The following is a 72,089-nucleotide window of genomic DNA, read 5'->3' on the forward strand; positions in this document are numbered from 1 at the left end:
CTTACAAAACTGAAGTTTCATACCCATTAAACAATAACCCCCTATTCCCCGTCTCCCTAGCCCCTGGAAACCACCATTCTACTTTCTGTCCCTATGATTTTGACTACTCTAGGTACCTCATATAAATGGAGTCATATAGCATTAGTCTTTTTGTGGCTGTCTTGTTTCACTTAGCATAATGTTCTCAGGGTTCATCCATGTGTAGCATATGTCAGAATTTCCTTCTTTGTTAAGGCTGAATATTCCATTATAAGTGTATACCACATTTTGCTTATTTATCTGTTTATGGACCGATGGGTTGCTTCCATGTTATGGACCGTTGAGTTGATTTAGCTATTGTGAATAATGATGCTCTGAACATGGGTGTGCAAATATATCTTTGAGCCCCTGCTTTTGATTCTTTTAGGTGTGTACCCATCAGTGGAATTGCTGAATCATATGCTACATCTATTTTTAATCTTTTGTGGAACTGCCATACTGTTTTCCACAGGGGCTGCACCATTTTACATTCACACCAACAGTGCACAAGGGTTCCAGTTTATCCACATCCCTACCAACATTTTTTATTTCAAATTTTAAAAAGTTATTTTAAGTATCTTCCACTCCCAGTATGGGGTTCAAACTCACAACCCTGAGATTAAGAGTTGCATGCTCTACTGACTGAGACAGCTAGGCATCCCTTACATTTTTTCATTGTAGCTATCCCAATAGATATGAAGTGCTATCTCACTGTGGTTTTGCTTTACATTTCCCTAATGATTATAATGTTAAACATCTTTTCATGCGCTTACTGTCCATTTGAATATCTTCTTTGAAGAAATGTCTATTTAAGTCCTTTGCCCATTTTTGAATCAGGTTATTTAAAAAATTTTTTAAAACATTTATTTATTTTTGAGAGACAGAGAGAGAGAGAGCAAAAGCAGGAGAGGAGCTGAGACAGAGGGAGACACAGAATCCAAAGCAGGCTCCAGGCTCCGAGCTGCCAGCACAGAGCCCGATGCGGGGCTCAAACCCATGGACCGTGAGATCATGACTTGAGCTGAAGTCAGCCAGTCAACCAACTGAGTCACCCAGGTGCCCCCGAATCAGGTTATTTGTTTCTTTGTTGTTCAGTTTTAGAGTTCTCTATGTATTTTGTTTTAAAGTTTATTTATTTTTGAGACAGAGAGAGACAGAGCATGAACAGGGGAGGGTCAGAGAGAGAGGGAGACACAGAATCTGAAACAGGCTCCAGGCTCTGAGCGGTCAGCACAGAGCCTGATGCGGGGCTCGAACTCACGGACCGCAAGATCATGACCTGAGCCGAAGTCGGATGCTCAACCGACTGAGCCACCCAGGCGCCCCTGTATTTTGGACATTAATCCCTTAGCAGGTATATAGTTGGCAAATATTTTCTCCCATTCTAGGGATTGCCTTTTCATTCTGTCACGAAAGTCTCATTTTTGGAGGGAGTACCAAATTGCTTTATTTGAAGCAATGGTACAAATGAAAGAACCTAAGTATTCCTTTTGGTAAGACCTATAGAAAAGGTAAAGGTAACCCCAACATGCAAGCACTACCTTGGTGACCAGGAAGTCACCTCTGTGGCTATGACCAGGGAAGTTACCCTCAGCCTAAGTCTTAGCTCTTGTTATCACTGTCTGTCTGTGCGTACTTGTCAAACAGACACTCTGCCGTGCCAGATTCTTGTACAAGTTGGTTATGTGGTCATCCGATTCTTTGGTGGATTTTACCTGCTAATTCAGGTGATGAGTCTCGGTGAAGTCACACAAGTAGGGTTTTTTGTCGGTGGCCATTCTGGCCATTCCAGTAGTGACTGATTCATGCTTTCCAAGTAAAATGCATACTCCATTGCATTCAGCCTGTTTTCCCAGTCCTTTCTGGTCCCGTTTCTTGATAGCCTTAAGGAGAATGTGGTCATTGGTTCTGCAGCTTCATCAGTTTCTCAGCTTTTTCTCTCTCTTCATGAGATTGGTGAGGAAAATATTCGTTGAAGTTCTTCAAAGCCACATCACTGAGGTCAAAGTAGTAAGACATGGATAGGTAGATGTAGGAGGTGTAGAGTTTCAGGCTGATCTGGCAGTGGATAGTGGCCTCTGAGTCCTGGTGGTATTTCTGGCCCATCCATGTGGGAGACGAGGAGGTCACAGTGAGCAGCTGAAGAGAGGCAACAGCAGCTGCCCCCCCCCCCCCTGCTGGAGAGGGGTGATGGCCTTGGGGCAGTCTGAAACTGTGAGGCGGTGCCCAGGGCTGGCTCTGAGCAGCCAGCGGGGGTTTGGGTTAGCGCCTTTTCCCTCCAGGCACTGTCAAAGCAGGAAACCATGGCAACTCTCAGGAAAGGCTGTTCAAAGTGTCCTTTGATGCACAAAAGTTTGACATTTTCTTGAAGTCTGACTTGTCTATTTTGTCTTTTGTTGCTTGGGCCTTCGGTGTCATATCCAGGAATCGTTGTCAAATAATCCAATGTCATGAAGCTTTTGCTCCATGTTTTCTTCTAAGAGTTTTATGTTTAGGTTGGTGGTCAATTTTGACTTAATTTTTGTTATTATTTTTTTTTTTCAACGTTTTATTTATTTTTGGGACAGAGAGAGACAGAGCATGAACGGGGGAGGGGCAGAGAGAGAGGGAGACACAGAATCGGAAGCAGGCTCCAGGCTCCAAGCTGTCAGCCCAGAGCCCGAGGCGGGGCTCGAACTCACGGACCGCGAGACCGTGACCTGGCTGAAGTCGGACGCTTAACCGACTGCGCCACCCAGGCGCCCCTGACTTAATTTTTGTATATGGTGTTAGGTAAGAGTCCAAGATCATTCTTTTGCACGTGGATGTCCAGTTTTCACATCACCATTTGTTGGAAAGACCATCCTTTCCCCATTGAATGGGGAAAAGGCTTTGGCACCCTTGTCAAAATCAGTTGTCTATATATATGAGAAGATTTATTTCTGGGCTCTCTATTCAATTCCATTGGTCTCTATGTCTGTCTTTATGCCACCACCACCCTGTTTTGATTACTGTAGTGTTACAGTAAGTTCCAAAATCAGGATGTAGGAGACTTTCAATTTTGTTCTTTTTCAAGATGGTTTTAGCTACTCTGGGTCCCTTGAAATTCCATATGAATTTTAGGATCATTTTTTTCTATTTCTGCAAAAGATGTCATTGGTATTTTGACAGGGATTACATTGAGTCTATAGATCATTTTGAGTAGTAACGATATTTTAACAATATTAACTCTTCTAATTCATGAGCATGGGATATGTTTCAATTTATTTATGTCTTTAATCTCAGTAATGTCTTTTAGTTTTCTTTTTTTTTTTTTTAATTTTTTTTTTCAACGTTTATTTATTTTGGGGACAGAGAGAGACAGAGCATGAACGGGGGAGGGGCAGAGAGAGAGGGAGACACAGAATCGGAAACAGGCTCCAGGCTCTGAGCCATCAGCCCAGAGCCTGACGCGGGGCTCGAACTCACGGAACGCGAGATCATGACCTGGCTGAAGTCGGACGCTTAACCGACTGCGCCACCCAGGCGCCCCTAGTTTTCATTGTATAAGTCTTTTATCTCCTTAGGTAGCTAATTTTTACGTATTTTACTATTTTTGATGCTATTATAAGTAGGACTGTTTTTTTTAAATTTTTATTTATTTGTTTTTTATTTTGAGAGAGAGAGAGTGTGTGTGGGGGGGGGGGGGGTGGGGAGGGGCAGAGAGAGAGGGAGAGAGAGAATCCCAAGCAGGGGATGCAGAACTTGATCTCATGAATCAGAACCACAAGATCATGACCTGAGCCGAAATCAAGAGTTGGATGCTAAACCGACTGAGACACCCAGGTGCCCCTATTTTTATTTTTTATTTAGTTTTTAGAAGTTTATTTATTTCTTTTGAGAGAGAAAGAGAGAGCAGGGGAGGGGCACACACACAGAGAGAGAGAGAGAGAGAGAGAGAGAGAATGAATCCCAAGCAGGCTCCAAGCTGCCAGCACGGAGTCCAACATGGGGCTTGATCCCACGAACTGAGAGATCATGACCTGAGCCAAAATCAAGAGTCAAACACTTAACCAACTGAGCCACCCAGGTGCCCCAGTAGAACTGTTTTTTTTAAATTTCCTTTTTAGTTTGTTCAATATTAGTGTATAGAAATTCAACTGATTTTTGTGTGTACTTTATATCCTGCTGTTTTGCTGAATTAATTTATTCTAACAATTTTTTTTGTGAAATCTTTAAGGTTTTTTACATATAAGATCACATTATCTGTGAATAGAGATACTTTTACTTTTTTCTTTCTGATTTAGATGTTCTTTTGTTCTTTCTTTCTCCTAGTTTGGTGTGCGTGTGCATGTGCGTGTGCGTGTGTATGTGTGTGTGTGTGTGTGTGTGTTTATCCTAAAAGAATGTTGAATTTTTATCAAATACTTTTGCTGCATCAATTGAGATGATCATGAAGGGTTTTTTCCTTCATTCTGTTAATATGGTGTATTATACTGATCAATTTTTATATGTTGAACCCTCCTTGAATTCCAGGAATAATTCCCACTTGGCAATGATGTATTATCCTTTTATTATGCTGTTGAATTTGATATGGAGTTTCCTCAAAAAGTTAAAAATAGAACTGCCCTACAACCCAGCAATTGCACGACTAGGTATTTATCCAAAGGATGCAAAAAATACAGATTCAAAGGGATATGTGCACCCTGATGTTTATAGCAGCATTATCAACAATAGCCAAACTATGGAAAGAGCCCAAATGTCTATCGACTAATGAATGGATAAAGAAGATGTAGTATATACACAAATATGCAATGGAATATTACTCAGTCATCAAAAATAATGAAACCTTGCCAATTGCAATGGTATGGATAGAGCTAGAGTGTATTATGCTAAGCTCAATATGTCCATCAGAGAAAGACAAATACTGTATGATTTCACTCATATGTGGAATTTAGGAAACAATCAGATGAACATATGGGAAGCAGGAAAAAAAAAGAGAGAGGGAAGCAAACTATAAGAGCCTCACAAAGATAGAGAACAAACTGAAGACTGATGGAGGGAGATGGGTGGGGTAAATGTGTAAATGGGTGATAGGCATTAAAGAGGACACTTGCTGTAAATGAACATTGGGTGTTACATGTAAGTGATGAATCACTAAATTCTACTCCTGCAATCAGTATTATACTATATGTTAACTAACAAGAATTTAAAGAAAATTTTGACCAAAAATGCTGTCGAATTTGGTTTGCTAGTATTTCTTGAGAACGTTTGCGTCAATGCTCATAACAGATAATAGTCTGTGGTTTTCTTTTTTTGTAGTGTCATTGACTGGCTTTGGTATCACAGAAATGCTGATCTCATGAGATTAGAAGTGTTCTCCCCTCTTCAGTTCTTTCAAAAGTTTGAGAAGGATTGGTATTAGCTCTTCTTTAAATGTTTGGTAGAATTCACCATGGAGCCATCAGGTCTAATGCTTTTATTTTGGGGGAGGTTTTTGATTACTGATTCAATTTCCTTATTTGTTACAGGTCTATTCAGATTTTCTATTTCTTATTTAGACTTGGCAGTTTTCGTGTTTTCTAGGAATTTGTCCACTTCATCTAGGTTATCGAATTTGTTGGCATATAGTTGCTCATAGTATTCTCTTATAATAATTTTTATATCTGTAGATTCAGCGGTAATATCCCCACTTTCATTTATTTTTATTTTTTTGTTTTTTTAAAATAATTTGTGTCTTCTCTTTTTTCCTATTCAGTCTAGCTAAAGGTATATCGATTTGCTGATATTTTTGAAAAACCAACTTTTGGTTTTATTGATTTTCTCCATTGTTTATTACATTTATTACTCTTACCCTTTATTACATTCATTTATGCTCTATATTATCTTCTCCTCGGCTAGCTTTGAGTTTATTGTTACTTTGTTTCTTAGTTTCTTAGGTTGTTAAGTTAGGTTATTGATTTGAGATCTTTCTTGTTTTTTTAATATAAACATTTATAGCTATAAATTTCCCCCTTAACAATCCTTTTGCTGTGTCCCATAAGTTTTGGTATGTTGTGTTTTCATTTTCATTAGTTTCTAACTATTAGAAAATTAGAAATTAGAAAACGTCCTTTGTGATTTCATTTTTGATTCATTGGTTATTTAAGAGTGTGTTGTTTAATTTCTATAAATTTATTAACGTTCCAGTTTTCCTTCTGTTACTGATTTCTAACTTCATCTTGTGATGAGAGAAGATATTTTGTATGCTATCCATCTTTTAAAGTATTTCGAGGCTTCATCTGTGGCCTAACATATAGCTTATCCTGGAAAATGTCCAATGTGCACTTAAGGAGAATGTGTACACTGGTGTTGGGTAGAGTGTTCTATATATGCCTTTCAGATCTATTTGATTTATTGTGTTCAAATCCTCCCTTTAATTATCTTCTATTTGTTCTATTAATTATTAAGAATAAGGTATTAAAGTCTCCAACTATTATTGTGGAACTTCCACTTTCCCCTTCAATTCCGTCAGTTTCTGCTTTATATATTTTGATTTTCATTATTAGGTGCATAAATGTTTACAATTGTTATCCTCTTATTGTATTCAACCACTTACTAATACATAATGTCTTTCTTTGACTCTTGCAAGCTTTTTAAATGTTTATTTATTTTCGAGAGAGAGAGAGACAGAGTGCAGAGTGCAAGCAGGGGAGGAGCAGAGAGAGAGACATAGAATCCAAAGTAGGCTCCAGGCTCTGAACTGTCAACACAGTCCAAAGAGGGGCTTGAACTCATGAACCTGGATTTCTTGACCTGAGCTGAAGTTGGATGCTTAACTGGCTGAGCCATGCAGGCACCCCATCTTGCAAACTTTTAAAAATTTAAAGCCTATTTTGGGGGGTGCCTCGTGGCTCAGTTGGTTAAACCTCCAACTCTTGATTTCCGCTCAAGTCATGTTCTCAGGGAATCACTTCTTGGCCTTTTGGCTAAGATCAAGTGAAGTCACATTCTCATGGTTCATGAGTTTGAGCCCTGTATTGGGCTCCATGCTGACAGTGCAGAGCCTTCTTGGGATTCTCTCCCTTCCCCCACCCTTCTACTCCCCCTGCACGTGCTCTCTTTATATAAATAAATAAATAAATAAATAAATAAATAAATAAACTTTTTAAAAAGCTATTTTGTCCAATATTAGTATAGCCACCTCTGCTTTGTTTTGGCTACTATTTGCATAGAAAGACTTTTTTTTAATCCTTTCGCTTTCAACCTATTTGAGTCTTTGGATCTAAAGTGAGTCTCTGAAAAAAATAAAATAAAATGAATCTACAGTAGAGAGCATAGAGCTAAATCATTATTTTAAGTCCATTCTGTCAACCTCTGTATTTTGATTGGAGAGTTTAATCTATTTACATTTGAAGTAATAACTGATAAAGAGGAACTCCTGTCATTTTGCTATGTGTTTTTGTATGCCTAATAGCTTTTTTTGTCCCTTATTTCCTGCATTACTGTTTTCTTTTGTGTTTAGCTGATATTTTTTGTAGTAAAATGCCTTAATTCCCCTCTTCTTTTGTGTATATTCTGTAACTATTTTCTTTGTGGTTGCCATGGGAATTAGATTTGACAGCTTAAAGTTATAAACATTCTAATTTCAATTTATGCCGGCTTAACTTTAATAACATACAAAAACTGTGCTCCTATATAGCTCCCTCCCCATTACTTTTAGTTATTGATGTCACAGGATCCATCTTTATACATGGTGTGTCCCAAACCATAAGCTAATAATTGTTATGTATAATGTATTAGTCAGTTGTGTAGGAAATAAAATGTGGAATCATAAATCAGTTATAAGAATATGAGCTTTAGATTAATGATTGTTTTGCTTTTTTTTTAATGTAGTATTCTTGGGGTGCCTGGCTGACTCAGTCAGTGGAGCTTGCAACTCTTGATCTTGGGGTTGTAAGTTTGAGCCCTATGTTGGGTGGAGAGATTACTTAAAAATAAAATCTTAAAAATGTATTATTCTCTTAAATCATGTAGAAAGCAAAAAGTAGAGTTACGAACCATTTTTTACAGATGATACTGGTTTTATAGTTGCCCACATATGTACCTTCACAATATCTTTATTTCTTCACACAGCTTTGAGATATAGGCTAATGTCTTTTCATTTCAACCTGCAGGACTCCCTTTAACATTTCCCGCAGGGTAGGCCTAGTGGTAACAAATTCCCTCATCTGAGGCTGTCTCATTTTTGAAGGACACTTTTGCCAGATACAAGATTCTTGGTTCACAATTTTTTCATTTAGCACTTTGAATATTTCAGTCCACTGCCTTCTGGCTCTCACGGTATCTGATGAGAAATCTGTGAATAATGTTATTGAGGGTCCCTGATATGATGAGTTACTTCTCTTTTGGTGTGTTTAAGATTCTCTCTTGTTCTTTTTCTTTCAATAGATTGATCACAATGTATCTTGGTGTGGGTCTCTTTTGATTTCATACTACTTGGAATTTGTTGAACTTGCTGGGTGTTTATATTCATAGCTCATCAAATTTGGCAAGTTTTCAGCCCTTATTTCTTTAAATAATCTCTTCTCCTTTCTCTTTCTTATTTTGAGACTCCCACACTGTATGTGATAGTTTGCTTGATGGTAGACTCTGTTCACTTTCCTTTAATCTTTTTTCTTTCCATTCCTCAGACTCGATAGTTTCCATTGTTCTTTCTTCAAATTTGCTAATTCTTTCTTCTGCCTGCTCAAATCCATCTCTGAAAATTTTATTTTAGTTATTGTGCTTTTGGGCTCTAGAATCTCTTTTTGGTTTCTTTTGGTTACGATGGGGATTAGATGGGGTAATCATCTCCATATTGATATGTCTACTTTGTTCAGACATTGTGTAGTAGGTCCACCTATTGAGACGGGTCTGTTGGTGTGGTTTTTTTCCTCTTCCTGTTTCTTTGTATACCTTGTGGGTTTTGTTGTTGTTGTTGTTGTTGAAAACATGAGTATTTGAATCTAATGATATGGCCTAACTCTGGAAATCAGATTCTCTTCCTTTCCCAAGATTTTTTGGCTTTTGGTTTTGTTTTGTTTTGCTTTTCAGAAAACTTGTAGGCTGGGGTGCCTGGGTGGCTCAGTTGGTTAGGTGTCCGACTCATGGTTTGGGCTCAGGTCATGATCTCATGGTCATGAGATCAAGCCCTGTGTTTGGCTCTGTGCTGAGTATGGAGCCTGTGGGGATTCTCTCTCTCTCTGACCCTCCCCTGCTCATATTCTCTCTCTCTCTCAAAATAAATAAACATTAAACAAAATTGTAGGCTTTCTTTGTGAAGGGTCAGCCTGCAATATAGAATTAAGGTGCTCTCAGGTCATTTTTTGAGTCTGTGCTTTTCTCTGGGGACATATGGTGCCTTTCTTTTTCATTTCCTTTTTTTAATGTTCATTTATTTTTGAGAAAGAGAGAGACTGTGCGCAGGGAGGGGCAGAGAGAGAGAGGGGGTGATCGAGGATCCAAAGTAGGATCCGTGCTGACAGCAGTGAGCCTGATGTGGGCCGCAGATTCACAAACTGTGAGATGATGACCTGAGCCGAAGTCAAACACTTAACCGACTGAGCCGCCCGGGTGCCCCTATATGATGCCTTTCTAATTTTGTAATCTCTACACCCAACATGGGGCTTGAACTCACAACCCTGAGATCAAGAGTCACATGCTCTTCTGAGTGAGCCAGCTAGGTGCCGCTGAATGCCCTAGTCTTTAATGTCTGACTCCCAAAATGGGAAAAAGAAGAAAATGAAGAGGTGGCAGGGCGGGGTGGGGGGGGGCGGGCGGGGAGATGGTCTAGTCCTCTAAATTTTATTGAAGTTGCTTCAGTCAGATGGGGAGAGGCTTGCAACAATGTGAGGTGAGGGGGCCCACGGGGCAGTGCAATAATAGCTGTCCATCTCTGTGTCTGCACCTGTGTGATCAGATGCAGCGATTAGGGAATCAGGGTACAGATCCCCAGTATTTGGAGGACAAAATCCTTATTGCAAACACTGGCTTCCATAGTTGTATGCAGGCTGCTGCAGGAATGCCCATAGAGCTGTCTGCCTGTAGGGCTGGAGGGTAAAGGATGTGCAGCTGCTATTGAACTGAGAGTTGAAATGGACCCAAATTAACCTGTTTGCTATCCAGGCATTTCCCTGTAAGTTCAAACCTTTTGTAGACTCCAGAGCTCCAAAATAGTTACATCAGACAGATTCTACCAGTGTAGTTGTTGTCTAGGTTAGGATACAGATTTCTGGTGCTTCTTATCTACTATGTTCCCAGAATCCTTTTTTCAGCCTTGATTTTTTTTTTAAACTTGTTCCATCTCAAAGGGAAATTTTTAAATGACATAAAATCAAATTATAAATGACATAAAGCCAAATTACAAAAGCTAATTTATTTCCCCTTTCACATTGCATTCATAAATCATCATGTTGTACACTTGATTTTTTAAATTTTAGTTCCAGTTAACATAGTGTTTTATTAGTTTCAGGTATAAAATATAGTGACTCACCAGTTCCATGTATCACTCAGTGCTCATCAAGATAGAATACTCTTTTTTTTTTTTAATTTATTTTTTTTTATTTTAGAGAGAGAGAATGAGTTGGGGAGAGGGGCAGAGGGGGAGAGAGAGGATCCCAAGTAGGCCCCATGCTCAGCGCAGAGCCCGACACAGGGCTTGATCCCACAGCCCTGGGATCATGACCCAAGCTGAAATCAAGAGTCAGATGCTCAGCTGACTGAGCCACTCAGGCTCCCCTCAAGATAAGTGAGTGTACTCTTAATCCCCTCCACCTATTTCACCCATCCCCCTACCCACCTCCCCTCCTGGTAAACATCCAATTGTTCTCTATAGTCAAGAGTTTGTTTTTTGGTTTGTCTCTCTCTTTTTTCCCCCTCTTTGCTCATTTGTTTTGTTTCTTAAATTACACATATGAGTGAAATCATATGGTATTTGTCTTTCTCTGACTGGCTTATTTTGCTTAGAATTTTACTCTCTGGATCTATCCATGTTGTTACAAATGGCAAGCTTTCATTCATTTTTATGGCTGAATAGTATTCCATTGTGTGTGTGTGTGTGTGTGTGTGTGTGTGTGTGTATCTCACATCTTCTTTATTCATTTATCTTGAATAATTGAAAATTTCAATTATCTTGAAACTTGGGCTGTTTCCATAACTGGGCTATTGTAAATAATGCTGCAATAAACATAGGGGTGTAGATATCCCTTTGAATTAGTGTTTTTGTATTTTTTGGGTAAATACCCAGTAGTGTGATACTGTATTGTAATGTAGTTCTATTTTACCTTTTTGGGGGAATATTCATACTGTCTTCCACAGTGGCTGTACTAGTTTACATTCCCACCAACTGTGCACAGGGTTACTTTTTCCACATCCTTGCCAATACTTGTTTTTTGTGTTTTTGATCTTAGCCACTTTGACAGGTGTGAGGTGATATCTCATTGTAGTTTTTGTTTTTAATGCTTATTTTATTTTTGAGAGAATGTGTGCACACTCAAGTGGGGGAGGGGCAGAGAGAAGAAAACAGAGGATCCAAAGTGGGTTCCACGCTGGCATCAGAGAGCCAGCTGTGGGGCTCAAACTCACAAACTGCGAGATAGTGACCTGAGTTGAAGCTGGACACTTAACTGACTGAGCCACCCAGATGCCCCTCTCACTGTAGTTTTGATTTGCATTTCTCTGATGATGAGTGATGTTCAGCATCTTTTTTTGTGTGTCTGTTGGCCATCTGAATGTCTTCTTTGGAGAAATGTCTGTTCATGTCTTTTGCCCACTTTTAAAGTGGATTATATGGGAGTTTTTTTTGGTGTTGATTTGTATGTTCTTTTTTTAATTATTATTTTTTTAAAGTTTATTTTTGAGAGAGAGAGAAACAGAGCATAAGCAGGCTTAAGCAGCACCCTGAGTTGTAGAAGTTCTTTATATTTTTGTATACTAACCGTTTATCAGCTATGTTGTTTGCCAATGTCTTCACCCATTCTGTAGGTTGTCTTTTAGTTTTGTTTATTGTTTTCTTTGATGTAGAAACTTTTTATTTGATGTCCCAGAGTTTCTCTTTGCTTTTATTTCTCTTGCCTCAGGAGACATATCTAGAAAAATGTTGTCATGGCCAATGTTGGAGAAATTACTGCCTATACTGTGTTCTAGGATTTTGACGGTTTCCTGTCTCACATTTAGGTCCTTAATGTGAGAGCTTATTTTTGTATATGGTGTACACAAATGGTGTACACAAAAAATACACATATATTTGTGTATGGTGTAAAAAAGTGGTCCAGTTTCATTCTTTTGCATGTAATTGTCCAGTTTTCCCAGCATCATTTGTTGAAGAGACTGTCTTTTTCCCATTGCATATTCTTGCCAACATTGTCAAAGATTAATTGACCTTCTAATTTTGTGTTTATTTATGGGCTTTATATTCTGTTCTGTTGATCTATGTGTCTATTTTTGTGCCAGTACCATACTGTTTTGAGTACTAGCTTCATGTGCCCCACCCCCTGCCCAATCACATTTCAGGCCAGGTGACTCCTGCACAGCAGATGTAGGGGAGGCTAGCCTTATGGAGAGTAAAAGCAGACCAATTCAGTGGAAGCAGTTATTCTGGAAACCTTGATGACAGCTATAGCTCCAGGTTAGTAAAATTACATTTGCTTCTTATTAATCACAATTATCAGCTACCAATTCAGAGTGTCATTGTTTTTATTAAGTTTTTGGAAGGATTCAGAATATGTAGATCTACAGAATATTAAATATAGCCCTAACGTTTGCAAGTGAGGATCTTCCCAAAGTGAATTTTTTACTTGGTAGCCCTTCTAATTAAAAGTGGTCATTGTGCCTGGGTGGTTCAGTTGGTTGGGCCTCCAACTTCGGCTCAGGTTGTGATCTCACAATTTGTGAGTTTGAACCCCATGTCGGGCTCTTTGCTGTCAGTGGGGAGCACACTTTGGATCCTCTGTCGTCTCCCTCTGTCTCTGCCCTTCCCCTGCTTGTGCGTGTGCATGTGTTCTCTCTCTCTCTCTCTCTCTCTCTCTCTCTCTCAAAAATAGACATTAAAAAAATAAAATAGTCATTGTAAGCTTTTTATTTCGAAATAATTTTGTATCCTCAAAGTTGCAAACACAGTATAAAGTTCCTGTGGATCCTTTACTCCACTTCCTCCAATGATAACACTATCAAAACCAGTCAGTGGACATTGGTAAATACTAACAGTAATTCAGATTTTATTTAGATTTCACAGTTCTTACAAATACTGATTTGGAGGGTGGTTTGCTGCATAGTTCTATGAAATTTTCAAATATATAGATTTGTGTAACCACTGGCACAGTCAGGATATAGAACTGGTCCACTGCCACAAGGAAGTTCCCTTGTATCATCCCTTAAAGTCACACCCTCCCTGTCACCCAATCTCTTCTCCATCACTATAACTTTGTCATTTTGAGAATGTTATGTAAATGCTATTATACAATGTGTCAACTTTTGAGATTGACTTTTTCACTCAGTAGAAGGCTCTTAAGACCCATCCAGGTTGTTGCATGTGTTAATAGGTCTTTTTTATTAACGAGTAATTAACAAGTAGTATTCCATTATATGAGTGTACCGCAGTGTATCCATTCACCTACTGGGGGATATTTGAGTTATTTCTAGTCTTTGACTCTTACAAATAATACTGCTGTAAGCATTTATGTGTTTATAAACATACAGGTTTGTATGAACACAAGCTTCACTTCTCTAAGATAAATACCCAGTTTTATACAGTTTTAAGGGTTAAGTAAGATTAATTTAAAATACTTTGTATTGGCAATGTTCAGTGAAAATTTGTTATGTTATTCTGAGCTATATTAACAATGGTAAACAGTGACAAAAGACTGAAACAATTATAGGGAAAGAAGTGATAAGCGTTGGTGGCAGATGGGATGTGAAGGGGACCCTGTTTTGAGTTTCTTCTTTTGGAGAAAATAAAATGATGTTTGTTTGGTAGCAGAGAGTGTGAGATTCTGCAGCAGCCTCTTGTATAGTGGGCATGTGAGGTTGAATTAAAAGCAAAAGATTGAAATATCTTGATACATTGGCAGTGCACCACCCTCTGGAGGGTATCTAGAATTAGTGGGGAGAATATTAATAGGAAGATGAACAGGGGTGCCTGGGTGGCTCAGTCAGTCAGGTGTCTGACTTTTGACTTCTGCTCAGGTCATGGTCTCGAGGTTTATGGGTTCGGCCCCGCATCAGGCTCAGCATTCATAGTGAGGAGACTGCTTAGGATTCTCTCTCTCTCTCAGCCCCTCCCATTCACAGGCACGCACACACACACACACACACACACACACACACACACACTCTCTCTCTCTCTCTCTCTCTCTCTCTCTCAAAATAAATAAATAAACTTAAAAAATAGAAGATGAACAGAGACCACAAGAAAGATAGATTCCTTCATTCATTCATATGTCCCACAAATATTTACTGGCCCCTACTTACGTTAAGTTTTATGTGACACATGAGCCCTCCTAAGGAATGAAGACTCAAAAAATGGCAAAACCTATTTGCTTTTGTATAAGTTGAACAAAGGCAAGTGTGCAGAAGTGACTAGACTGTGGGGCAGCTGAAGGGAGAGGATGCTTTTAACAAGGTCTGCTTGTGTAGGATTCTCTGGGTCTCAGCTTCTCGTCCTTGATGATAAGAATGTTACTTTCCTTTTTGCATTGGGAGGACATCTGTGCATGGGAATTTCATCTCCTGCTTTTAAGAATCAGAAGGAAAGTCAGAGTCTTTTTCTTATATTCACTGTTTTCCAGTGCCTTTAACTCAAAATAGTCTATATGTCAAAGCAGCATATTTTGGGGTTAACATGCACTGAACCTCTTCACATTCAAAGGAAGAAGGAATTTTTTTCATCAGAGCCCAAACCTATGGTAGTCATAACAGGGTACATTGCATTTCTCTTACTTTATATAACTGTCTATTTTCTACTCCCAGTGAAACAGCTTGGAAACGGAAAGGTACTATGGAAATATAAGTTGGTGTTATTATTGATTTTGTGGCTCCCACTGTGCCTCTCACACACCATGATGATAAAATGTATCTATTCTCTAAAGAGAGGCATTATCCTTCTAATAAGTGCTGGTGTGATCCATCCTTCTCTTCCTTCCTTCTTCCTTCCTTCTTCCTTCCTTCCTTCCTTCCTTCCTTCCTTCCTTCCTTCCTTCCTTCCTTCCTTCCATCCATCCATATAGGCAGGTACTGATGTCTAAGTTTGTTTGGAAAACCAGGAAAAAAAACCAAAACACTGGGGCACTTGGGTGGCTCAGTCAGTTGAGTGTCCGACTTCAGCTCAGGTCATGATCTCGAGGTTCATGTGCTTGAGCCCCGCATCAGGTTCTGTGCTGACAGTTCAGAGCCTGGAGTCTGCTTCAGATTCTGTCTCCTTCTCTCTCTGCCCCTTCCCTGCTCGTGCTCTGTGTCTCTCTCTCAAAAAAGAAAAAAAAAGAATAAACATTAAAAAATATTAAAAAAGAGAAAGCCAGGAAAAAAGAGATGAAAAGTAGTTAAATAGATCATTCTCAATCCTGTATCATTTTGCTGTGCAGAGAGGGATGCTCCCATTGAAACATGCTTTGCAGTTCTCCTCCAGACACGGTGGCTGATCTCACTTTTTCAGTGCCCTCTGCTGGGGTAGGGAGGAGGGAATTGGAAAGGAGTGGGCTCCAGGTCAGTTTTAAAGAAACAAGAGATCACAGATACAGCGAGACTCCTTTTGAACCCCTTCCCAATCTTAATTCCCTTAACCCCTCACTAACATGTATCTTTGCTATCCCTGCTTTTGTACTTTTGGTACATGTGAATGTACACATACAACAGTAGACTGTTGTATAAGATTTACCTTATTGGTATCTTGAATATATTCTTTTACAGCTTGTTTTTTCCCCTCACCATTAGGATTTGAGAATTATTCATATCGATACGTGTTGTTCATTCATTTAACTGCCCTGCTTGAATATACATTTATCCATCCATTTCCTTATTGTTGGTTTCTAGTTTGTCACAACTGTGGACAATCCTGTGGTGAACATTTTTTTGCATGTGTCCCCTTAAGTGCAGGTATGAGGTTTCTTTGGGGGCAGTGATCTGCAAAATGTAGTGCCTGAATCAGCAGCCAGAGCATCAATATCATCTGGAACTTGTTAGAAATGCAAATTCTAGGGCCTTCACCCAGGTTTACTCAATCAGAAACTGGTGGTGGGACTCCACAAACTGTATTTTCACAAGCTCCCCAGTGGTTCTGACACAAGCTAAAGTTTGAGAATTACTGTTCCCGCTATACATTTTACAGTAGGATTGCTGGGGTATAGGATATGTGTATTTCCAACTTTATGAAATGTAGACAAATTGCCTTGAAAGTAATTGTGCTAATCTACATTCCTAAATATCATCTCTCTGTAGCTTTTTCTTAACTTTTTAAAATGGTCACTGTTGTTATTTAGAAGCTTTATGTGTTAATGTAGTTGAATTTATGAATATTTTTCTGTATGTTTTGTGTTTTGGATCTTGTTTATGTCTGGATGTCAGAGTCTCCCAAATGGGTTTCTAATCATTTAAGGCTTTTGCTTTTCCCATTTCGGTCTTTACATCATCTGAAATTAATTCAATATAGTAATTTTTTTTTCTGACCTATTCTTGCTGAAGAGATATGCCTCTTGTCAACTTTTGCAAACTTGGATAGTTCCCTGAAAGAAAAAAGTACCATTATGGGTACAGATTTGGTGGGAGTGAGGTGGATGGAGGAATGGTAATAGAGAATACATGTACATGGTAAAAAAAAAGGAAACAATTAAAAGAGACAAAGTGTTTGCTATAATGACAAACACAGGGGCCCCTAGGTGGCTCAGTCGGTTGGGCATCCGACTTCAGCTTGGGTCATGATCTCACAGTCCGTGAGTTTGGGCCCGTGTTGGGCTCTGTGCTGACAGACTGTGCAGCCTGCTTCGGATTCTTTGTCTCCCTCTCTCTGACCCTCCCCCACTCATGCTCTGTCTCTCTCTGTCTCAAAAACAAATAAATATTTAAAAAAATGACAAACACAGGCATCTGAATTTAAGATTACTAGGGGAGAAGTTGGCACTGCGTTTTCTATGATTGTTTAATTTATAGTGTGCATTTTGTGAACTCATTTATTTGGCACATCATAGATGCCATTGTGCATGGGTCCTATTACACACACCCAGGCTATGAAAATTGCACTATTTTATTTTATTTTTAAAATTTTTAAATGTTTACTTTTTTTTTCTTTTTTCTTTTTTTCTTTTTTTTTTGCTGCAGAAAGCTTTATTGTTTTCATTTGGTCCACCGCTTGGGAGAGGGCTCCACGTGGTTAAAAAGCTGCCTAGTGGCTGCAAGGAGAGACTCAGGTACAAGCCCTGGCACCTGGTGGATGTCAGAGGGACCCTCTCAAAGGCTGCTGGGCTCCAGAGACTTCTAGCCGTGCTTGCGGGTGAGCCGTTGGGAGAGATACTCGCCCAGCCCAGCCTGGGGACCGGACGGCCTGCAGAGATTAGTTAGGTGGTCGCCCATCTTCTTAATGAGTTTCACTTCCTCATCTAGAACGTGATCCTCCAGGAAGTCACAGAGGTGGGGGTTTGCGCGGGCAGAGCCCAGGGCATGCAGATCCAGGAGGGCCTGCTTCAAGTTCTTCTCCAGAAGCAGGGCGGCTTCCCTGGCGTCCAAGGATTTACCCCACTCATCGTGGGACGGCGTCTACACTTCCCGGAAGAGGCCATGGCCCCCGCACTGGTTTTGCATCTTCAAGAGACGCTCGGCGCCCTCCCGCTTCTTCTCAGGCACCCCACGGGAGAAATGGCCCACGCCCTCCAGGGCCACGTCGTCCAGGTCGGAATAGAAGCCCCGTGAGAGGTAGGTGTAGGAGGCCCGCAGGTACATGTTGACGGCGGCTTCCACCTCTGTGGAGTACTTCTGACGAATTTGGGCGCTCGGGGTTGATTGGTAATGAGGAGCTAAATTCAAAATCGCGTGTTGGCTGGTCCCGGAGGCAGAGGGTGGCAAGAAGATGGCTCCGAAGGTTGCGACTGGAAAAAAGGCTGAGGGTGGTCGGAGGCCGGTAGAATGGGCGTCCCTGGGTCTGTACCGTCCAAACACTGTTGAAGCAAGAGACAGATCCGAAGGACTGCGGGGCGCACTCAGTGTTTACTTATTTTTGAGAGAGAGCAGGGGAGGGGCAGAGAGAGAGGGAGACACAGAATCTGAAGCCGGCTCCAGGCTCCGAGCTGTCAGCACCGAGCCCCCCATGTGGGGCTCGAACTCATGAACTGTGAGATCATGACCTGAGCCCAAGTCGCTGCTCAACCAAGTGAGCCACCCAGGTGCCCCACACTATTTTAAAATAGTCGCTTTCTGTCTACATTTGGGTACTTATGCCCTCAAGTAGCCCACTAAATCAGTCAGCGCTAATTAATGATCAACCCATGTACTTGGTATCAAGTTTTATTTGATTATGAGGGTCTTAATAAACATTTCAAGCAAATAGAAGATTTGGGGGTAATTTGTATTTCATTGGGGAAGAGCCTTCCTGTACTTTTAGGGGATCCTGTAACTGGGGCACAGGGGTGCAAGAGCACCAGGCTCTGGGGGTCCCAAGCGGACCAGGAGCCACCACTGGCCACTGACAAATCCCAAGGCAGGAAGAGGAGCAGTAGTGAAATAAGACAGGAAATTTATTTCAGTGACGTCATCAGTCAGAAGACAGGGGACTAAGCCTCTCAAAGACTGTCTTCACAGTGCGGAAAATACTTTTACCTTTATATAAGGAAAACATGAGACAAAAGTCAGTGGGTACATGCAGATGGGCAGTAAAGGTCATTATCTTGGGGTCAATCAAGCAGGCTCTTGCTGGCTCAGGGCAGTTGTTATTGCTTGAAGGGTAATTGTGTTCCTGTCAGAGGATGCTTTGCCTCCTGGGTTTTTTTGTCTGAGTTAAGAGATAAACAAAGGAGAATTTAAATCAGTTAGGAAGTACAGACCAAGGTCAAAATGGAGGTGACTAAAGTCCCTTTTCAACCCCAGTAACTCTCCATTATAATCCCAGCGCCTTAGAACAGTGCGTTGCACGCAATAAGTGTTTTATAAATGTTGATTCACTGATTGGTTATAAAAAGTGCTGAACTGCCCAAACTTTCTGGCTCTGACTTCAACTTAGAAATGCTTGTCCTGCAGAAGAAAAGCTTAGAACAGTCTTTACACGTGCCACAGAGCAACCAATCATGGAGACTGCTCACCTGCCATTGTATGTATTTCAAAATTTCAACAAATACAGTGCTTTGGAAAGATCCACTAGTTCATGATTTGTACATTCATATTGTTAGGTCTGTCCTGGGTTTTAGTTTAAATTACTTTGTGTTGAGTTCGGTTCAAACAATTATTTTTGTGAACCCGTGCTGCACCAGGGTATAATGATGAGTATGACAGTTTCTTCCTTTAACTTATTCAAGATGATGGCTTCCTCTGTATTATGAATATGGCAAACCAAATCTGTGGTGTCTAAATGGGGTATCTCTTCATAGGAGGGGAGCCACCAAATGTGGGGCAACAATCAGATCAGGTGGAAGCCAATGGTGTGGGAGATGAAAGAATTCACCTGAGGCAGAACAAAGGAGACAAAAATGTATTGAATATACCACAAGGGAGTGGTGGGCACAAGAGCAGAAGAGTGGCTGTCTGCAAAGACGCAGTGGGTGGGGGCTGCTTTTAAAGGGGGAAAAAGAGGAGGTTTGGCAACGTATAGAATCTTACCTTTTTTGGTAACTGTGCCTAGTCGTAAGGAGCCCATTGGTCAGTTAGGGCCTAAGGACATTTTGAGGTGGGTCACCTGATGGGCCTGTCTGTATCAACCAGGTGGTCACTGTGGCCTTTTCCACATTCCATTGCTCAAGCTTGTTTGCCTGAATGCGGTCTCCACAAAATCTGTTGAATCTCTTTCCATTATAATATTGTTTGGGTTGGAAATTCTGCCTTGCAAAATTCTTACTTTAGATTAAAAAAGTTAAAAATCCTCTCTCATGTGTCTTTGCTGACAACACATAATCTTCCTAGCAGGCCTTCTGGAACTGGGTAAAGTGATTTGACAATGAGGGAAGCCATTGCTTCAGAGGGCAGAAGCCAGGGGCTGAGCTGCGTGGCGGCTGGTGGTAGGCAATAGCAGGAAGCGATTGCTCTAACCCCACCACTATTTGTTACAAAGGCGTTTTTCTGACTGAAAGTGTTTTCCTGGAAGAATTTTCCTAACTAGGGAGTGGTATTGAGGGCTCTCCCATCAATGGATAATTAACTGAAATGTGTTTGCTAGGGCAGCCATCACCTTCTTTCTTTTTTTTTTTTTTAATTAAAAAAATTTTTTTTGTTTTTTACATGTATTTATTGTTTAGAGACAGAGCACTGGTCGGGGAGGGATAGAGAGAGGGAGACAGAATCCGAAGCAGGCTCCAGGCTCTGAGCCGTCAGCACAGAGCCCGACACGGGGCTCGAACTCACAAACCGCGAGATCATGACCTGAGCCAAAGTCAGACGCTTAACTGACTGAGTCACCCAAACACCCCCATCACCTTCTTTCTACTCCAGTGTGCACCAGTACCTTTCCACTCACCATCTCATTCTCCTTGTACTTTATCTATTTGGCTTCCCCTGGCTCAATTCAGGGCCTTGCAATATAATGCCTAGAGGTTCAGTTTTGTCACTGTAGCATCAAATGAGCCTAGAGGTTATTTGGTTTTAATTATCATTCATTAAAACAATCAATGTAGAGGATTTAGTCATTCAAATGGTTAATGGTGGGACATTTAGGTAATTACAACTCTTGAATGTTCTCTCTTCTGCTAATTGTTTTTATCGAACCAGATTTGTGTCTAGGTCTTGAAAAGAAGTGGTTGAAGCCTGTGAGTAACACAGGCCAACATTTTGGGGGGAAGTGGAAGAGGGAGGTCTTCTGGGTCCTAAGCCCCGCTTCAGTCTCTTCATATTCCAAAGAATAGATGTACAGTAAATAATCCCCTGAGGCTCAGAGAAAAGACCCAAGTCAGATTCTGTCTATATTTGGATACCTGTGCCCTCAAATAGCCCCCTAAATTACTCAGCACTAATTAATAATTAATCCATGTACCAGTTTCATGTTTCTTTTGATAAATGGCCTTAGCTTATACAAGGCTCTCCCTTTCTCAAATACTCATCTCCTTCTTTTCTAGTAACCCATATTTTACCCTCTCCTCACAGGCTGATATCAGAACCATTCACTGATTCAAATTCATTTGCTCTTTAGTCATTCATGCAAATTTATTATTTCAACCAACCAATCATCTACTAGGTCTTCTAGATAGTCCTGGAGATTATAACTGTGAGAAATTGATTTTTAAAAATTTTTTTTAAATTTTTAAAATTTTTTATTTTTCAAGAGAATATTAAATCAATTATTGATTACACATGATAATGGACAATACACAAGCTTTAATCCCATCTATAATTTTATCTGATACCATAATTCAATTTAGATATATTGCATAGGATGTGCCAACAATCATATTAATAACCAAATAAACTCCAGGACTTTGCTTGGGTGACCCTTTTAACGGTGAACTCCACGTCACAACACGTTAACTGTCAGTTCAACCACACCAATGTTTGTGGAGACAACGGCTTCTGTGCCCAAGCAGGTTGCAAATAAACTTCACATGGAACCTGGCATCACCCTGATGGAATTCTAACTTCACACTGTTGGGGTAGTTTACCAAGATGGCTTCAGAGTAGATTAACTTTACACAGCACATTTAAAAAAAGGCACATTTATTCAGCGTCGTGATCAGACTATTACATTTAGCAATCAACAGCATGGGTGCAAAAAAAAAAATCTACATTAAAACCCTTTGTTGGAATGCTTTACACTTTCCACAGAACAGAAACTAAAATAACCTGTTATACAATTAGTCACAAATACAGTCCTCGAGTTTTTTGTCCATACACTTGAGTATTGTCTAAAACATGTCTTCTTTGTAGCAGCTAGGCCCTGCCACCACTGTGCTTGGCTGAGTTCACAAATCTGTTGTAACCTGTAGCTTCCCTGTCACTTCTCTGGCTCTCCTCTACTGCTAAGCTTTGTTTCCTGGCAGTAATTAAAACCTTCTGCCACCGCCATAGTTACTGCTGCTGCTGGAACCGCCATAGCCACCTTGGTTTCGTGGTTTGGCAAAGTATTGGCCTCCACCACCATAGGGGCAGAGCTTGTGCCTCCAAAATGTCCTCCTTTCATGGGTCCAAAATTTGAAGATTGATTGTTGTAATTGCCAAAATCATTATAGCTTCCACCACCTCCAAAGTTGCTTCCATTGTTACCTAATCCGTTAGAGCCATCCCCACTGCCACCATATCCACCACCACCTCGACTGCCGCCAAAGCCACCTCGCCCACTGAAGTTTCCTCCATGGCCAAAGTTGTCATTCCCACCAAAACCACCTCCACGACCACCACCGAAGTTCCCAGAACCACTTCGACCTCTTTGGCTGGAAGAAGCACTAGCCATCTCTTGTTTAGATAAAGCTTTCCTTACTTCACAGTTGTGTCCGTTCACAGTATGGTATTTTTGAATGACAGTCTTGTCTACAGAGTCATGGTCGTCAAAGGTCACAAAAGCAAAGCCTCTCTTTTTGCCACTGCCTCGGTCAGTCATGATTTCAATCACTTCAGTTTTCCCATATTGTTCAAAATAATCTCTTAGATGATGTTCTTCAGTGTCTTCTTTAATGCCACCGACAGAAATCTTTTTCACAGTTAAGTGGGCACCAGGTCTTTGAGAATCTTCTCTCGAGACAGCCCTCTTTGGTTCCACAACTCTTCCATCCACCTTGCGTGGCCTTGCATTCATGGCTGCGTCCACGTCTTCCACAGTGGCATAGGTGACAAACCCAAAGCCTCTGGAGTGCTTGGTGTTTGGATCTCTCATTACCACACAGTCCGTAAGCGTCCCCCATTGCTCAAAATGGCTCCTCAGACTCTCATCGGTTGTTTCAAAGCTCAAACCTCCAATGAAAAGCTTCCGCAGCTGTTCAGGCTCTTTGGGAGACTCTGACTTAGACATGACGGCGGTGGGAGGGGAGACTTTCACGATGCTTACTCGGCGCGTCCATGGGCAGAAAGCAAAATTGTTTTTTTTTAAACTTGTTTCCTGACACCACCAATGCTTTTATTTATTGTTAAAAATTCTTTTTTTTTTCCAATGTTTATTTATTTTTGGGACAGAGAGAGACAGAGCATGAACGGGGAAGGGGCAGAGAGAGAGGGAGACACAGAATGGGAAGCAGGCTCCAGGCTCTGAGCCATCAGCCCAGAGCCCGACACGGGGCTCGAACTCACAGACCGCGAGATCGTGACCTGGCTGAAGTCGGACGCTTAACCGACTGCGCCACCCAGGCGCCCCTATTGTTAAAAATTCTTGATGACACTGGTGTCTGAGTTATTATGGTTTGAATATTACCTGGTCTTTGTCTACAGTTACCAAAGTAAAAAAGTAACTATGCCCTAATAAAATCCTTAAAAGTACTAAATGATAAGTGTAATGCCCCCGATTTCAAATGCGAGAGACCACCAAGGAGCCGATACTGATGCAAACGCACGAGGGTTTATTTGCAAGCTGGAGCTTGGGCCCAGGTATACCCGACACGGCAGAGCAGGGACTTGGACCCCTAGGTTAAGAGGCGTAGCAGTTTTATAGGGGCCAGTGGCCAATGAGATTGTAACACACACAGAAAGTTGCATAGTCATGTCAGTCCATACGCAGGTGGCCAATTGAATTACAACTTACCCTATAGTAACTGTTTCAACTAGCCTATCACTCTGGTCAGAATTGGCGCACAAGTTTGGCGGGCAAAAGGCGGGGTTTACAGTCTTTGGCCGTTAGGGGTTCCACATTCCTATATGAGCCGGTTTCCAGTAAGGGTGTGCTCAGCAGCTTGACTAGGGTGGGGGAGTGTCTTAAGCAATAAGCAGGTCATGTGGGGGTTATACATGATATGGTGGGTGTAGTACAAAATGGAGTTAGTCTTGCTCTGCTTGTCCAGGGGTAGGGGATTTTTGTTAAATTCCTTGGGTCCCACATTAAGGGGTGCCTGAGCCGCTCAGTTGCTCGATTGTCCGATCCTTGATTTTGGCTCAGGTCATGATCCCAGGGTTGTGGGATCAAACCCCTTGTCGGCCTCTGTGCTGAGCATGGAGCTTGCTTAAGATTCTTTCTCTCTCTCCCTCTGCCCCTTTCACTGGCTTGCACACACACTCTCTCTTAAAAAAACAAAAAAAGTACTAAATGATAATAGCTGAGATTAGAAGAGAAATTAAATATGAAATATGGCCAAGATACTGATAGGAAATAACTCCCAGAGACTATGCTGAAAGAACTGAAAAGACTGACCATTTTCAAATCTCTTTTCTTTCTTTCTTTCTTTCTTTCTTTCTTTCTTTCTTTCTTTCTTTCTTTCTTTTTCTTTCTTTCTTTTTTTTTTATGTTTATTTATTTTTGAGAGAGACAGAGACAGAATGGAAGTGGGTTAGCGGCAGAGATAGAGGGAGACAGAGAATCGGGAGCAGGCTCCAGGCTCTGAGCTGTCAGCACAGAGTCCGACATGGGGCTCTAACTCATGAGCTGTGAGATCGTGACCTGAGCTGAAGTCAGAGGCTCAACCGACTGAACCACCCAGGTGCCCCATCTTTCTTTCTTTCTTTCTTTTTTTTTTTAATGTTTATTTATTTTGAGAGAGAGAAAGAGTGCAGGCATGAGTGGGGGAGGGGCAGAGAGAGAGGGAGAGAGAGAATCCTAAGCAGGCTCTGTACTGTCATCTGCAGAGCCAGATGTGGGGCTCCATCCCACAAACCATAAGATCATGACCTGAGCTGAAACCAAGAGTCAGCCGCTTAACCGACTGAGCCACCCAGGTGCCCCAAGTTTCTTTTATTTCTTTGTGGTATTCAGTCCAGGTTTGGCTGTACAGACGTAGTCTTTGTTGTTCTCCTAGACTCTATTTCTTTGATCCCTATCACCACATCTCTGTTATCACCGTATCAGGGAGTCTCATTAACCCCACTACCTAAATGTCTTTTGGAAACAGCTAACCTCTCCCATTCCTTCTTGGGGTGACTTTCTGGAGTGTTCCACCCTACCTCCCCAAACCAAACTGGCTGATGTAGGTGGTTCAGTAAGTCCTTGAACCTGTCATTATCACACTGCATTGTAAATGTTTGGCTGTTGCTAGCCTTTGTTAATCTGTGAGTTCCTTTAGAGTAGGCATTGTGCCTTAATTATTTGTATGTTCTCATCACTAGTAGAGTGCCTGGCACACTATAAACAATAATAAATGTTTGCTGAATTAAAAAATGTATTTAATAAACCAAGGGATATTTTCCCTAAATCTCACAAGGGGGCAGCAAGGAATACAATTTTTTTCTTTTGTCTGCAAAATCACTTATCTTTAAAGCCAGAAGAGACATTAGCTTAGTTGAGTAAACTTCTCATCTTCTTAGAATGCTCAAATATTTCTTTAGAGAAGGACTTCATGGCATTCATAGAAATTCTCTCATAGGCCTCATCTCCAGGTTTTTAAAATGTCACGTAAGCATACAGTCTGTTGACCATCCTCACAAATGTGTACTTTGGCCATAGCTCTGAATTTAGTTGCCTTACCCAACTCTCTTAAGATTATATAAAATAATAGGCATTTCCCTAAATGGAATTTTCTGAATGTAGTATTTGTTTTTGGCTTCTTGATTTCTCATATGATCACATACATTTACCACACTTAGTGCCATCTCCCATTTTTAGAGTTGAGGAAATGGAGGCCTAGAGAGGTTAAAGAGTTCTTCTTTATTCACACAACAAATCACTGGTTGGACTGAAACCAGAATTCCAATCCTCTGACCCTGAATCTTACATTTCCTTTTATTGTCTGAAGGTCACGGATGCTTTGGTTTGGAAACAGAAGCATAATTCAGGGTATATAGACTTTAGTACCCAATTCCTTCTAGATAAATGAGTGTTTACATTTCAGTCCTACTGAAGGTTAGATGGCAGCATCTATCATGAAAAAGGGTTTGTACATATTCTTTTTCTTTATTGAGTTAGGAAATGCAAGAAAAACAGTCTTTACAAACTCACAGTTCTGAAATAATACAGTTCTATAGAGAAGGAAAAAAATTTTTCCTCAACCTTCTTAGGGCCCGTGGCTGCATCTAAAAATTAAACCAATAAGGACAGATTAATAGGAGAAAAGCATGCAGATTTTATTAATTTTTTACATGTAGATGGGAGCCTTCACAAGAGAATCAAGACCCAAAAAAGTGACCAGAGCAGGAAGCTTTTATACCTCTTAGACAAGGAAAAAATAAATTTGTGAAGAATTGATAAGACAGAGAAATTTGGGCTAGGGGTAGTAAATGGTGAAATGGTAACTAGGAAGATCAGGATTAGTTCAACAAGGTTTGTTTATACATCCTTCTTGGCCCCAAATTTCTCTGTCTCTGATGATAAAACTGTCTTTTAGTACATTCACAGTGTTGTGCAACCATCACCACTATTTAACTGCACCTTTCATCATTCCATAAAGAAACCTTCTACCTATTCATACTGTTTGCAACTTGTTTTCTTTTTTTTTTTTCAACGTTTATTTATTTTTGGGACAGAGAGAGACAGAGCATGAACGGGGGAGGGTCAGAGAGAGAGGGAGACACAGAATCCGAAACAGGCTCCAGGCTCCGAGCTGTCAGCACAGAGCTTGATGTGGGGCTCGAACTCACGGACCGCGAGATCGTGACCTGGCTGAAGTCGGACGCTTAACCGACTGCGCCACCCAGGTAGGTGCCCCTGCAACTTGTTTTCTTAATGAATACTATCATGTAAAGATATGTCTCATTTTTTAAATAGCTTTATAGTATTCCATTATAAGTACCATAGTTATTTACCAATCTCAATGGATAATTGGGTTATTCTAGAATTTTAAAATATTATAAGCAGTGCTATACTGAACACCCTTGAATGCTTGCGTACTTCTATGATACACATTATTGGACACAGAAATGTTGAGTCAAAGGAGATAAACATTAAAAATGTAATCAGGGGCGCCTGGATGACTCAGTCGGTTAAGCGTCTGACTTCGGCTCAGGTCAGATCTCACGGTTCATGGGTTTGGGACCTGCCAGGCTCTTTGCTGACAGCTCAGAGCCTGGAGCCTGCTAAGGATTTTGTGTCTCTCTCTTGCTTTGCTCCTCCCCAGGTTGCCCTCTGTCTCTTTCTCAAAAAATAAATAAATAAATTTCTATATTTTCCTCCCAAAGAGTGCTACTAATTAACAATTCCAGCAAGAGTATTTCCCCAGCACACTTTCCTACCCTCTTGCCAACACTGAATATCATCAATCTGTAAATATTTTCCAATCTGATAGGTAGAAATAATCACCTTATTGTTTTTGTTTGATTAATTATAAGGGAAATTGAGCATCTTATAATGTTTATGAATGATTGTGTGTTTGTGTGTGTGTGTGTGTGTGTGTGTGTGTGTGTGTGTGTGTGTGTTGACTTGCCTGTTCATGATCTTTGCCCGCAGTTCTATTGAGGTGATTTTTAGGTAGTTAATAGGAAAGTTTTTTGAAAGAGTGTTTGCTTTCTCATTTTGAGCAAACCTTTTTCCTTCTCTGCCCAGGAAACATTCTCTTTGTGTGTCTCTCATCTATGTTAAGAACTTCCAGGCCATTTGGTTAATGTAACCTTTTCCTGCTGAAGAGAGAGGGCTTGGTCTGTGATCATCAGAAGGATTTTAATATCCTATTTCCGTTTCCTTTAGAGTTACCGTCCTCTTTTTCTCTCACATTAATTGCTTTGTGTTCTCCCTGCTTGATGCATTTGACCTTCATTTTTTCATGTAATTCTTGCTAATATCCAGCTGCACTGTATCAGAGGAAAATTAATTCCTTTGGAGTTTTGAGTACATTAGATAAGGAAATCCATTGCATTGGTATTTCTTTCAAGATGTGTCAAATTTTTTGTCAACCAAGGATTTCCCTTTGACTTATACTTTATTCTTTGGAATCTACCTGTTCTAAATGCTTTTTGGACTCCCAGAGTGAGGTCCTCACCTCAAAGCCAATGGCAGCCATTATTTCTTTGTCAAGGTGAGAATGTCTGACTAAATCCCAGGTTAACTGGTCCTATGCAGTTTTGCTGAGCTCCCCCATAGTAGGAATGCTTTTTTGTTTCTTAATTCAAATGGCTATCCTGGGTTCCTGTCCCCTATCAGGGAGGGCTTTGCCCCAAAGTAGCAACAATGACCTCTGGGGCTAGCTTTAGAAATTAATGAAGCCTTGTGGGGTCCTTTGCAAAGGAGGAGCTGGCATAAATGGGAGGTGTGTTCTATATGTTCTCCGGGGAGTTGAAACAAACCAAGGATGAAAAAATGCTGCCACAGCTGCTACTGCCTGTGAGTAATGTGAGGGTGATGTGTTGACAACACACAGATCCCCAGAGAGACCCTGGGGGTGAGACAGTCACAATGCCACAGTGCGTTTTTCCATGGTTTTAGCATTGATTTTCAAATGACACATTCACTTAAAGCCCAAACCTGACCACTGTGTGATGTGGGATGGGTAATACAAGGCTCATAGCAGCTTTATTATCTCTACCACCACTCATCAGTGTGGGAACAAATCAGGGATTCTCAGCCCTTTTCAGCTCCCAGCTCATAAATAAGCTTTATTTGGAGATGGACTGAAAGGGGAAGTCAACAAGAATTTTCCCTCTGTGCCTTTGACAATGAATAGAATGAAGTTTTGTTCTGTTTTGTTTTTATGAGTAAGCATGATATTATTCAGTCACCTTTCTGTCCCAGCCAGCCCCCATTCCAAAGGGAGAGCCCATGTACTCACCTAGGTGGTTTTACTTGGTTACTTACGGCGCTGGTACCTCTAGAAACATTTGGTGCCCGCCCTTTCTGGCTTTCTGAATGTTACTAAGATCTTTAATTGGCATAATCTGTTTCTAAAGGTCTTACATTTATTTATTATATAACTAATTTTCCCCTCAATTTTATATGTATATATATAACACACATGTTGCTGATAGAAAATCTGGCAAATATAGCACAATATAAACAAAATTAAAATCAAACACATTCTTCTTTTTTTAATGTTTATTTTTGAGAGAGAAAGAGAGAGAGAGAGAGAGAGAGAGAGAGAGAGTGAGAGTGGGGGAGGGGCAGAGAGAGAGGGAGGGAGACACAGAATCCAAAGCAGGCTCCTGGCTCTGAGCCGTCAGCACAGAGCCTGATGTGGGACTTGAACCCACGGACTGCGAGATCATCACCTGAACTGAAGCCAGATGCTTAACCAACTGAGCCACCCAGGCGCCCCTCAACCACACTCTTCTTTTTAAAAATTCTTTTTATTAATATCTATCTTGATATATATCCCTCCATGTTGTATATGCTCATACAGTTTTCATTTTTTGAGGAAATTATGTTCTATAAAGTCACTGCAAACAATGAATTTGTGAACGCTGAACTGAGTACTGAACCAGGAAAAGTACAGGGTTAGGTTCAGAGCCTCTGGCCACATTTTCATCAACTGATCCAGTTCGTAACTTTGTTATATGTGTGTTTTAGTTTGAATACCATTTATTTAATAGGTACTGTTAATTTGTTTCTATTGAACTCCTAGCCAACAGCACTAAAACTCATGCCCAAATGAACCTTATTTAACACATGTATTTTCTCCAGAAGGCATGTCACAACCTTCTTGCACATTGAAACATTAGACAACACTTCAGCACTGTGTTTGGGTGCATTTAAACAGTGAAATCACCAACAAAAAGCACAGAAATGTGAAATACACAGCAGTAAATACACCATGAAAAGAATACATGTTTATAGTCTGAGAGCTGAAACAAGAAAGCAGAGTGGGGGCGCCTGGATGGCTCAGTCAGTTAAGTGTCAGACTCTTGATTTAGGCTCAGGTCATGATCTTTCAGTTGTGGAATCAAGTGTCCCACTGAGTTCCTACACTGAGTGTGGAGCCTACTTGAGATTCTCTTTCTCTCTCCCTCTGCCCCTCTCCCCTGCTCACGCACGTGTTCTCTCTCTCTAAAATAAAAATTAAGTAAAAATTTAAAAAAAAAAGTAAAGAAGGCAGAGTGTTGCCTTGCTCAACCTCAGCTGGCAATGTACTTGTCAGGAGACTCAAATTTTTTGCCACTTTGTGAAAGTTCAGAAATGACCACAAAAGCACAGAGATATTTTTGGTTTACAAATGTTAGAGAATAGGTGAATTCACAAATACAGAGTCCATGAATAATGAGGATTGATTATATTTTTAACATGTTTTATTTACTTAAAAATATCTGGATTTTGGGGCACCTGGGTGGCTCAGTCGGTTGAGCGTCTGACTTCAGCTCAGGTCATGATCTCACACCCCGTGAGTTCAAGCCCCGCATCAGGCTCTGTGCTGACAGCTCAGAGCCTAGAGCCCACTTCGGATTCTGTGTCTCCTCCTCTCTCTGCCCCTCCCCTGCTCATGCTCTGTCTCAAAAATAAATTAAAACATTAAATAATTAAAGAAAACCCCTAGATTTTAATGGATATATAGTAGTCCAAGATATGAATGTACCGTGATTTATTTGACCATCTTTCTAGTCTCAGACATTTAGTTTGTTTTCAAACTTTTGCTCTTTTATTGTCATCCTTGAATGTAGATCTTTATTCATATCTATTATTTGCTTGTGTGTATTTCTGTAAGAAGAATTATGATTCTAGTTTTTTATTTATTTATTTTTTTAAATTTTTTTTTTCAACGTTTATTTATTTTTGGGACAGAGAGAGACAGAGCAAGAACGGGCGAGGGGCAGAGAGAGAGGGAGACACAGAATCGGAAACAGGCTCCAGGCTCTGAGCCATCAGCCCAGAGCCCGACGCGGGGCTCGAACTCACGGACCGCGAGATCGTGACCTGGCTGAAGTCGGACGCTCAACCGACTGCGCCACCCAGGCGCCCCGATTCTAGTCTTTTAAACAGTGGTATATGGTTAGGTTTTACATGGATAATCTAATTTATAGGCCACATTTTTATGCGAATGAGCAGTAAAGGGTTAACTCAGCAGGCATAGGTGTATTCCTGTGTATTCTAACGGTCTTTAGGACTAGCTTTGGACAAGCTCCTGGGAGACAGCCTGTAAGCCCTTGAAATATCCTGGTTGATAATGGTATCTGTGTATGGTGAACACAGACCATGCCAGCCAGATAGCTTATGTTAACAATGTGATTTATGGTGAACACTTGTTTTGATTCACCTGGGGCCCTGAGCCACATGGTATTACTTAGATCTTAGGGGGTTTAGAGATTGACTAGCTAAGGTCAGTTAGGCAGGTGCTCAATGCCTATGTGATTGACTTCTTATCAAAACCTTGGGCACCAAGGCTCTGGTGAGTTTCCCTGGTTGACCATCCTTTGTACGTGTTGTCACACAGTGTTGCTGGGAGAATTAAGCGCTGTCTGTGTACCTTTGTTGAGAGAGGACAGTTCAGTGCTGCTTTATGAATATTTTCCTTTGCTGTGATTAAAACCATCAGTTTTTCTGAGTTCTGTGAGTCCTAGGGAATCACTGAAACCGAGGGTGGTCTTGGGGACTCCCCCAACACAATCCATGCACACATGTAGTGTTCCGTCCTCCAAATCAGGAACCTGATGGGAGGTTAAAGAGGTTTTCAAGGGTAATTGGTTATACTATCCTTGATTTTTGTCTGTGTTCTATTTTTAGAAATCAATCATTATCAGCTAAAGTTCCACTATTGAACATCTTTTCAAGTACTTATTGGCCATTTGGATTTCTTCCTCTGTGAATTATCTGTTCAGATTCTTTTTTTTTTTTTTTTGGGCTAAGCTGTTCTTGAATTTAGAAAACAGTAAGCATATTCACATACACACAAAGGAAATAAAGTTTTATTTCCCTATTGGTTTATGGAGCTCAGTGTTTTCTATATAGGTAGTAAATAATCCTTAAAATTGCTCACCCCTTAGAAATACCAGCTTTCTCCAATATCCAGTTTTCTTATGCCCTATCTCTGTTTCAGGTCATGTCAGTTCCATTGACAGTCTCTCTTAGGCCTTCTTTTTTTTTTCTGGGAAAAACTTTTACTCACTGAATTTGTTAATTTTTCTTTTCCAGTGCCTCTAATATACGCATATTCCCTTATGTCACCATATTACAAATTTTAGACTTTTAGATGCTCATATTTGATTGTTACAATAACCTTCCCATGATTTCAGCAACCTCCTTCAAATTTACCCTGCAGGTGCCAGATTAGCTTTCTTAAAGTACAATTTCATTGTACCACTCTGTTTCTCAAAATCTTCCAAGACTTTGTTTAGGTCCTCTTGTCAGACATGGAAACTTCTGGATGTCCTGAACCCTGTGCACTCAGTTTATTCCTAAAATCAACTTCCAAGAGAAAGGTTCTGCAGTAGGGCAGAGGTCTATTTCTGTGTGGTTGGTCTAGATGTACTGAACCAGGAAGATGAGTTGTGACTTAGGAGGCTGAAAGAGTGGGAGGTGTCAAAGCTGTTAAGGTGGTTAAATCATCTCATGCTAAAGCAATTAGGCTATTTACTGGTCGAATCAAACTTGGAGCAGGTTGAGAAGAATGTGATCCATGCGAACAGGATTGTATGTAATGGATGCTGGGTCCTACTTGTAGGGTGTTTGTATGTTTGGTCTTTGCTTCCAGGGGTCTCACTTCTGTTCTCTATTTTTAGTGTTCGCTGTGAATTGGGGTAGACTCTGGATTTCTCCAAGTTTTTTAAGGGAAGCCTGCCAAAGGATTAGGAAGATGCATAAAGTAGGCAATAGGTGTCCTAGACATTTCCCTCAGGGGTCTACTCAGTCCTGTCTGTCTATATTTCATCTGGGCACACGTGTATAGACCCTGAAATGGGTGGAATGTTGTAGAATACAGAGGGTTACTAGGAGAACTAGTGAGACAAATATGCCTCCATAACCCCAGTCCAGACTAGAGTTGGAACTTTAATGGCAAAGGCATAAAAAAAATGTTGCTGCTATAGAATGCCTTAGTGGCCTATAGAGTCATATTGTCACAGAACCAGGTGTGGCCACATATCTGCAAAATCTGTGGAATGAAGTGATGCAGGTGCTTGGGATCTCTGATACTTTGTTTTCTAATCCACTTGTGGGGCAGGACCCATTTGCCTGACTGCTTCCTTCAGAAAAAGGTTCGAGATTGCATCAGACAAGGCAACCAGGGGAACAGAGCCAACTGTGTCTGTTTTGACTCAACTTGCAGGGAGCCCACAGCCAGTGAAGATTTGTCAGGTGTGATGGCTCCTAGACTCTCCTGGGTAGTACAAAAGATAGCCATCACTATAGAGCTCTTTCACCCAAATGAGCTGGGCTTAGGGATTAGATAAAAGGATGCATTTACAGAAGTATCTTTCAACTGTAAGAGTGTTTGTCTGGAGTGGATTACCAGATATCTTTCCTGGAAATTGTAATTATTGGTTTAGATTTGGGCCCAGGAATCTGAGATTCTTGCCTTCAGGGAGGCTTGGAAAGCACTGACCTCAGGTTCATTTGCTAAAAAATAGCCCTGACTGAGGTTGGAAGTGTTGGCCTCTTCCAGGAATGGGCATCGTGGGGTTGGAGAAATTTAGCGTTGTAGCAGGGAAGTCTCTTTAATTTGCTGAATAACTTGGATTTATCCACCCAGAAACTGAATGAAAACTAGCCTTCCTTAAACAGATTTAGCAGGAGGATGATCACAGTGATAAAATGTGGAATGAACCCAAGGAACATCCTTAATAATTTGGGAAGAGGGATGCCACGTTAGGACTGTGAAGGTTTTTGTAGGGATCAGTCATCTGAACTTCTTGGGTTAGGAGACCATAAACCCCAAGAGCTCGATCTCAGTAGGCTCCTATAATCATTTCTTTAAGTCTGCCTTCCCAGAAGGAACAACTTCTGGGTGGTATCAACTGAGGGTTTTATATTAGGGCAGATCCAGAGAGTAAGTGTATTAGCCAGAGGGGACAGTACAGGACATGTGTTTGTATGTTAAACACACACACACACACACACCCCAAACTTCACAAATCAGCAAACCATAAGAGACTTTTAACTATAGCAAACAAACTAAGAAAGTTGTGGGAGGGGAGGTGGGTGGGGGGATGGGCCAGATGGGTGATGGCTATTAAGGAGGACACCTGTTATGATGAGCACTAGGTGTTATACGTAGGTGATGAATCACTACATTCTATTCCTGAAACCAATACTACCCTATATGTTAACTAACTTGAATTTAAATAAAATCTTGGAAGAAAAAAAAAACCCCAAAACTTCACAAGTAATTTTGATGTTCTGATTAAGAATTCTTGCTTTAGAGGTGCCTGGATGGCTCATTTCGTTGGGCATCCAACTCTTGATTTCGGCTCAGGTCATGATCTTATAGTTCCTGGGTTCAAGCCCTGCATCAGGCTCTGCACACTGACCTTGTGGAGCCTGCTTGGGACTCTTCCTCTCTCCCTCTCTGTCTATCTAAGAATAAATAAATAAACTTAAGAAATAATTCTTGCTTTAGAGGACTCTGTGGCATTAATGTAAGATTTATTATAACCTGGCTATAGACTCAGGCTTGCCTGGCTGCCCCATAATAATCCCCTAGCTTTATCAGTCCAATTTCCCCAATGCTTTAGCAGTCTGGCACCTGACTCATGTCTGTGACCCTCTATGACTTCCATGGGGTTTTCTGATATTTTGTTATTTTGGCTTGGGTTGGCAGTTCTGCTGGCACTTTGTCTCAGAAGCAAACTTGTCTAGAGCAGCATGGTATATACTTTCCTCCATTCTATTCCAGTCTCAGGAAGCCAGGTGCTAGGGGGTTAAACTGATATTCAAGGCCTTCATCAGGTCCTAATTTACCTTTCTTTTTTTTTTTTTAAACATTTTTTTTCCACGTTTTTATTTATTTTGGGGACAGAGAGAGACAGAGCATGAACGGGGGAGGGGCAGAGAGAGAGGGAGACACAGAATCGGAAACAGGCTCCAGGCTCTGAGCCGTCAGCCCAGAGCCCGACGCGGGGCTCGAACTCACGGACCGCGAGATCGTGACCTGGCTGAAGTCGGACGCTCAACCGACTGCGCCACCCAGGCGCCCCCCTAATTTACCTTTCTAAGTTTCTCTCCCACCAATCTCTCACAAGAACTCTTGGTATCAATCAGACTTGCCATTATGGCACCCAGACTATGTTCTAGCCCATTCTGCTGTGTTCAAGCTATGTTACCCCATAACTTTGCTTAATGCATTCCATATACTTGGAACGCCCCTTCTCTGTTTCTTAATCTGTCTGAACTCCTCTGGTTTATACAATAACCCTTTTTTTCTGATTTTAAAATTAATACATGTTTACTGTAGATAATTTGAAAAATATGACAAATTATGAAGAAAACATAATCCATGGAAAAGATAACTTATTGTTTCTCCCAACCTCTTTTTTTTGTCATGTGCACAAGTGCCCATGTGGGATTAAAAGTTACTGATAATATAAATAGCTTTGTATTTATGTATTCCGTTTTCTACTTAATAGTTCTTTACTTCTTACCCCCTTACTTTAACCATTGTTCTCACCATAACAATGAATTCTTCACTCAAACTAATGCAAGGAATTTTTACCTCTTTTTCTAATACTTCGGGGCCCCATCTTATACTTCAAATACTTTGCAAAGAAAGTTTGTATTTTAAAATATTCTGGTGCTAGCTCTCAAGAGAACCATAAACTTTATCTTGTAATAAGAGTATAGATAAGAAAAGTGATGCATATTTTAAAAAATATTTTTGATTATAGAATAATTGCATATTAATTAAGACCAATGATCAATGTTTTGATGTTGGGGAAGAAGAAAAGGAAGGAAAAATCTATCAATGATCAAAAAATCGAAACTATAGGAAAATTTATACTGGATCCAAGAATCCAGAAATGTAGTTAACGTTCCATAGTCTTTTTTTATATACATTTAAAAAATAAAATTAGAATTTGATCACATGGGTTGTGTCCTTTTTTATTACTATTATCACTAAACATTAAGTAATCTTTTAAAAAATTTTTTTAGGGGCGCCTGGGTGGCGCAGTCGGTTAAGCGTCCGACTTCAGCCAGGTCACGATCTCGCGGTCCGTGAGTTCGAGCCCCGCGTCGGGCTCTGGGCTGATGGCTCGGAGCCTGGAGCCTGTTTCCGATTCTGTGTCTCCCTCTCTCTCTGCCCCTCCCCCGTTCATGCTCTGTCTCTCTCTGTCCCAAAAATAAATAAACGTTGAAAAAAAAAATTAAAAAAAATTTTTTTTTAAATGTTTATTTTTGAGAGAGAGAGAGAGAGAAAAGAGAGAGCGTGAGTAGGGGAGGGGCAGAGAGAGAGGGAGACACAGAATCCAAAACAGGCTCCAGGTTCTGAGCTGTCAGCACAGAACCTGACATGGGGCTCGAACCCACGAACCATGAGATCATGACCTGAGCTGAACTCAGTGGCCCAACCAACTGAACCTCCCAGACGCCCCTCTCCAAGATTATTTCTATCCCATTCTGGGCTTTTTTGTTTTTGTTTTTTGTTTTTGTTTTTAATGTTTACTTCTTTGAGGGAGAACCAGGGAGGGGCAGAGAGAAAGGAAGAGAGAGAATCCCAAGCAGGCTCTGTGCTGTCAGCACAGAGCCAGACATAGGGCTCAATCTCATGAACGGTGAGATCATGACTTGAGCCGAAATCAAGAGTCATTCAGTCACTTAACTGAGCCATCCAGGCGCCCTTCCCATTCTGTTTTTGATTATGTACATATCATATTTGTCAAATGTATGTATACATGTTTGAATGATATAAAATTGTGATGCTTGATAATTTTTCATTACAAAATGGCAATTACAAACACATAGGCATATACACCGAGAGAGAATTATTTTGTGTTTATCCTGTGCCTTGCAACTCCAAAGGCTCTTCAAGAGAAGTATTCTTCACTTGGTACTCAGCCTGTGCCTCATAAATTATTTTTTTAAGTGATGCTATTGCATGGTTGATGTACCCTTTTTACCACCTCTCACATGTTGCCCTTCTGGCACTCTCTGTGAGTCCATATCATGGACTTAGCTCTTTATAAGAGGTGGGGGGTGGGGTGCAGAAGGAGGGGCGGATGGTGGTGGGAGCTGGTTAAACTTCCTGAAGCAGGCAGCCTTTGTGCTATGGTCTGCTGTCACTCCGCATTTGCTCACTTGCGTTTTCTGATGATAACCCTGACTGGCTTCGAAATGTCAGAGGCAGCTGTGGTTGAATCAAACTAAATAGTGAGGGCCCTCTCAATGGCCTCTGTTTCTTGCTTTCCTCTGGGGAGACACATTTTAAATGTGCCTGAATTGCATTTTTTGGCAGATTGTTACAGTAGAATATTGACTCTCTGATCTGAAGCCAGCCTTGTCCCAGGGATTGTCTGCTTTTCTAAGAGCTAATAATGAGAATTGATCAATGGTGCTGGTAGGGGGTGGGGAAGGAGTAGAGCTGGAAGGAGGAAGAACAGACCCTGATAACTGTTCAGAGAACACTAAATTCTGAAGCTGTTTGACAGTTTATCTGTTATTTTGCATTATTTTTTTTCTCATCAGAAATGAAGCAAATCTGTGACCAACATTGTGTAACTGAATTAAAGCAGAGTCAAGCAAGCAAAGCAAATCTACTTGCTGTCCTTTTCTTTCTGTTAATTTCCCTATCCTTCAGTTCTCATCCCCACCATATCCATATAGGTCAAGTCTGATTACACCTAACCCCGTGGGGAATTACATCATTTTCAATGTAATGGAATTTCATTATTGCAATAGGAAGCCTGGGAAGATGGAGAATCGGTTTGGATTCACCCCCTTGGGAAAGAAAGATAAATACCTACCCTTCTGATGAATCATTATTCCTCATTCTCAAAACAAACAGCCAAAGGAAATCCATCTGCCTGAGAGGGGACTGAGTGGTGGAGAGGCAGGCCAATAATGATTTCTTTCTTAAGTTGAAACTTCCTTGGTTTTGATAAGTGATCTCCTTCCTGATAGTTTGGCCAATTTTAATTTCTTTTAAAGCACTATTTCTCTACTCCCTTTCCAACTCCAGCTCCTTTGTTAAGGGTAACCATCTCATCCTCTCTCTCCAAATTCTTATATGACTCATTAAAGTGGCATGCCCCCTGTTGGGAAGCATGTCACCCCCCCAAAGCAAAATAATTTTCTTGAGCTTTACTTTGTTTGCACTATGTGAACCATAGGTGGTTTTCTCCCAGATATAAACTTATAATATTGATGATTCAGTGCTTTTCAGATTTGGTGTGCTTCTCTCCTTTGGTAGCCCTCCTGGATACTTCTCAGAGGAAAATACACGAAAGAACATTTTCTTTTGTTTTTCAATATGTTTACATATGGTTTATAGACAAAGTTCCTGTTTTTATATTCTTTGTTTCTTTTAAATTTGTTTAATCGAGAAGTAATTGATCTGTAACAATAAAAAATTTTTTAAAATATTTATTTTTGAGAGAGAGAGTGCGCGCGCCCAAGTCGGGGAGGGGCAGAAAGAGAGAGAGGGAGACGCAGAATCCAAATCAGGCTCCAGGCTCTGAGCTGTCCTATAACATTTGTTCCAGGTATAAAACAGAGTGGCTCAAGGGGAGCCTGGGTAGCTCAGCTGGTTAAGTGTCTGACTTTGGCTCAAGTCATGATCTTGCGGTTTGTGAGTTCAAGCCCCATGTCTGACTCTGTGCTGACAGCTCAGAGCCTGGAGTCTGCTTTGGGTTCTGTGTCTCCCTCTCTCTGCCCCTAGCCTGCTCACACTCTGTCTCTTTCAATCTGTCTCTCTCTCTCTCTTTCTCTCAAAAATAAACATTAAAACAAATTTTAAACATAATGACTCAATGTTTATATATATTATGATATGATCATCATAGTAAGTTAATATTCATAACCACACATCGTTACAAATTTTTTCCTTGTAAATCTTGAAGATTTACTCTCATAGCAACTTTCAGATATACAATTCAATGTTATTACCTATAGTCACCATGCTGTAGGTTACATCCCCATGACTAGAAGTTAGTACTTTTTGACCTCTGTCACCCATTTTGCCCCCTCCTCTCACCGCTGCCTCTGGCAATCTCCAATCTGTTTTCTGTAACCATGAGTTCAGTTTTTTTGTTTGTTTGCTGCTTTTTTAGATTCCCATGTAAGTGAAATCATATGATATTTGTCTTTCTCTGACTTATTTTACTTAGCATAATGCCCTCCAGGTCCATCCATGTTGTCACAAATGGCAAGGCTTCTTTCTTTTATATGGCTGAGTAGTAGTTTGTTTGTTTTTTTTTTTTTTTTGATTTTAGAGAGAGAGAACCTGAGCAGGTGAGAGGGTCAGAGGGAGAGGGAGAATCTTAAGTAGGTTTCATCCCCAGTGTGGAGCCCGACACGGGGCTCAATCCCATGACCCTGGGATCATGACTGAGCTGAAATTAAGTGACCGATGCTCAACTGACTGAACCACCCAGGCACCCAAGTATTTCATTTTATACACACACACGCATACCACATCTTCTTTATCCATTCATCCATTGTTGGGCATTTAGGTTGCTTCCATATCTTGGCTATTGTAAATAATGCTGCAGTAAGCATGGGGGTGCAGATATCTTTTTAGGTTAGTGTTTTTTGTACCCTTGGGATAAATATCTAGAAGTGGAATTGCTGGATCATATGTAGATCTATTTTTAATTTCTTGAGGAAACTGCATACTGGTTTTTGTAGTGGCTACACCAATTTACATTCCCAAAGACAGTGCACAAAGATTCCCTTTTCTCCATATCTTTGCCAATGCTTGTTATTGTCTTTTTGATAATAACCATTCTAATATGTGTGAGGTGACACCTTCTTATGGTTTTGATTTGCATTTCCCTGGTGATTAGTGATGTCAAGCACCTTTTCATGTACCTGTGCCTGTTGGCCTTCTGTATGTCTTCTTTGGAAAAAGGTCTATTCTGTCCTTTGCCATTTTTTAAATTGGATTGTTTCTTTTCTTATTGAGTTGTGTGAGTTCTTTTTACATTTTGGATATTAACCCTTATCAGATATATAATTTGCAAATACAGTATTTCATTCCATTTGGTAGATTGGCTTTTCATTTTGTTGATGGTTTCCTTTGTTGTGCAGAAGCTTTTTAGTTTGATAGAGTCCCATTTGTTTATTTTTTATTTTGTTATCTTTGCCTTTGATGTCAAATCCAAAAACTCATTGCCAAGACTGATGTCAAGAAACTTATTGCCTATGTTTTCTTCTAGGAGTTTTATGGTTTAAGGTTTTATGTCCAAGTCTTTAATCCATTTTAAAGTTTTTTTAGTGTATGGTGTAAGAAAGTGGTCCATTTTCATTCTTTTGCATGTAGCTTTCAAGTTTCCCCAACACCGTTTATTGAGGAGACTGTCATTTTCCCATTGTATATTCTTGGGTCCTTTAGGTACTTTGTATGTGCAGGCTGTAAATGATTTAATTCTCAGAGCCATTCTATAAGGTAGGTGCTATTATTGTCCCCATTTTAAAATGAAGAAGCAGAAGCACTCAGAGGTGAAGTCACTTGCCGGAGGTCATACGATTAGTGTGTGAATCCACATGAACCAGATAGTCTGAGCCTAGAGTCTATGGTTTTGATCTCTCTGCTAGGTTGGGTGGTCCAAAGGGAAAAATACATTGTGCTGACATCAATAATATGGATCAAATCCAGTAGCACAAATAATATTAAAACAAAAGTTTTCTTCTAACCATAGATTTCAAGCTACATTTGTTGGCTAATACATTTTGATCAATTTTAATTACACACTCCTGGTATAAGAAATACAGTAAAATACACATCTCTTGGAATTTCCCGTAATAGAATTTGGCTGTATGGATCATACTGTAATGATATTTACAAAAAAAAAAAAAAAAAGAGCTTATCTGTACTTTTAAAAAGATATGATCATAGTAAAATTACCTGTATTCTTTTTTTAAAAAAAGACCAAAATGTTCAGCATTATGATAGTCATTCTAAGGGAAATTTTAAAAACCAAATTTTTTTTAAGCCTAGATACCTTCAAAATTTGAAAATGAACAATTTTGGAATTAAATTTTATAATCAAAATTTATAAATGATAACATCAGAATTTATTAAAATTTCTAACTCATAGTTAAGTGGTAGAAATGATCAGAGAGCATATGGCTAAAGAGTAAGAGGTACACATTAAAGAGTCACTTTATAGAACTATAAGTACTCCTCTCACATCTGGTACCACCTGCCTGGGTGCCATCTTCTACCATAATCACTGTTGTTAGTTTCCTCTGAATCTTTCCAGAGTTTCTGTTTATAGAAGTAGTTATGAATATGCACTCTTCTTTTTTACACAAATGATAGCACTATTCCACACTTAAAGCATCTTACGTGTCCTGAAGTTTTTTTTCCCATATAAACATATAGAGCTTTCTCATTGTTCTTATATATCTGCAAAATATTCCAGTATATAGATGTAGCACGATTTGGTTAGCTAATTTCCTGTTAATACACACTTAGATGGTTTTTCAATCTTTTGCTATTATAGTGTTTCACTGAGTAACCTATGCAAGTATATCTGTAAGATAAATTCCCAGCAGTATATTTGCTAAGCTGAAGGATATACACATTTGTAATTTGGATAGATATTGCAAATTTCCCTCCATAGGAGTTTTATTAATTTACACTTCTACCAGCAATGTATGAGAGAGGCTGTTTCCTCACAGCTTTGCCAACAATATGTATTCTCAGACTTTTGGATTTTTGCCAATTTAATAGCTGAGAAATGTTATCTCAGTATGGTTTTAATGTGCATTTCTCTTATAATAAGTGAAGTTACATATCTTTTCCTGTGTTCAAAAATGTTTTTATTTCCTTTTCTGTGAACTGTAGCTTTTTACTGTTAAATTGGGTTAATGACCTTTTCCCTATTTTTGTTTGTAGGAGCTCCTTCTAGATAAGTGAGATGACAAACATTTTCCTCCAATTTGTAATCTTTCTTTTGATATCACACATAGTAGCTTTTTTTTTTTTTTTTGCCATGCTGAACTTAACTATATTTTTATGTAGTTAAATCCTTCTATGTTTTCTTTAGTGATATCTGGCTTTGAAGTCATACTTAGTTCTTTCCCGACACCAAGGTTACAAAGAGTTTCTCCTTTGTTTTCATACTTAATGGTGCACGCTCTCTCTCTTTCCATTTAGTTCTGCAATCTATTTTACTTTCCTGATTTAATGTAAATAGCCTGCTCAGGGTCTCTGGCAGAAAGCAGGGGTATTATGCAAGACTTTTTGGTGTTTGTTTCCAAAAGTTTAAGCTCTTGAGAAAATTTAGAGAGTTTGTGGAGAAGGAATAAGGGAGAAGGAGATTTTCAGGTAGAGGTAGATATCCTGGAGAAGTAGGGTAGAAAGTGGGGCTTCTCCAGAACTCTAGGCATAGGGGATTTAGTGAGTTTTGAGGAAGATTCCAAGCCCAGTACATCCATGAAGTGGAAGAGAGGCACCAATACTGGAGATGCCAGTTAGGCCAAACCATGTAAGACCCAGTGGTAACCTGTGTACAAAGGTGACTGATTGCTAGAACCAGTCACACTCCAGTTTGGCCCACCCCAAATGCTAGAGATCAGGATCTTGACACAACTCCAAAGAAGTGAAGGAAAGGCTTTAAATATAAGTAATCTTAATTTTTCCACTATTCCAGGATATCAGGGGGCTGAGGTCAGAAATTAAGTGTTTATATAAAATAAAGTGATATTTCTTGCTACCTGATTTTTTTTATCAGGCCTACCACATATGCTTTAATTTAGATATGCACTATTTTTTCTCTCTTACAACTTAGACTTTATAACTCACTAAGCCTGCCAAAATTTAAAATAAAATATTAGAGAATTCCAATTAAAAAAATTTTTTTTACGTTTGTTTATTTTTGAGAGAAAGAGAGACAGAATGCAAGGGGGGGTGGGTGGGAGGAGGGGCAGAGAGAGAGGGAGACACAGAATCCTAAGCAAGGTCCAGGCTCTGAGCTGTCAGTGCAGAGCGTGACACACGGCTCGAACTTAGGAACTGCAAGATCATGACCTGAGCTGAAGTTGGACCCTTAACTGACTGAGCCACCCGGGCGCCGTGGAGTTTATGACTCTTTGAGAAGTCCTGAATTTAGTTCCAGCCTTGTGGAACTACATGTACCAAGGTCTTCAATCCTTGAATGCAACTGGGCTACAGGTTTTCTTTTTGTTTTGGTTTGGTCTTGGTAGGGGTTGGTGGCAGGGTGTCTCAGATGCACAGAATAGAATTAATCAGACTCCCCAATTCTTGGCACACAATTATTATTCAATGCAAGGTCGCTTTCCTGTTCTATTTTGTTATTTTCCCCCTTCATTCCCTATCTCACCCCTTTTCTCTGCAAAGGCAACCAGTTTAGAGGCTTTTCCCATAGTCACCCATAGCAGTTTGGGATAGTTCAAGTATCTCCTTAAAAATCAATTCACTGTATCTCCAAAAAATCAATTCACTGTATTCCTATTGACTAATACAGTGAAACAGGCACCAACAGTATAACAAGCAAGTTGTAAAAGGAGCGTAACTGGATTGGATAATATTCTAGTGGACTTTCTTCACTTGTAAAAATGAGGTTAATCATAATATAAAAGTATACGATAAAAAATAAAACATGATCATGGAATGTTGATGATTTTGAAGAGAAAAGAGAGCTTTCAAATATTGAATAAGCTAAATAAAGCAGCAGCAGAAATCTTTGAGTACTAATGGGAAATCTCAGAAGTCTTTATTTATTGGTATGTCAACTACTCTAAGATTGTGAGGGTAACTCACTGACCTGAAAAAAAAACACCTTTTAAGCCAGTGTGAGATGTGGCTAATTGACTAATCAGAGTAAGAAAGACCCAGATGACTTTTTAGAATAATTCAGATCATAGTGAATATTGACAGGGCAGATGGTGAATGGCACTGAAAGGCAGATTTAATTTATTTACTCTTTGTTTTCTAGTTTCTGTAATTTTAATTAAAGTGAATGAAAACAAAATCTTGTCTAAGCATTTTTCTTCCCAATATGAAAGGTGTTGACACATCATATCATTGAGTTGGGAAGATAAAGACAAGGGCAAGGATTGGAATTTGGTGTGAATTAACATATCACAGGGCTCTTGTGTCTGTAAAAGGTGAGGACACAAACACATGTGTTAATGTAATTCCAACTGTAAAGGAAGGCTGTCAAGGCATGTGTGTGTGCTTGGCCAAGTGCTGTTGATTCCAGAAGTGTAATTTCATTTGATGGATTGTATTGTAATTAACACAGGGAGTTGCACTAACTCAGAACTCTTAACTTTATTATCTTGGGAGGAGAAGTATGAAATGTGTGCACTTATAAAACAGGATTCATATTTTGCAGAGGGTTTATAATGCTAATAGGTCTTGGGAACCTTCTGGGATTATGTCTTCGAATTTGCAATTAGGGTTTCTGTTTTGCAGTCTGAAGTGTGATTTACCTTGAGCATTTCATCTTAAATGGTATTTAATAGAACTTGGGAACTCTTCAGGGTAGGGGCTTGGATTTTGTTGTTACCTATTGCAAAGCACTAAGTTCACTACTAGGGAAAACTGGCAGTCACTTCTTATGTATCCACTTGATTATTTTTAAACATCTGGTAGAGGTCATATCTAACAATTCACAAAAGCATAAAGTTTACATGAGGATGTTAAATTGTGTAGAGGGAGCACCATCGATTTTAATAATTAAACAAAAATCTTTGAGACCTGTGTGAAGATAAGGAAAACTAATTCATGGATTTCTTTATGTAATAGATAGGAATAGCTCATTTCATGAGTGTCTGGAATAAAAATCTTAGTTTTGGAAAGGAACTACCTGAAAATATTAAAGCTCAAGCTTTCAGTTGGGATCTACCTTCAGACATGAATTCAGCTAACAACTTGGATACTGTCAAAGCAGTCTGCCCTTTCAAACCTCTCTTTGGGAAACTAATTAGCAGAATAATAAAAAGGCATGATCAGCTCTTGTCTTCCTTGTTGGGGATATAAAAAACAGTAGTTCTAATTAGCAATAATTAAAATTTAATTAAGAAGCTCTTTGCAATCCTCCTTCCCCCCTCCCTCAACTGGCCCTTGCCAGCTCTAGGTTGTGGAGCTGTTTTTATCCCTGTGGTGCTGAATCACGACTTAATCACAAAGCCTTAGATCACAGCTTACCCAGCCCTGAGAACTAATCACCACTGCCTTCCAAGAGTGACAAGTACATTTCTAGATTTTAATGTCATGAGCAATTACTTTCTCCAGTTTTAATTATAAATTGTGATTCTTCTTTCCTCTTTATCAACCGATTAAAGATACCATTGGATTTTTTAAACGTAACTTTATATTTGTTCCCCAAGTTTTACCCCTTGTTGAGACAAGAGAACAGGAGGAGACCTCCAAGAATATTAAATATTCCAACTCAAATTTCAACTTCTGTGCTTTAAAGTAAAGCAGAAAATTGGCTTAAGAATAAAAGGCACATTGGTAAGCTGCATACTTAAAAAAAAAAAAGTATTTGACTCTTAAAAATTAAAACGGCACACTGCAGATGAGGATTGAGGAAAGCAAGCAGTACTGAATGCTCACCACAAGCTTTATAGAGTCTTCTGAGTATTAATTTGAATTTAGAATATTTCAAATTATAAAAGGGGACTCTGAATTGTATGCTTTAATATGGTTACAACAATGAATTTTATGTTATGTGAATTTTATCTCAATAGAAAATGGAACTCAAATTCTGACTTTGTCCTAGTTTTGGGAATGAGTATTAATCACATAGCTTACAGAGAGGGGGGGAAAACCCAAGATTCGATAGATCATTATGAGCAAAAGAAAAAGGAAATAATCAAGAACAGAGGGAAATTAGTTTTTAAAAAGCCATTGGACTAAGAAATATAACCCCGGTTCTTTAATTATTAAGGGAAGGGCTCTGAATCTGCGCCATTATCTTAATTATGTTTCTGGAGCAAACATTATTTCAATGTGATAAAAGATGACATGACACTAAAGGTAAAGCCAGAGCAGATGTTACATGAGTAACAAGCCAATAGGCCCACATTCTGGTAATTTCTTCCCCACTAGACATGTTCTCATTAATCTGTGATTAATAGGATTTGAGTATAGTAAATGATGATGATCTATTGTCTGTCTTTGTCGAGCACCATGGAGAGAGTAATTTGTCAGCTCAGCTTTTGTGTGACTATTTAATAGCAAAGAGGGAGAGAGAAAAGACGCTAATCTTGTAATTGGCATCTATAGAGAAGGTCTAGGAGATACTGCCTGTATGGAAATAGCCCAGAATAATTCCTATGCCTGAGCAAAGCAAACGTGGACTCTATGTATCTTTTATGTAATTGTGCCTTCTATAGAAAAAAAAAGTCAGGGGTAAGGATAAAGAGAAAACAGTAATGAAGTAATCTTAAGAGATTAGAAGCTAACATTTACTAACCTATGTATGAGCCTTTGTCAACTGATAGTGACTTGCTAAAAAGTGAGCAAAAATTTAAAAAATCACTTTTGATTAAAAAATAGTTGCCCAGAGGGACCAAAAAAAACCCAACATATAAAATAAAAAGCTACTGTCATCTTTACCATCACCAACACAGAATGCCCTGAAGTTATGATTGTAAAAATATTAATAAACCAATTAATCAAATATTTTGAACTAAAATGGTTTGATGATTAGTCCTATCAAATCTGGTGTGCAGACTTCTTCAAATGCCTATATCTTAGAGCAAGGTGTGAAATCGCTCTTTCCCTCCTCTTCCTTTTTGTCTTTAAAAACTTGGCACATTTTTCTATATTTTAGGTTTTTCCAGGTATTCTGATTGCTGGAAATGGATAAGACTAGGTCTCACTAGGAAAAGATATTTGACAATACATAACGGCAACAAATGATTAGTATATACAGACTATATAAAGAACTACTGGTCAACCTGTGAGAAATTGGCAAAGAAGAAAAACAGACAATTGACAGAAAAAGAAATCCAATATGGGCAATGAACATATGAATGGATGCTTACTATAAATAGTGATCAAGGAAATTTAACTCCAAACAATAATATCCCACTGATACCCATCAGACTGGCCAGAGTTAAAAAATGCATGAGTAGATGAAATGGGGACTCAGACTCTGGTGGGAGTAAAAATCAGACATTTTAGAGAGCAATTTCTCAATATCTAGTAATTCATTTTCAATTTGTCAATATTTATAGCGATTCTACTCTAGAGCCGTATCCCTGAAGAGACCCTTGCACATGTGCTGGAAGAGACATGTAGAATATTCATTGCAACATTGTTTATAATAGTGGACACATTAAGAGTAGTGTAGTAGTTTGGGTATTGTGTGTGTGTGTGTGTGTGTGTTGCGGGCGGGGGGGGGGGGGCAAATTACAAAGACTAGATTCCAGTTTTTAAGAACAGTACTAAAAATATTAGGCTTCTTGTCTCTCTAACCTTATTGTTTTCATAGACTTGAGAAATTAGTTTCTTTACCTGTAAAATAAAGGGGTTGGATAGAGAACCTTTTAGGTCCCTTCCCAGTTTTGAAGTTTAAAGATTCTACTTTTAGGGGCTCCTGGCTGGCTCAGTCAGTGGAACATAGGACTTTTGATCTTGGGGTTGTGAGTTTGAGCCCTGCTTTGTGTATAGAGATTACTTAGAAATAAAATCTTTAAAAACTCTAAAAAAATTCTTAAAAAACTCTAAAAATCTAAAAAATCTTTAAGTAAAGATTCTATTTTTGGGGCACCTGGGTGGCTGAGTCGGTTAAGCATCTGACTTCAGCTCAGGTCATGATCTTGTGGTTCGTGAGTTCGAGCCCTGTGTGGGGCTCTGCGCTAACAGCTCAGAGCCTGGAGCCTGCTTCCGATTCTATATCTCCCTCTCTCTGTCTGCACCTGCCCCACTAATGCTGTGTCTCTCTCTTTCTCTCTCAAGAATAAATAAACATTAACAAAAAATTTTTTTTAAAAAGATTCTGTGTTTATTCTGAAACACTAATCCTGATTTATATGAACTCAAAATAGATGAGCAAGGTTTTCCAGGACTTTTCCCCAAGTTAGTAATAAAAGTGCATTTATTCATGATATATAGCTATATTAAGAGGCAAAGGAAAGCTTTCTATCATGAAATTGGAAGCAAACCATTATTTTTTCTTTAAGTTTATTTTTTTTGGGGGGGGGGGGGGAGCAGAAAGAGAGAGTCAGAGAGTCCCAAGCAGTCTCCATGGTGCCATCACAGAGCTTGACACAGGGCTTGAACACATGAAACCGTGAGATTATGACCTGAGCTGAAACCAAAAGTCAGATGCTTAACCAACGGAGCCACCCAGGTGCCCCAGAAGTGAACCAATTTTTGAGAAAAGCTATGTATACATGTATATTTTATATGTATATATAAATATATGTAAATTGTAATATAAATATATAATATATTCTTCAAGGAGTGCTTGGGAAAGAGTTGGAGAGAGATGAATCAGATTTTAGACAGTATGGCCTTTAGATATAAGGTTTTGTAATAGGGACTTTGGAGATAAGTGGAAACATTTTGTCTTATATATTAAATTTCTGAGCCTAATAGGATTCTGCTTCAAGGGTGATTATTTTCGGATCAGACAACGAGTTGAATTTCTTTGGTCCCACATGCTGAACTGCATGCAAATACACTAGTGATTTCCTATCACATAAGTTATTCTGCAAACTACTCTCCTGCTTTTCTATAATACTAACGCTGAGTACAATATGAAGGTACCAGAAAACAAAAATGTAGCTGTTTATCATGTTAATTATAAGGCTCTCTCTGCTCTGTGACAATAATCCATTTGGTAGTAAGTCCTTGATATCCTCCAATCCTGGCTTTGCAGGATGTTGAATCCTGGTTAAACAATTAATTCTCCTGAAGGACAATGAGTTAGAAAAAGGCAGAGAATCCTCCATTTATATTCTTTTATGATTATTTTTGACAAATATGACATTAAGATATAGCACCTCCAAAATCTCCTCAAACTGTGTTTGCTTTTGCTTGTTACAGCCTAGAGACTTCCCTCTTTCCTTTATTTTGAAGTCCTTTTCCATTTTGATTGGTATAGATTATAATGTTAAGAAACTTTGTGGAATGTAATTAAGGAACAGACTATGGATTATTTGGGTTTAGTTGGAAGAAGATACTATTCATCATTCATTTTCTTCCTTTTTTTCCTTATGAGGAGTAACTGAAATATTACGTTCGTTTCAGTGTACAACATAATGAGTTGGTATTTGTATATACTACAGAATGATTATCACAATAAGTCTAGTTAACATCCTATACCATATATAATCACAACATTTTTTTCTTGTGATGAGAACATTTAAGAACTACTCTCTTAGCAACTTTCAAATATACAATATAGTATTATCAACTATAGTCACCAGGCTGTACATTACACCCCACATGACCTGCTTAATTTTATAGCTGGAAATTTCTACTTTTTGACTCTCTTCAGCCATTTCATCACCCCCCACTTTCTGCCTCTGGCAACCATCAGACTGTTCTCTGTGTCTTATGAGCTTGGTGTTTGTTTTGTTTTGTTCTATAAGATTCTGCATATAAGTGGTATTTGTCTTTCTCTTGTCTGGCTCATTTAACTTAGCATACTGCCCTTAAGGCCCATCCATGTTGTCATAAATGACAAGTTTTCATTCTTTTTTATGACTTAATAATATTCCATTGTGTATATATAGCATTTTCTTCTTTCTTTCCTTTGTTTTATTTTAGAGAGAGCACATAAGCAGGGGAGAGGGACAGAGAGAGAGAGAGAAAATAAAAAATCTGCACCGACAGTGTGGAGCCTGCTTGGCATTCTCTCTCTCCCCCTCTCTCTGCCCTCCCCAACTCATGCACTCTCTCTCTTTCTTTCTCAAAATAAATAAATAAACATTAAAAAAAAACCCCAGAGATTCTGTATGCCTTTTGTCCAATTTTTCTCCAATAGTAACATCTTGTGTGATGAAATGTTGTATCCTCTTGTATAATGAAATGGAGATTTCACCAGTTTTATATGCAGTCATCTGTGTATGTGTGTGTATAGTTCTATACAATTTTAATACCTACATAGGTTCGTGTTATGACCACAATCAAGATACAGAACTAATCCATCATCACGAAGATCTTTTATGTCATCCCTTTTATAGTAATTTCCTACTTCCTTCCCTTTCTAACCCTAGGTAACCTCTAATATGTTCCCCATCTCCATAAATTTATCATTTTGAAAACATAATATAAAGGGAATAATAGAAATAGGTAACCTTTTGAGATTGGCCTTGGTCACCCAGCATAATTCTCTGAGATCCATCTAGGTCACTGCATGTATCACTAGTTCATTCCTTTTTGTTGCTGAGTAATAGTCCATGGTATGAATGTATCATAAGTTGTTCAGCCATTCAGCACTTGAAGGACATTTGGGTTCTTTCCAGTTCTGGCCTATTTTGAATAGAGCTGCTGTGAGCATTCATGTACACATTTTTGTGTGATAGTCTTTTAAAATCTTGACTTCTGCTTTCACCATTCTATTCTTAAAAACAAAAAAGACCCTCATTTGGATGCTTATGTTGTTTCCCTTTAGCTCTGATACCATGTGGCCTGTATCTGCAGTTCTCCAAGACTTAGACTTTGGTCTGCATAGGGCAGCTAATATCTAGGAAAAGTTCATGCACTCTCAGCTTCAAATGCCATTTTTAAGGTGTGCGTGTTATGAGTTCTACATCTGTGGACAACTAGATGTCTGTATTGAATCTCTGCTTGTATATTATACCAGCACCAAAATGTTTGTTGGTCCAAAACTGAATTTTATTTTTATTGTTTACATGCTGAGAGCCTTCCTAGTCTCACCATTCTTCTGGATGCCTAGTATTATAGTCCTAAAATTGTTGGTGATTCATCCTTTTCCTCAGCCTCTCATGTTCAATCATGTATCAAATTCTGGTGATTCTTTCTGTATGTGTCACATTTTATTCTCTTTCTTCTTCCTTATTCAATTCTCAAGCTATCATTCTCATCCTTAGTCTGTCTTATATCTGTATTATTACCTTAGACTCGGTGGCTAGTCCTTTGCTTTTTATTTCTCTCTACTCTAACCCCTCAAATACAATCATTATCATTAAGGTCTATATTTCCCATAGCATCATTATGATACTCCTTTTTATTTTAAAGTAAGCTCTTTGCCCAACATGGGACTTGAACTCACAACCCCAAGATCAAGAGTTGTGTGCTCTACTGACCAATCCAGCCACGTGCCCCATCATGATAATACTCATTGTTAAATAACCTACGTTAGTTCATTAGGTTCTAGTACGTATACTTTGCAGTTACGTTGTTCTACTTAAATAATGCTGATCTTCTACCTTCCTTACATAGATCATTTTCTTTGTTATCTCCATACTCATACTGTATTTCCAGTGGAATTTCCCTTACATGTTTTCTGTACACATTTTAGAACAGTTTTTTCATTATAAATGTAATACATGTTCTACATTTATTATAAATAATTTGCAGAATACTTAAAAGCAGAAAGAAGAAAATTACCATTATAGCAATTCCTAGAGTAATAGTATACTATATGTAGAATATAATATTAATAATCTTGTGGGTTTTTTCCAAGTCCTTATTATTTTTAAGGACTTAAGAAGCATTCTTTCACATTTCCTAAGTGCTTTAAGTGTAGTTTTCTGGGTGTGTGTTTGTGTGTGTGCATGTATGTGTATGTGTGTTTATTATCCAATTTTATATGTGGAGTTTTGCCTCCCAAGGAAGATCATAAGTGCATTAGTAATACTAAGAAGATTCATGGGGCCTCTTGCCAGTTGAATTTTAGTAGCCAGTTCCTGTATCCTAAGTTACTTATTGCATGTTTAGCCCTTCTCTCTTACATAGTCCTTTAAAAATTGTTTTTAGATTCAAGTTAGTTAAAATACAGCATAGTATTGGTTTCAGGAGTAGAATTTAGTGATTCATCATTTACATATAACACCCAGTGCTCATCCCAACAAGTGTCCTTCTTAATGCTCATCACCCATTGAGCCCATCCCCCTACCCACTTCCCTTCCATCAACCCTCAGTTCTCTATATTTAAGAGTATCTTATGGTTTGCCTCCCTCTGTTTTTATCTTATTTTTCCTTCCCTTCCCCTATGTTTATCTGTTTTGTTTCTTAAATTCCACATGTAAGTGAAATCATATGGTATTTGTCTTTCTCTGACTTATTTTGCTTAGCATAATACCCTTTAGTTCCATCCACATTGTTGCAAACCGCAAGCTTTCTTCCTTTTTGATCACTGAGTAATATTCCATTGTGTGTGTGTGTATGTGTGTGTGTATACATGCACACATACATATAAATGTGTACAGAAATGTGTACATATATATACATATATATGTATATATATGTATATACCGCATCTTCTTTATCCATTCAGCAGTTGATGGACACTTGGGTTCTTTCCATAATTTGGCTATTGTTGATAGCATTGCCATAAACATTGGGGGGCATGTGCCCCTTTGAATCAGCACTTTTGTATCTTTTGGATAAATGCCTAGTAGTGCAATTGCTGGGTTATAGGGTAGTTCTATTTTTAACTTTTTGAGCTACAGTATGTGAAGCAAAGTAGGGGTATAAGATTAGAATAACATCATTAAAGGGGCATCTGGGTGGCTCAGTTGGTTAGGTGTCTGACTTTGGCTCAGGTCATGATCTCACAGTACATGGGTTCAAGGCCCACACCAGGCTCTGTGCTGACAGCTTACAGCTTAGAGCCTGTTTCAGATTCTGTGTCTCCTCTTTTTGTTTCTCCCCCACTCATGCTCTGTCTCTCTCAAAAATAAACATTAAAAAAAAATTAAAAGTAAACATCATTAAAGTATCCCTAACAAAGGCAGAAATGTCAGACCAGAATAAAATTATATTAAGTTCAGATAGGCATAAAATATATTGAGATGGATTTCTAGCTATAGAGAAGTAAAGAGGTTGACAAATCCTCTCCCCTAAAACCAACTATGAAATTATATAAAATTTTCAAAATCAATCGTTTTAGGGCTCAGGGAATCTTCAGGGCTCAGGAAAACAACAAATTGAAAGGCATATGTTCATTAAAAACTGCTGAAGAATGGAAGAGTGGGAGGCTTCACTAGAAGAATGAATGTTCTTGCTAGGGGCTGTGTTTATCTGCTACCCTAGTTCGTGGGGGCTGTTGTTCTATTAGGGTGGTACTGGCTCTGTAAACCAGAAGCTGGAAGAGGCTAATTTGATTTGGAGTAGAGAGTAGAAAACCCACATTCAGCAAACAGGAAAAGCTGCAGGTCTCTTAGCCTTAGGTCTTGGTTTAAGCAAAAGGCAGAAAGGAGGTCTATACAGAAATATAACAGGGAGATCTTAGCAGTAAGATAAATCTTTTCAAATCCAGTTTTAATGAGATATAATTGATATCCATCACTGTGTAAGTTTATATATATAGTTATATATATAATCACAACTTATTTATGTTCATCTACTAATGGGCACTAGGTGGCAATAAGATAAATATTGATAAGAATGTCAAAATTAAGACCAGGAGGGCCCTGCAGCAGAAAGTGAAAGCGTGGGCATACTTGAAAGTTGTCCAAACGTTTAAGTGCATCACTAAAGCAAGTGCAGATCTACCAGTAAAGAATGGAAGTTTTAAAAGTTTGAGGTGTTTGAATATCTCTGACTAATCATTGCCTCGCCATTAAGCTATACAACCACAAGGATAATTGCTAGAAGTCAGGCTAAAATATAAAAATTAAAATTAAAAAACTCTGAGCAGTGATATCAGTGTCCACATACATTGGAGGTAACCGATTCTTCTGTTTAACTCCCGGCAAGTTAGTTAAAACAACAACAATACAAATCCAGCGACAACAAAAATCCTCAGAGGGGAAATGAAAGAAAATTAGAATCCAGAATTGCTACAACATATTACCTAAAATGTCCATATTTTCTAAAAAAAAAAAAATCACAAGACATGCAAAAAAAAAAATACAAGGAAGTATGATACATACTCGGAAGGCGGGTGGGGAGTCAGTAGAAACTGTCTCTGAGAGTCCCAGATGTTGGATTTAGCAGACAAAGTTTCCAAAGCAGTTGTAAATACGTTAAAAGAATTATTATATATTATGTGTTCAAAGAAGGAAATCATATTTACAGAATTAAAGAAAAAGTATAATTTCTCAACAAATAGAGACTATTAATAAATAAATGGGATCTATTTAAAAGAACCAAATGAGGGGTATCTGGGTGGCTCAGTTGGTTAAGTGTCCGACTTTGGCTCAGGTCATGATCTTGTGGTTCATGGGTTTGAACCCCATGTCTGGCTCTCTGCTGACAGCTCAGAGCCTGGAGCCTTCTTCAGATTCTGTGTCTCCCTCTCTCTCTGCCCCTCCTCCACTTGTGTGTGTATGCATACTCTCTCTCTCTCTCTCTCTCTCTCTCTCAAAAATAAACATTAGAAATAATAATAAATAAGAGAACCAAATGAATATTCTAGAATTGAGAAGTTCAATAACTAAAATAAAAAGCCTATTGTGTGGAGTCAATATTTGTCTGAAGAATAGAGAGCAAAAAGACCAAAGAAAGCCAAACAAAGCCTCTTAGACCTGTGAGGTTATATTAAGTGTATCAATACACACCTAATAGAGCCCCAGAGAGAAAGAGAAAGAGGGGAAAAAAAGAAAGAAGAAAGAAATAATGGCTGAAAACTTCAAATTTGATATAAAGTATTAATTTATAAATTCAAGAATCTCAGTGAGTGTCCACCTGGATTTAGATACATCACAAACTAAAGACAAAGACAAATAGCAAATCTTTAAACAGAAAAAAAAAATCAAAACAAGTACAGGGGAAGAACAATGCAATTAATGGCTCATTCCACATCAAAAATAATAAAAGTCAGGGGTTCCTGTGTGTCTTGGTTAAGTGTCCTGACTCTTGATTTTGGCTCAGGTCATGATCTCGTGGTTCATGAGTTTGAGCCCTGCATCTGTCCTGATAGTGCAGGACCTGTTTGGGATCCTCTCTCTCTGCCCCTCTCCCCTGTGTGCTCTCTCTCTCAAATAAATAAACTGAAAAAAAAAACAAAAACAAAAAAAGAAGACTGTGGAATGACATATTGAAAGTACATGAAAGGGGAAAAAAATCAAGAATTCTATATCCAGCAAAACTATCCTTAAAAAAATAAAGGCTCCCATCCTATATACTTATAAGCATATACCCAAGAGAATTGAAAGTTCTACTTCATTTACTGTAGGCAACTTATTGGTCTATGTTTTAGCCAATCAACCAAATAAACTGTTAGAGGCCCTTCTAACCCTTTGAGTTAAAACATTGAATCTAGAATCTCTGTTTAGTGGGCTTATATCAATACGTTTGACCTTATGCAATTTTATATTCCTTTTACCATTATCCACATTCTTAATATCCATTCCTACATATATTCTGCATAATCCTCCCTGCATAAATTAGACAAATTATCCATGTCTTTTGTATAGTATACCCTCTTATGAGTTATGCTTTGTATCTCATTCTTTGGAGCCTGCTGGGATTTGAATCTAGATCTAGAAGCAAAGAGAGGAGACAAGAGTGTGTCCTGAGGAGACTTAGAGGTGTCTTTTTTCTTTTTAATGTTTCTTATTTTTGAGAGAAAGAATATGATCAGGGGAGGGGCAGAGAGAGAGAGGGAGACCCAGAATCTGAAGCAGGCTCCAGGCTCTGAGCTGTCAACACAGAGCCCGATGAGGGGCCCAAACTCATGAACAGTGAGATCATGACCTGAGCTGGAGTCGGATGCTTAACCAAGTGAGCCATCCAGGCACCCCTTAGAAGTGTCCTTTAAGGCAACTATTTAGGGGAGTCCATTACAGATTCTTTAGACAAAGCAGGGTTAGTCTCATCTGACAGGAATGGAAGGTCTGTTTATACTGACAAAGAAACTAAGAATTTAGAGGTTCAGTGTCTCCAACTTCATCAGCATCTTCTCATATTTCCCTATTCTAGTTTTCAGAAGTTACTTTTTGCCTACCAAAACATTCTTTAAATTTTATTTTAGAATTTTTGTATTTATTGATCACATTTTATTTATCTACTTAAATTTTATTTTTAAGTAATCTCTACACCCAACATGGGGCTTGAACTCACAACCCCAAGGTCAAGAGTTGCATACTCCTCTAAGCCAGCCAGGCATCCCTATTGATTGCATTTTAATTAGACAATATTATAAAACTTTGAAATTGATTAGAATTTAATATATAACCAAATGTGAAAACATTCCTAGTTTAACAATTGATAAAAGTCTGCTTTAGTATATTAAAATTTAGACAACATGGGAATATGAAGGTCATTGAGGCTCATGGTCTATGTAGGCATAGCAATCCATGATTAAGCCATTCATTTAATGTCAATGTCAATGGACATTTTAATGAACACTTCCTAAATGCTTGGCCCTGTGCTTGGTACTGGGGATATAAATATAACTAAAACATAATTTATACATTCAAGAAGTATGCAGTCTAATGACATAAAATGTCTAAGTCAATGCCTAGTCTTACCAGCCTCCCTGTTGTATGGTAAAAGCCATCAATCAATAGCAATCAGAACATTACCTGATAATCATTTATGCCCTAAAACTTGTCTAGCTTGCCCACTTGAACTCTCTTGCGTGTAAAGTAGGGACAATAATACCTGTCTGAAATGGTGGTTGGGAAGCTTGGTAAGATGCGAAGTAACACAGAGTTAGGCACTCTACAAATAATAGCTCTCATGAGTTGATATGAAATATATCCTGACTCAAAATCACAGAGCAAGTGGTATTTGCACCATTGAATAGTCATAAGGATTTGGGTATATGAAACTCAATTTCTCTATATTCTCTTGGTAGAAAAGGTTGTAGACTTAAACTGGGCTTAATGGAATTCTTCTTTAGTTATTGCATAAAAGAGTACCTCTTCTTTCTCTATATTCCTCTGTTACATATTCTCGTAGAATCAAGTTGCTTTTCTTCCTAGCAGTTATCTCAATTTGTAATTAGATATTGATGAGCATGATGATTTGATAATGTCTGTCTTTCCCACCAGACTAAGGGATCTGTGACTACAGGGACTGTGTCTGGTTTTGCTTATCATCAGATCTTTAGAGTTTAGCACAATGACTTGCACATGGTAGACAGTTAATACATAGAATAAATGAATCAGTCAATCAAAGATCAATTAAGGGTACAACACTAAAAGCCTTTCTCTTAATATTATAAAAAATATTTACTATTGGTTAATACTGTTCTATGAGTTGGAGGTGATACAATTAAGAGAACAAAATAGGAAAAATATTGGAAAGGAGAAGATATAATTATTTGCAGATGGTTGTTCTTTTTAAAAAAATATATAATTTATTATCAAGCTGGCTTACGTACAACACCCAGTGCTCATCCCAACAAGTGCCCTCCTCAATGCCTATCACCCATTTTCCCCTCTCCCCCACCTGCCCGTCCACTCTCAGTTTGTCCTCTGTATTTAAGAATCTCTTGTAGTTTGCCTCCCTCCCTCTCCATTTGTAACTATTTTCCCTCCTTCCCTTCCCCCGTGGACTTCTGTTAAGTTTCTCAAGATCCACATATGAGTGAAAACATATGATATCTGTCCTTCTCTGACTGACTTATTTCACTCAGTGTAATACTTCCAGTTCCTACAGGTGGTTGTTCTATATATAATGGTATCAGGGCGCCTGGCTGGCTCAGTCGGTAGAGCACGTTACTCTTGATCTCAGGGTTGTGAGTTCAAGCCCCATGTTGGGTGTGGAGCCTATTCAAAACAAAACAAAACAAAACAGACGCTACATAATTGCATCAGGCACATCATCTAAAAATCTATAAATGATAAGTTTTAGTAATCAGGGTAGATTAAAAAATTATTAGAATCAATAGCTTTCTTATATACCAACAAAAACCAGTCAGAAAATATAATGGGAAAAAATAGTTCATTCACAAGAGCAACAAAAGAAAGTAAGATACTCAAGAAAAGTCTAAGAATGTTTTTAGTACTTGTATAAAGAAAACTAAAAATCTGGGGGACATAAAAAAAAGTCTTAGAATAAACAAAAAGGCAATTTTCTTTAATATAGGAATATTTTATACAAGTAACATGAATGTCCTGGTGCAACAGATTCAAATAATACAGAACAACAGAGAAAAAGATAAAATCCCCCCTTTATCAACCCTCAATCTCAATTTTTTTTCTAGATGTAACCTGTACATCCTCTTCCTTCTCTTCTTATTACTTTCTATTGTTCTGTCTTCTAGTTCACTGATTCTTTCTTCTGTCTCTTCTGTTCTGTTGCTGAGCCCACCCACTGTGCTTTTTATTTTAGTTACTGCATTTTCAGTTCTAAAATTTCCATTTGGCTCTTAGATTTTCTATTTCTTAGGCTTACTGATTTTTCATATGTTTCAAGTGAGTTTATAATTGCTCATTGAAGCATTTTTATCATAGTACCTTTAAAATCCTTGTGAATAATTCTAATATCTATATCAGTATTGGCATCTATTGATTGTCTTTTTTGTAATCCATTTTGAGATCTTTTGGTTCTTGATGTGATGAGGGTTATTTGACTAGAACCTGAATATTTTTTGCCTATATCATAAGACTCTAGATCTTATTTAAATCTTCTGTTTAAGCTGGCTTTCTCTGATATTACTCTAGCAATGGCAGGTAGGGTGGGGACACTGCCAGGAGAATGTACAAGTCCCAAGTTCTCAACTTGGCTCCCACTGACACCTGAAGGGTTGCTCCTTGTACTGGCAGGTAGGAGTGGAAGTTCTGGTTCCTTGCAGTCTCCACTGATGCTGTGGTGGAGATGGCCTCTTTACTGCTGGGCAATGGTGAAAGTCCTGACCCTCCATGAGGCTTCCTCTGATATCACCCTGAAGAAGGTATTGGGTCACCTCATTGAAGCTTACTGAGAGTGGAAGTCTAGTCTTCCAACTACGACTTTTTTTTGGCATCAGTGGATGTAAGGATCACAGATTTTCCTGTAGTGTTCCTGCACAGTAGTGCATTATTGTCCGAAAGTTTTCTGTCTAACTAAACTGCTGTGTTCTGGTACCCCAGCTAGAGAGAAGTCTTTTGTTGGGGCTTTTTTTGTTTGCACCTGTTGAAATTTCTGGGTTGCCAGCTTCTTCAAATTCATCTCTGGGATATAAAGTAAAAGAATATCCAGGAACTCATACTATGTCAAGGTCCTGAGTCAGTTTGCCTCTCTGCCTTTAAGTCTTCTTATGTTTGTTTTATGTTTGTCCAGGGTTTTCAGCTGTACTTAGAGGAATGAATAGAGAGGAGTATGACTATTCCATCTTACCAAAGCAGAATTCCTGAGGCCTGCTTTTTTTTTTTTTTAATTTTTTTAAAACATTTATTTATTTTTGAGAGACAGAGGCAGAGCATGAGCAGGGGAGAGAGAGAGAGATAGACACAGAGAGAGAGAGAGAGAGAGAGAGAGAGAGAGAGAGAGAGAGAGGGAGGGAGATACAGAATCTGAAGCAGGCTCCAGGCTCTGAGCTGTTAGCACAGAACCCAATGCGGGGCACAAATTCATGAACTGCAAGACCATGACCTGAGCTGAAGTCAGACGCTCATCTGACTGAGCCACCCAGGCACCCCTCCTGAGACCTGTTTTAAAAAAACTAAATCAGGGGCGCCTGCGTGGCTCAGTCGGTTGAGTGTCCAGCTTCATCTCAGGTCATGATCTCACAGCTTGTGAGTTCGAGCCCCGCATCAGGCTTGGTGCTGACAGCTTGGAGCCTACTTCAGATTCTGTGTCTCCCTCTCTCTCTACCCCTCTCCCACTTGCACTCTGTGTCTCTCTCTCTCTCTCTCTCTCAAAAATAAATAAAAACATTTAAAAAATTATTAAAAAAAAACCCTAAATCATGTCTTATTGATTCTTCCATGCAACTTTATGGTTGTATATGGTATCCTATAAGTATAGGTGAATGCAATTGCTATAACCACTCCGTACTGATAAATATTTAAGTGTTTTCTAGGGTCAGTATTATAGAAACATTCTCCCTAACAGTTCAGAACTTCAGTGAAATCTGTGTGAGTTGACAAGGTGAATTTAAGAATGGAAATTTATGTAAAAGAAAAGTGACAAGGGAGTACTTGGCTGCCAAATAGTAAATATATTATAAAACCACTATAAAAATTAAAGTACTGTGATATTTATATAGGTACTGGTAGATCAGTAATTCAGAAGAGAAAATCCAGAAATAGATATAGGCATATATGAAAATGTAGTATTGTGATAAAAGTGGCCTATTTAATAAATGGCCTTACAGAAACATTTTCCAAGTTAGCAACTCTGCAAAAAAAAAAAAAAAAAAAAGTGACTTCTGATTGTTAAAAAAAAATAATAAACCAAATTTCAAATTCTTAAAGGAGCAAATCTTAAGAAGGGACCATAAAGGTCCTACAGAAAAAAGCTTGAATGAATGTTTTCACAACCTAGGGGTGGGGAAGGCCTTTCTAAGCATGACAGAAAAGTATAGAAGAAAAGACTTTTTTACATAAAAGCAAAAAATCTGTGCAGTAAAAAACCATCTGGAACAAGGTTAAAGACAAAGAAGATGAAATATCTGCAACACATATAAAAGAAAATGTTAATTTTCCTACTGTAACACATTTCTATAAATTAATAAAAATATGTCTGTGAAAAAATAGACAAAGAACATGTAGAGGGAAATAAAAAATCAAGAAATTGGCCCAAAACATAGAAAATATGTTTACTATCACTAGTTATCAAAATTATGCAAATAAACAATAGGATATTTTTCATTTTTCAGAATGGAAGAGGTAAAAATTATTTGGCAAAACCTGACATTGAGAGTGTGGGGAAATGTGCTCTTTATTACTGTCAACATGAGTACAGATTGGAGTATTTCAGGAGGGCCCTTTGGCCATCTCTGTCTGTCTGTCTATATCGGAATATCCTCTGATTCAGTATCACTTTCAGGAATGTATCCTAAATTTTCATCACTGCGTAGTTTATAATAGAAAAATAAAAAATGGATATAGCTTAAAAGTTCATCAGTAGAGGCTTAGATGAAAAGAGAGGGTACATCCATACATTGTATACTCTCAACAGTTAAAATAAAGATCTCATGTATTGACAAGAAAAAATATTTAAGACGTCATTGAATAAAAAATGCCAGGTAGCTTTCTTTATAATACTGTTTATATAAAAGCACGTGTTTTGAGAGATTCTAAAAGGAGCAGAATTTCATTCTAGGGGCTAGAATTTCAGGTATATACTTCGTTCTTAATTTTTTTTTTGTATTATTAGAATGGGAAATGTATCATTTTTTTGAATCAGATAAAAGCTATTTTCATTAAATCATAATTATAGCCATCACACTAAAGAAAATCTCAAAATTGTTCATAGCATATCCTACTAAATACACAAATTGTACAAATGCATATACAAGATAACAATTGATGCCATCTTTTGGTCACCTACATAACACATAAGTGGGGCACCTGGGTGGCTCAGTTGGTTAAATGTCCGACTCTTGATTTCAGTTCAGGTCATGATCTCATGGTTTGTGGGACTGAGCCCCACATCATGCTCTGTGCTGACAGTGAGGAGCCTGTTTGGGATCCTCTCTCTCCCTCTCTCTCTGCCCACCCCCCAAATAAATAAATGAATTAAAAAAATAACACATATGCATTCATGCTCAGGCACTTTGTGTGTTACTATAATTTCATGATGAGATAACCAGGTGTTGCCCTGCAGGACTCTGTTGGAGTTTTATTACTATGAAAACATGATATAGTAGTGTCAGTTCTAGGTCTATCTGGCTGGGAAATCTTCAAGTTTCTCAGTCTCTCTGAATCTCAGCTTCCTCTGTAAAAATATTATCTGCACTTCCTAATTCACAGAATCTTAAGGATCAAGAGATGATGTGTATGAAAACATTTTCTCAACTCTAAAGTGCCTGTGTAGTTACTATTCGTATCATCATGTTTCTTAAAATAAAGAGAACCACCATTGACAATGGGGAAGATAGATATTATCAAAATTAAAATGATGAATGATGTCAAGCAGTGAGTTTTGGGAAGAATAAGCCTTTCATCTAGAGTTAGAATCAAACGTTAACTCTGGCATCTTTCTGCTGAAAATTATAGGGTAACATTTTGATACTTCGAGGCAAACAAAACACAGGTGCAATTGCTACATGGTGATAGGTAAAGGAAAGAACATACAATTCAATCCACTGGGAAGATTTTTATCCAAAATGAAACCGTTTTCTTCCCCTGCTAGTCAGGCAGAAATCTAATTACTGATGTTTGATCTACTATGGAGAGGCAAACCTGAGAAAATTATAGATTATAGACAATTTTATTGAATTTAATCTTAGTAATCAAAAAATGAAGCTTTTGTACTTTGTACGTAGTTACTTAGCTGATGTTAGGAATAGCATCCAGTCAAGAATAATAATTCTTGTTTTACTGTGATTCGTTCTAGTTTCAGTTATGGAGTTGGCTATTTCATCCTCCTGTTCTTTATGTGAGTGCTTTGAACACAATCTCAATCTTGTCGAGGGTTTAGTGTAGAACTATTTTTCATATCATATAATGTTTCAGGCACAAAACCAGAATAAAGGAAACTTAAAGACAAGCCGTGGGAAGGCTGGAAGCATAAAGAAAGATGAACTGAAATGAACCTCTTTGCCTTTAAGTTGTGTCCATCCTCAGGAAACCTGGATGACTCAGTTAAAAGTCCAACTCTTGAGGTTGGCTCAGGTCATGATCATTGTGAGTTCCAGCCCTGCATTGGGCTCCACGCTGATAGTGCAGAGCCTGCTTGGGATTCTGTCTGTCCCTCTCTCTGCCCCTCCCCTGCTCATGCTCGCGCTCTCTCTCAGATAAATAAATATAACTTAAAAATATATACATTTACATATATATTTAAATCTGTGTCCATCCCCACTACCGTTTGTCTAGTTCAGACCAATGAGGCATGGGAATGAGAGCAAGCATAAGTACACGACAGGTGAAAAGTAGGATTCTCTCCCTTCCTTGCTGCTTTCTTTTGCATGGCAGGGCAGTCAGGAGACCTAGGTTCTGGACCCAGAACTGGTCTGTAGGAGCTGAGTGACCTACAAAGCTCTGGGAACTAGCATCAGTGATCCTTCTCTCAGGCATGGTGCTCAGCACTTTATATACACTTTCTTTTCATCCTCACAACAACTCTGTGAAGTAAGTGGTATTACCCCTGCTTGACAGTTAAGAGAACTAAACTTCGGAGAGTTAAGCAACTTGGCCCAGATTACACAGGAGAGCGAGATGATGACGATCAGATGAAATATTATTTAAGAAAATGTTTTGAAAATTGTAAAATGTACAACTTTTAACTATTGTTACTATTATTATATTTGTCCTCAGCAAGGAAGTAAAAGTCTGTTCTTTCCTAGTGCTCTTTCCAGACAGACTTCCACCTCTTGTGCATTAATATAGCAACTGCTATATTTATATATATATATATATATATGCATTATATATAGCAACTATATATAGTTCCCCAAAGAGCAAGATTAGTATTCCTGTGGCCTTGTGAGTTCCTGTGGTCCTGCTGGCACAACTTGCAGGGACAGTTGTTCTGCAAAGATGATGACAGGTCTGAGAGGAAAACAAAAGGAAATCTACTTTCTTCACTCCTCTGTTAGGATTGAATACAATCCCACCATGAATTTTATTGTATGTGTGGGAGTGATGGGACTGATAATGGCCTTGCATTATAATAGATCTCTTAGGAAGGGTCACTCTTTGCTCTTATGACATCACTGTCTTGTCTTTTTTTGCTCGCCAGAGCAGCACACACACAGCCTATTTGTCAGCTTCCCAAGCACTCAGCTGTAACGGCAATAACAGCACCCCCCCCCCCACCCCATGATCTTGATAGCTCCTGTGTCGTGAGAGATAAGACTGCTGCCTCCCCAGCTGCCTCACTCCTGAATGACTGGCAACTCTTTCTCTCATACAAAGGTTATCAAAACGCCCACCATTCAACTCTGTTTTCCCTTGTGGTTGCAACTACTATTAAAACAATTAACCTACTTATGGGAATATAATTACCAAACTGTAGGGAAAAGGAGGCAAAACTTTATTCCCACGTTCTGACGAGGACTATGTGGCTTATTACATCGTTTCTCCATCCAATTTTACTAGTGATATTTCCAGCCTGTTTTGCTTCCCAGGAGTCAAATCATCAAATACAAGATTTTGTTAGTTCTTCTGATCCTGGTGCATTTTTATCCTCATTTATTTAGTTGAGAAGATGAAGGAATTCTCAGGAGGCCAATTTAGGAAGCCCCAGGAAAAACCCTGCACTGAGAAACTCGATTACATGACACTCTACCTTACTTTTTTTTTCTTTTTAATGTTTGTTTATTTACTTTGAAAGTGAGAGAGACCAGGGGAGGGGCAGAGAGAGAGGGAGAGAAAGAACCCCAAGCAGGCTCCACATTGTCAGCATAGAGCCTGACACAGGTCTCAATCCCATGAACCATGAGATCATGAGCTGGGCTGGCACCAAGAGTTTAACCTTTAACCAACTGAGCCACCTAGGCTCCCCGCTCTCTACCATACTTTGCATGTCACACCAAAGGACCTCTTAGAGCCACAGGTTTCTTCCTCCGTGACAAAAGAATTTACCTTTTAGGGATTTAAAGAAGATGAACGAAATATATCTAAGATTGTGTCTGTGATCCATACTGACTCAAAATTGTCCTGCTATTGCCATACCAACAGATTTTCTTGTCTTAAAATTCTCCTTTCTAACTCTGGGTGTTTGGAAGCAGTGTGGGCATTGACAACTACTTTTGGGGCTGGCTGGTCCCATTTCTGGGCCCTGGATCTTGCTTACTCTGAACCTAAAAAAACTTGAGAGCAGTGCCTGATGAATTCTCAAAGTCCTAGGGCAATCTTATTCACTGAAGCCAGAACCGAGGGCCAAAATTCCTCACAATTTGGAGGAAATCCAGATGGGTTTACAGACATCGTTAGTTAACTTTGTCCTATCCATTATAGATTGAAGAATTAATCCTGGCCAGACATTTCTTCCTTTCTGTTAATTTTTTTTAACGTTTATTAGTTTTTGAGAGAGAGAGAGAAACAGAGCATGAGCAGGGGAGGGGCAGAAAGAGAGGGAAACACAGAATCTGAAGCAGGTTCCAGGCTCTGAGCTGTTAGCACAGAGCCCGAGGTGGGGCTCCAAATCACAAACCGTGAGATCATGACCTGAGCTGAAGTCAGCCACTCAACTGACTGAGCCACCCAGGTGCCCCTGGCCAGCCATTTCTTAAATGCGCACTGGTCACATTTGGTCACATGTGTGTCAAATGATTTGTTCAAATGATGTGTCATATAAGGAGAGTGTATGAGTTGAAAAATGAGTGGAAAGACTTATTATTTCTTTGGTCAGATTTATGTTTTTGCCTTTTTGGAGAAACCACTTACTGAGTATAAGACTGGTGGCTTTACATATTTAATCCTCATAATAGCTCAGTGAGATATGTACTATTATCCTTCTTTTACATATAAGCAAGCCAAGAGAGGACAAGGATTTGTCCAAGGTCAAATAACTTCTAAGTAGCAGGACTGGAAATCAGGGGTAAGGCTGTGGACTCCAAAGTGCAGACCTTTAACTGTTATCCTATATTTTATTCTATGATACAGGCTTATTATTCAAAGTTGTAAGGAAATCATATTTTTAAATTTTTTTTTTCAACGTTTATTTATTTTTGGGACAGAGAGAGACAGAGCATGAACGGGGGAGGGGCAGAGAGAGAGGGAGACACAGAATCGGAAACAGGCTCCAGGCTCTGAGCCATCAGCCCAGAGCCCGACGCGGGGCTCGAACTCACGGACCGCGAGATCGTGACCTGGCTGAAGTCGGACGCTTAACCGACTGCGCCACCCAGGCACCCCCGGAAATCATATTTTTATATACCATATAATAACTTAAATTCACCAAAAGAGCTTGTTTTATGTAAGAATTCTATTGTAAAATCTTTTACAAAGTGAGTATCACCCAGATTTATCTGAATCCAGATTTTCTTAGACATTAAAGTTTCTTACAGTGATAGCCATGAATTTTTAAAAATTCAGCAAATATTGAGTACCACTCATGTGCCAGATATTGGGAATAGAATAGTGGGTAAATTGCACACAGTTTTTAACCTCTTGGAACTTTTACAGTGTTGTATGCTGTGTCTAGGCTTCTCTGGGAATCCATATCTGATCATTTCTTTGGGCTTAAGCACACATCTGTGTGCTTCTGTAACACCCTGCTTTTATTATAGTATGCAAAATATAATAAAAAGTATGAAAATATACTAAAAATATCCATGTACCCATCAGTTTGATGAATAGAACATTAGTAATGAACTGGGGGCTCCTGGCTGGCTTAGTTGATGGAACGTGTGACTCTTGATCTCGGGGTTGTGGGCTCGAGCCCCACGTTGACTACACGTTGGGTTTAGAGATTACTTAAAGTACAATCTTTAAAGCAAACAATTAACTAGAACAAACCTCTGCCAATTGTATCCTAGACCCTTCTCTATAGAGAGGAAAGCACTGTCCTGAATCATAGCCATTAGTTTTTTTCTTTCTCTTCTTTTTTTATTGTAGTAAAATATATATAATATAAAATTCACTATTTTAACCATTTTTAAGTGTAAAATTCAGTGGCATTAATCACATTCACAATGTTGTGCAACTATCACCATATCTATTCCCAAAACTTTATCACCACAGAAACTCTGTAACCATTAAGAAATAACTCCCCATTTCCCCTTCTACCCGGTTCCTAGTAATCTCTAATCTACTTTCTGTTTCTATGAATTTGCCTATTTTAGACTACCCCCCACCCCTTCCCACACACTGGGTAAAAATGAATTTTTAATAATAGGTCTGGGTCAAGGTAACATTTGGAAAGGATCTTTTTTCAGTCTTATTGAGAAATAATTGACATATTACATTATATTAGTTAAAGGTGTACAGAATAATGATTTGACATAATAGTGAAATTGTACATATATGACATGTTTTCTTTCTTTTTTCTCTGGTTTTATTGAGAAATAATTAACAGACATCACTGTATTAGTTGAAGGTGTACAATGTGATAGTTTATGTGTTGTGAAATGAATACAGTAGGTTGAGCTGACATCCATCATCTCTTATAGATAAAATAAAATGAAAGAAGGAAAGGAAAAAGGAAAAAAATCCTCCTTGTGATAAGAATTCTTAGGATTTACTCTTCACGACTTTCCTGTACATCCTATAGCAGCATTAGCTATAGTCATTGTGTTGTACATTACATCCATCATACTTGTTTATCTTATAACTGGAAGTTTATATCTTGGGACCAACTTCCTCAAGTGCCCACTTCCCCCACCCTCCACCTCTGGTAACCACAAGCCTGATCTCTCTTTCTATGGGTTTATTGTTTTTTAGATTCCATATATAAGTCAGATCACACAGTATTTATCTTTTTCTTATTGACTTAGCATAATGCCCTTGAAGTCCATCCAGTTGTCACAAATGGTAGGATTTTCTCATTTTTTTATGGCTGAATAACATTCTATTGTATATGTATACCACAACTTTTTCATCCATTCATCTATTTATGGTCACTTAAGTTGTTTACATGTCTTGGCTATTGTAAATAATGCTGCAGTGACCATTGTGGTGCAGATATCTCTTTGAGATAGTGATTTTATTTTCTTTGGATCTATACGCAAAAGTGGGATTCCTGGTTCATATGGTAGTTCTATTTTTAATTTTTTGAGGAACCTCCATATTGTTTTCCATAGCGGCCACACCAGTTTACATTTCCACAAACAGGACGCGAGGGTTCCCTTTCTCCACATCCTCACCAACACTTGTTATCTCTTGTCTTTTTGATGACAGCCATTCTGACGTGTGAAGTGATAGCTCATTGTGGTTTGATTTGGATTTTTCTGATGGTTAGTGATGTTGAGTACCTTTTCATGTACTGTTGGCCATTTAAATATTTTACATAAGTGGAAGAATATTTTGTCCTTTTGTGTTTGGCTTATTTCACTTAACATAATGTTTTCAAGGTTCATCTATGAAGTAGTAGGTTTCAGAATTTCATTCCTTTTTAAGGCTAAAAAAATATTCCAGTGTATGTATATAACACATTTGTTTATCCATTCATCTGGTGATGGAACTTCGGTTGTTGCTATTTTTGGCTATTGCAAATAATACTGCAATCAACATTGTGTATAAGTATCTGTTTTAATTCTTTGGGGTATATGCCTAGAAAGAATGCAGTTGTTGGCTGGGTCATTTTGTAATTGTATTTTAGCTTTCTGAGGAACTATCGAAATGTTTTCTATAGCGGCTGCGCCATTTTACATTCCCGCCAGCGAGGCACAAGGGTTCTGAATTTTTCACATCCTTGATAACACTTATTTTCCATTAATAAAATTATAGCCATCATAGTAGGTATGAAATGTCATTTCATTGTGGCTTTGATTTGCATTTCTCTAATAACTAATGATGTTGAGGATCTTTTAATGTGCTTGTTGGCCATTTGTATATCTTCTTTGGAGAAATATCTATTCAAGTCCTGTGCCCATTTTTGAATTGTGTTTTCTTTTTGTTGTTGAGTTGTAGAAGTTCTTTATATATTGTGGATAATAAATCCTTATCAGATATATGATTTGCAAATATTTCTACCATGCTGTAGGTTGTCTTTTCACTTCTTTGATAATGTCTTTTTATGCACAAAAGTTTAACATTTTGATGAAGTCCTATATATTTTAAAAATTTTGTTGTTCAGTCTTTTGAAGTCATTGCCAAATCCAAGATCATGAATATTTACTCCTATGCCTTCTTGTAAGAGTTTTGTGGTTTTAGCTCTTATACTTATTTTAGATCATTGATCCACTTTGAGTTAATTTTTATATATAAGAGAAAGGTCTGACTTCATTCTTTTGCATGTAGAAATCCAGTTGTCTCAACACGACTTGTTGAAAAGACTATTCTTCCCCCCACTTAATGGACTTGGCACCCTTGTAAAAAATCATTTGGCCATAAGTGTATGGGTTTATTTCTGGAGACTCAATTTTATTCCATTGGTCTATGTATCTGTCCTTATGCCAGTATCACATTGTTTTGATTACTGTAGCTTTGTAGTGAGTTTTGAAATTGAGATGTGTGAGTCTTCCAGTTTTGTTCTTCTTTTTCGAGATTGTTTGGGCTATTCAGAGTTCCTTGCAATTCCACGTAAATTTGAAAAACAGTTTTTCCACACCAATAATGAAGCAACAGAAAGAGAAGTCAAGGAATTGATCCCCTTTACAAATGCACCAAAAATCATAAAATACCTAGGAATAAACCTAACCAAAGAGGTGAAAAATCTATACACTGAAAACTATAGAAAGCTTATGAAATAAGACACACACAAAAAAAATGGAAAAATATTCCATGCTCATGGATTGGTAGAACAAATATTGTTAAAATGTCAATACTACCCAAAGCAATCTGCATATTCAATGTAATCCCTATCAAAACAACACCAACATTCTTCACAGAGCTAGAACAAACAATCCTATTATATGGAACCAGAAAAGACCCTGAATAGCCAAAGCAGTCTTGAAAAAGAAAACCAAAGCTGGAGGTATCACAATCCTGGACTTCAAGATGTGTTACAAAGCTGTAATCATCAAGACAGTATGGTACTGGCACAAAAACAGACACTCAGATCAATGGAACAGAACAGAAAACCCAGAAATGGACCCACAAACGTATGGCCAACTAATCTTTGACAAAGCAGGGGAGAATATCCAATGGAATAAAGACAGTCTCTTCAGCAAATGGTGCTGGGAAAGCTGGACAGAGACATGCAGAAAAATGAACCTAGAACACTTTCTTACACCATACACAAACTAAGCTCAAAATGGATGAAAGACCTAAACATAAGATAGGAAGCCATCAAAATCCTCAAGGAGAAAGCAGGCAAAAACCTCTTTGATCTTGGCCATAGCAACTTCTTACTCAACACATCTCCAGAGGCAAGGGAAACAAAAACAAAAATGAACTATTGGGACCTCATCAAAATAAAAAGCTCTTGCACAGTGAAGGAAACAATCAGCAAAACTAAAAGGCAACTGACAGAATGGGAGAAGATATTTGCAAATGACATATCAGATGTGTCAGTAAGCCCTAGACAAGGAGGAGAATCTGATTTCCAGAGTTACCATATTGTAATATTTAAATGCCCGGTTTTTTGTTTAAAAATTTTTTTAATGTGTGTTTATTTGAGAGGACAAGTGGGGAAGGGGAAGAGAGAGAGGGAGAGAGAGAATCCCAAGTAGACTCCACACTGTCAGTGTGGAGCCTGGCACAGGGCTCAAACTCACAAACTGTGTGTTCATGACCTGAGCCTAAATCAGGAGTCAGATGCTTAACTGTGCCACCCAGATGCCCCTCAAGTGCCCAGTTTTTAACAAATAAGGCATACAGTTTTTATTTTTTGATTGATGAAGGCTGTAGTAGTCTGTTGTTTAGTGCCTTTTCCAGACTATTTTTGCAGAGACTGTGTACCTTATCATCTGTGGTCCTTGAAGTCTCTATCCCTTCGGGGGTTTCCTTGAAGGCCAGAAGATGAAGTGAAATGAAATGAAATAAATTAATTTTAAAGTGATATAAAAAAAACCAAAGTGACATTGCCACCCCTTCCCAATTAAAAAAAAAAATAGAAAAAAACCCACACCCACCAAACACCTCTTCCAGTCTTTGCAGACTGACTCTGTGCTGGGACACTCCAGCACTTAAACAGGTCACACTGAGCCCAGGGATCAGCCTGAGATGAAAACTTAGGGTCCTCTCAACTCTTTTCTGAGCATATGTCTTACCCCTGGACCAAAAACCCTCGTGTGGCTTTCTAAATTCCCCTGAACGTTCCTTATTCCTTGTATGTATGGGTGCTTTGGAATGTTCTAATTTCCCAAAGACTCCTTTCTCCCTCAGTTTTTCCTTCCTGGGCCTTAGGTAGTTTATGTCTGAACCTAAATTCCTTGTTCCAGGCATCTGTGGGTTGAGTTCTGCGGGTTGAGTTGCCTTGTTCAGGCACCTGGCCTGAGTTCTGAGTTGGTCCAAACAGAGACAAGCACTGGGGTCAGTCCTTCAGGTAGTCCCACACAGGTTAGAATAGACAGACACAATAATTTGCAGATAAGGTCTGCTCTGCTTGCCCTGGAACCAGGGACCAGGGTCCACACTAGGAACATGGCGGCTGCTACTTCACCACTGTCACCATGCGTGGGTGGACATGAGGCAAGAGCAAGTACAAATGCCACAAGGCTTTTCTACTGTTTTCAAGTTGTCTTTTCCTTGGCGGTTTACTTGGTTGCTGTAAACGTGTGTTTTCCAGAGTTCTAACAAAGTTGGTTCTGATAATTTCTGCTTGTTTTTCAATGTTTCTGTTGAGGAACAAGAGCTCAGAACTGCCTACTCCACCATTTTATTGACATCATCACCGTTAGCATTAAATACACCAAACTGTTGGGGCGCCTGGGTGGCTCAGTCGGTTGAGCGTCCAACTTCAGCTCGGGTCATGATCTCACAGTCTGTGGGTTCGAGCCCCGCGTCGGGCTCTGTGCTGACAGTTCAGAGCCTGGGGGCCTGTTTCGGATTCTGTGTCTCCCTCTCTCTCTGACCCTCCCCCGTTCATGCTCTGTCTCTCTCTGTTTCAAAAATAAAAAAAAAACAAAAAACAAACAAACAAAACACACACACACACACACACACAAAATAAATACACCAAACTGTTGGTTTACAAAGCACC

At 38.9% G+C, this 72,089-nt stretch overlaps 3 pseudogenes; all 3 read right to left on the reverse strand.

The window, feature by feature from the left end:
• Positions 1-1,620: 1,620 nt before the first annotated feature.
• LOC123583710 lies at positions 1,621-2,470 on the reverse strand (annotated as a pseudogene).
• A 14,814-nt stretch (positions 2,471-17,284) lies between these two features.
• On the reverse strand, positions 17,285-18,183 carry LOC123583711 (annotated as a pseudogene).
• Positions 18,184-21,483: 3,300 nt separating this feature from the next.
• Positions 21,484-23,171, reverse strand: LOC123583564 (annotated as a pseudogene).
• Between the last annotated feature and the right edge of the window lie 48,918 nt (positions 23,172-72,089).

The sequence above is a fragment of the Leopardus geoffroyi genome, chromosome B3 (assembly GCF_018350155.1).
Source record: "Leopardus geoffroyi isolate Oge1 chromosome B3, O.geoffroyi_Oge1_pat1.0, whole genome shotgun sequence".
NCBI classification, from domain to species: Eukaryota; Metazoa; Chordata; class Mammalia; order Carnivora; family Felidae; genus Leopardus; species Leopardus geoffroyi.